The 72,089-nt window shown below is 44.3% G+C and overlaps 1 long non-coding RNA gene across 1 annotated transcript; it reads left to right on the top strand.

Annotated features, from left to right (window-relative positions):
• The first annotated feature begins 19,277 nt into the window (after positions 1-19,277).
• Positions 19,278-59,704, top strand: LOC148148571 (uncharacterized). Its single transcript, XR_015758768.1, has 3 exons — positions 19,278-19,352; positions 52,873-53,008; positions 59,569-59,704. It is a non-coding gene; the product is annotated as an uncharacterized LOC148148571 (long non-coding RNA).
• The last annotated feature ends 12,385 nt before the right edge of the window (positions 59,705-72,089 follow it).

Raw genomic sequence — 72,089 nt, 5'->3', positions numbered from 1 at the left:
TTGAACTATGGGAGGAAACCAGAGCACCCAGAGGAAACCCATACAAATATGGGAAGAATGTGTAAACTCCACACACACACACTCACCCGAGGATGGAATTGAACCCAGGATCCCGGTGCTGTGAGGTAGCAGTGCTAACCACTGAGCCTTTCAAACATGCTTGCGTTCTGATTTCTCAAATCTGAAGCCCCAAATGTCTGGGAGCCATGGAGGGTGTGGGGAGGATATCAAAAATCCCCAGAGCACAGAGGATCTGAACATTTGATATTGGGACTCCACTATGATATTTTACTCCATTTCTAGTCAGCCCCGATGCTGCCTGGCTTGTTGTGTGCCTTCAGCCTCCTGCCTGTCCACTTTGGATTCCAGCATTTGCAGGGTTTTTTTTGTCTCTAACCAGGCTTGTTCTACTGCAAAGTCTCTTCAAAGGATGCCCACTTTGAAGAGGTTCTCTGTCTCCCTCAGACGTGCACTCAGTGAGTCCCTTCCTTGGCGCCGTGACCTCTTCAGCCCTCCAGCTGTTTGACCACATGATAACCGGCCAGGTCGTACCCTCTGCCTGTCTTCACCTATTCCCCACTTCACCACCCTGCCACCCCCCTCCATCCCTTTTATCTGCAGCTCCGCCCACACCCACCCCCCCCCCCAGTCCTGAAGAAGAGTTTCACCAATAATGTTGACTTCTCCACCTCCTGATGCTGCCTGGCTTGCTCTGCTCTTCCAGCCTCCTGCCTGTCTACCTTGGATTCCAGCATCTGTATTTTTTTTTGATTGTCTCAGCACCTAAGGGACAAGCATTGGAAGATTGCAGATGGACTGTACAGGAAAGATCATTGTTTGATGGGGTTGTGGGTGGGGCCTGAGATAACAATTACAGCTTAACAATTGCGAGGGAGAGAAAGCTTGTCGGCTAGAGAAGTGCAGATCAGCAAATTGCAGTGCAAAACAATTAGTAGATCGTCAGGCGTTAGTCAATGGCAGCAGCAAGGAGAGGGCTCAATCAGTAGACGTTTGAATGTGGTATCAACAACAACACTTCTCCAGCTGTCGGCCCACAAGCATTGCTATAAAAAAGCACTCACTCGTTTGATCAAGCTTCATCCCAGCTCCAGATTTCCCCATGCCCCAGGAAAACTATACAACCAATGAGAAATCCACCCCAATTGCACGGTGGAAGTCAAATTGAAAGATCCTCATAAGATGTCCCAGCTACTGCAAGTGTATGAAATAAATCACTGTCATAAAAATGAGGTCACTACGTCTGCAGCGAAGTCAAGTCACATTTCACTATTTTTAACATTTAACTTTATCAGCTCTTTTCTGATCATTGCAAGTGGACTGACATCAATCTTGAAGACTTAATTAAGAAAAATTAAGTCATAACCATTTCATAACCAACCCATTATAACCATTTCATCATTTATGGATTCAATGTGTACATAAAGACCATGAACAGAATCAAATCTGCTTTTCCAACATTATTATCCCCACAAGATATTTTGCAGAAATGTAGGTTTAGTAGGGAAACCAGCATTTCCAGATTGACTTAGTTTGGTTACAATCACACAATTAAAGTACATTAATTGATTAATTGAATATTATGTTATTCAGCTTGAGTGTGGCCAATGCAGATCTTGTCAATTTAACATCACATGACTCTGCTTAGCTTCATTTGACAATGGAATGCGAAATGGGATTATGAGTAGAGTGAGAAAAATAACCTCATGTTTTAGAATTGCAGCTGTAATGCTGACAGGTGCCTGGTTAGCTTTTGTAAAGCTCAGATTCAGACTTCCAGAGTTGAATAAGGCAGAGTGCGAATACTCCCAGCTTTCTAAATCTTTCAAGAATTCATAAGCACAGCTGTGTCCTTAAACTGGCGTGTTTTACTTAGTTATATCAGTTTGTATCAGTTAACTTTGTAACAATGTGTTTAAGTTTGCAATTTAAGCTTTAATATACCGTGCATAGCAATTGGTAAAGATTAGTATACTTTCTGATTGTAATAAGCTCAGCCAAGTGGACCTCATAGAATATAAGTTTCCTGATTGGGGCTGTTAATCTGGTCAATCAGGGAGCCCTGGTTGACAGAGAGAAACAGGAGGGTCAGGGGTCCTGTTCATTCTGAGAGCTGGCTCTGAGGGAGCTGGATCAGTGTCAAGTACTAGGCATGTGTAAATAAAGGGGGATTTGGAAATGGGATACTAGCCTACGTGGAGTTATTGCACTGATCTCTTGGTTTATTTTTGGCTTTACAGTATAAAGCAATATCAACCATTTTTGAGCAAGCAATCTGAGATGGTTTAATGGTAATATTTCCAAATTAAGACACAAATTCAGGGAGGTCAATTGTTGAGACCTGACTGCAAATGTCTTTCTTCTTCTTTCAACAATGAGGTAAAGAACATTTCAAACTATCCCCTGATCTTAGAAAAGTGACAATATCAAAACTTAATGAGGGGGTTAGACCAATGGATAACTGACAACTGAAGGAACCAGACAGTAGATGTTGGGAAGTAACATCAGTCGATGTCCACCACCCTTAAGAGCCAATTAGAGACTAACCATGCATCTCTTAAAACCAATAAGCAATACATTCTGCATAGCCGAGGCGAATATGGGTGTAATTGATCATAGTGTGTGTTGTGCCTTGGAAAGAGTTACTCAGTGACAGCTTTTGGAGACCAAAGTATGTGTGAGAAAATTTGAAGTGCTCCTCCTTCCAACTAGGATGGGAAGGTCCTCTATGCATTAGAAAGAGACTGAGAAACCGAGGGTCAACTTGATCTCTAAGCTGAGTTGGGAAGTGAGAACTGTAGTACACCCTTGGAGCTGCTGTTCTGCTTTAATTCTGCTGTACTATTTATAACCTCAAGTTCCCCAATTTACCGCACTGGATTGTCTCCTGCTGTCTTATTGGTTATAAAGTCTCAAATGTATAATTCATTATTGGTCTTTGAGTTTAAAATTATGTTAGACCTGGAATTTGCAGAGAGCTGAAAGGATTGTCTACCTGTCAACGGTTGATCATTAAAAGAGATTCCGTGATAACACTTTAATTCAAATGCTTTATGTTCAATTGTTCAACTTATATCTCAGATTTAAGTGACAGCAATGAATTGAAACAAGATTGTTACCGTGAGAACAATCCTTAGGTCGAAGATCCAATTATCTCGAATCTACTGTCCCAAGCTTATGCCATAACCAAGGAAGAAGTCATAACTCACAAATGACAAAATCACTTCTCCTTCAGTCCTTCTGAATGTACCCCAGAGAATAAACATTGAGTACATTAAAGATATTGATGAATGTACAGCCCCCTGTATTAAAATAATGAATTTAACCCAGTTCTAGAAGCAGCTTGCTATAAGATGTTCAAATGTACTATTTAACTGGACATTCTCATTCAGTTAACTTCAGGACAAGGTGAAGAGCTGGGCTCTTCCACACCACAAAGCATCTGCACAAAGCCTCAGCTAGTTTTAAAAGTGGAGCCCTTGTATCTCCTGGTCATAATCCTGCTCATTCCCCCTCTTGTACAACAGGGACTGCTTTCCAAAGAATGTGGGGCAATGTGACAGAAAAGGGTAAAGAGGGAGAGAATAGGGGCCCTCAAAGATCAGCAAGGCGGTCTTTGTGTGGAGCCGCAAAAAATGGGGGAGAAACTAAATGAATATTTTGCATCAGTATTTACTGTGGAAAAGGATATGGAAGATATAGACTGAAGGGCAATAGATGGTGACATCTTGCAAAATGTGCAAATTACAGAGGAGGAAGTGCTGGATGTCTTGAAATGGGTAAAGGTGGATAAATCCCCAGGACCCAATCATGTGTATCCGAGAACTCTGTGGGAAGCTAGAGAAGTGATTACTGGGCCTCTTGCTGAGATAGTTGTATCATCGATAGTCACAGGTGAGGTGCCAGAAGACTGGAGGTTGGCAAACGTGGTGCCACAGTTTAAGAAGGGCGGTAAAGACAAGCCAGGGAACTATAGACCCATGAGCCTGACCTCGGTGGTGGGCAAGTTGTTGGAGGGAATCCTGAGGGACAGGATGTACATGTATTTGGAAAGGCAAGGACTGATTAGGGATAGTAAACATGGCTTTGTGCATGGGAAATCATGTCTCACAAACTTGATTGAGTTTTTTAAAGAAGTAACAAAGAGGATTGATGAGGGCAGAGCAGTAGATGTGATCTATATGGACTTCAGTAAGGCGTTCGACAAGGTTCCCCATCGGAGACTGATTAGCAAGGTTAGATCTCATGGAATACAGGGAGAACTAGCCATTTGGATACAGAACTGGCTCAAAGGTGGTGGTGGTGGAGGGTTGTTTTTCAGACTGGAGGCCTGTGACCAGTGGAGTGCCACAAGGATCGGTGCTGGGTCCTCTACGTTTTGTCATTTACATAAATGATTTGGATGCGAGCATAAGAGGTACAGTTAGTAAGTTTGCAGATGACACCAAAATTGGAGGTGTAGTGAGCAGCGAAAAAGCTTACCTCAGATTACAACAGGATCTGGACCAGATGGGCTAATGGGCTGAGAAGTGGCAGATGAAGTTTAATTCAGATAAATGCGAGGTGCTGCATTTTGGGAAAGCAAGTCTTAGCAGGACTTATACACTTAATGGTAAGGTCCTAGGGAGTGTTGCTGAACAAAGAGACCTTGGAATGCAGGTCTATAGCTCCTTGAAAGTGGAGTCGCAGGTAGATAGGATAGTGAAGAAGGCGTTTGGTATGCTTTCCTTTATTGGTCAGAGTATTGAGTACAGGAGTTGGGAGGTCATGTTGCGGCTGTGCAGGACATTGGTTAGGCCACTGTTGGAATATTGTGTGCAATTCTGGTCTCCTTCCTATCGGAAAGATGTTGTGAAACCTGAAAGGGTTCAGAACAGATTTACAAGGATGTTGCCAGAGTTGGAGGATTTCAGCTATAGGGAGAGGCTGAACAGGTTGGGGCTGTTTTCCCTGGAGCATCGGAGGCTGAGGGGTGACCTTATAGAGGTTTACAAAATTATGAGGGTCATGGATAGGATAAATAGGCAAAGTCTTTTCCCTGGTGTTGGGGAGTCCAGAACTAGAGGGGCTTAGGTTTAGGATGAGAGGGGAAAGATATAAAAGAGACCTAAGGGGTAACTATTTCATGCAGAGGGTGGTACGTGTATGGAGTGAGCTGCCAGAGGATGTGGTGGAGGCTGGTACAATTGCAACATTTAAAAGACATTTGAATGGGTGTATGAATAGGAAGGGTTTGGAGGGATATGGGCCGGGTGCTGGCAGGTGGGACTAGATTGGGTTGGAATATCTGGTCGGCATGGACGGGTTGGACCGAAGGGTCTGTTTCCGTGCTGTGCATCTCTATGACTTGATGACTCTATGACAGGATCCTAGGTTGTGAAAGATGGAACCCAAGCACTTTTTTTAAACTTCACCTTTCTGTCCTTCAAATTGGGGAAGTGGAGCTAATAATAAATCTCTCACACTTTGAGTTGTGAGTCCCAAGATTGAGTCCAGGTATTCCATGAATCTGGGACCTCTTCCACCTAAGATACATGTGCACCATCACTGGTAGAGCATTAGTATTTTCAAAAGCATAATATATTCCTTACTTTGCCTATAATTTGTAAGAATTAGTTAATCTTATTGATAAAGAAATCACCTGAAGGAGAGACCTGATGCTGTAGAAATTGAGAAAAACCTTTACTGGAAGGTCACTTAGTAAAATGATTCATGTAGAGTTGGCGTCGGCACTTATATTCATTGTGGTGATACCGGCAATTGTTATTCTTAATACAGAAGAGGTTAAGGGGGATTTAATAAAGCTGTTCAAGATAATCTGTGGGAACCTGTGGCTACTGGCAGTATGGTCACATTAACTAGAGGATTAAAGAAAGATCAACAATCATCAGACCTAACCTCAGAAGCCAGAGGCAGAAAAACCCTTTCAGGTGGTAAGATATTATAATTTAGTGTGCACTGCCTGACATGGCAATGGAAGCAGATTTAATATCAGCTTTCAGAAAGGAAGTTAGTAATTAGTTGAAAAGGAAACGTGTGTATTATCATAGGAAAGGAGCATTGGGTAGTGGACAAATTGGATGGCTCTCTGGAAGAGCAGGAGCAGGCCTGATGGGCCAAATAGCCTCTTTCACTGGGGCAAAATTCTATAATTGTAGCTCAAGGGCTATTAGATTTTAGCATTGAATCTTCAACAACACCATACAGACACCCAATGGAACATCTCAGCTATCAAAACATGAGTCAGCAAATTGAAACTGGCCAATAAATGAAACCTCTGTCGACATAAGATTAGATTACATTACAGCGTGGAAACAGGCCCTTCGGCCCAACAAGTCCACACCGACCCACCGAAGCGCAACCCACCCATGCCCCTACATTTACCCCTTACCTAACACTACAGGCAATTTAGCATGGTCTGCACACCTTTAGACTGTGGGAGGAAATCGGAGCACACGGAGGAAACCCACGCAGACACGGGGAGAACGTGCAAACTCCACACAGTCAGTCACCTGAGGCGGGAATTGAACCCGGGTCTCAGGCGCTGTGAGGCAGCGGTGCTAACCACTGTGCCACCATGCCGCCCATAAGCTTGGCATTCAATCAATATGTTCTTGTGTGACATATTCCAAGTGACATCAATGGGAGTAACATCTTGGAGAATTCCTGGGAGTGATATCAAGGAAAGCTGAGCAGATCCCAGGAATGACCTAGTAGGTAGATCCCAGGAGTGAAGTCACAGAAAGCTCCCTGGAGTGACTCCTCAAGGAGATCCCCACATTGACACATGGAGAGCCACTGGGATCCAAATCACAGATAGATCCCAGGTGTGACATCACCACAGATCCTGGGCATGCCATCACGGAAACCTACTGGGAGATGGATTGATCCAGATGTGGACAGTCGATGTTATGATAAAGCTGGTCACAGTACATCTGAGACTCTTGTAAGACATCAGGCCCAACTGAAGAGTAAGCTCATATTGCTGAGACTGAAATAATTGGACACAGTGTTGATAACCTGCACAATACTGGTCAGCTCCTCCCAGGAATAGTCTTTTATATCTTAGAGCTTACCTTGTGATGTCAGTTAACCCTTTCAGGTACTAACTGCCTTGCGCAACCTGAACCAGCCTAACGTCGGAGTTGATAACACATATTAGTAAACCCATATTAGTATTCTGTTTAAATCCCTGCTCTTCACACCAAATATCTTCCTGTCTTATTGTAATCTCATACCAATTATTAATTCAACATGCAGACTTGTCCTGTAGAACCAGCCACAGCAATCTTTACTCTTAAGTTGCAAGCAAATAAAATGGTAATAGAAATATACACTTGTTTTCTGCTTCATATTTGTACTGTGACCAAAGACATAAAATCCAATCACTTCCAAATGTAATCTGGGAAAACAGAACTGGGTTCGAATTCTCCCCTGATTATTTCCATGTCTGGCATAAAAGCCGAGAAATGTTGAAAATTCTCAGTGGGGGGAGTAGAAAGAAATTAAAGGAGTATCAACCATTTACTAATCCAAAGATTGTGTGAATAGCTCAGTGCGACACGTATCTTTTTGTCTTGTTTACATATTCCTTCAGTGACGTAGTCACCCACTTGTGCATCACCAGATTAGGTTACATGGGATGGATGACACAAACAAAGACCATTCAGCCCAACCACTTTTTGCTGGTGTCTATGCTTCATTTGAGCTTCCTCCCATCTTTTGTCATCAATTTCATTGGAGGCGCTGGATATTGCAAAGGTTACAGGCACTGACAGCATTTTGGCAATAGTACTGAAGATTTGTGCACTAGAACTTGTCACTCCCCTAGCCAAGCTGTTCCAGTTCAATTACAATACTGGCATCTACCCGACAACATAGAAAAGGACTCCTCCATCGCCAGACCATGGCAACACGACGGTTGGAGGAAGAGCGCCTCATCTTCCGGCTAGGAACCCTCCAACCACAAGGGATGAACTCAGATTTCTCCAGTTTCCTCATTTCCCCTCCCCCCCCCACCTTGTCTCAGTCAAATCCCTCGAACTCAGCATCGCCTTCCTAACCTGCAATCTTCTTCCTGACCTCTCCGCCCTCACCCCCACTCCAGTCTATCACCCTCACCTTGACTTCCCTCCACCTATCGCAAGTCCAACGCCCCTCCCCCAAGTCCCTCCTCCCTACCTTTAATCTTAGCCGGCTGGACACACTTTCCTCATTCCTGAAGAAGGGCTCATGCCCGAAACGTCGATTCTCCTGCTCCTGGGATGCTGCCTGACCTGCTGTGCTTTTCCAGCAACACATTTTCAACATAGAAAATTGCCCAGGTATGTCCTGTACATAAAAAGCAGCACAAATCCAATGTGGCCAAATACCGCCCCATCAGTCTACAGTCGATCGCCAGTAAAGTGATGGAAGGTGTCATCAGCAGTGCTATCACACAGCTCCTGCTCAACAGTAACCTGCTCAGTGACACTCAGTTTGGGTTCCATCAGAGTCATTCAGCTCCTGACGTCAATGCAGCCTTGTTTCAAAGATGGACAATAAAGCTGATTGATTGAGCAATTAATTTATTTATTGTAAAGTACAGTGTTTACGAGCGGTACAGGCAGATCATAGTAAGCAAGGAAAGTAAAGATCAAAAGGACTTAAACACAGGCACTCAGGTTACATTGTACAGGGTGTGCCCTCGGCTACATTAACATTAGAGATCAGCATTATTTGAGACTAGAGAGTCCATTAATGCTGAATTCCAGAGATGAGATGAGAGTGACAGCTCTTGACAACAAGTGTGGCATCAAGTAGCCCTAACCAAACTGGAATCAATGGATATAAGGGGGCAAACTCTTCAGTGGTTACAGTCATACCTGACATATAGGAAGATGGTTGTGGTTGTTGGAGGACAGTCATCTCAGCTTCAGGACATCTCTGCAGGAGCTCTCAGGGTGGTGTCCCAGGGCCAACCATCTTCAGCTGCTTCATCAATGGCCTTCCCTCCATTATAAGGTCAGAAGTAGGGATGTTCGCCAATGATTGCACAATGTTCAGCATCATTCGTGACTCCTCAGATACTGAAGCAGACCATGTTCAAATGCAACAAGATCTAGACAATATCCAGGCTTGGGCTGACAAGCGGCAAGTAACATTCGCACCATACAATGCCAAGCAGTGACTATCTTCAATAAGATACAATCCAACCACTGCTCCTTGACATTCAATAGTGTTACCATCACTGAATCCCCCACTATCAATATTCTGGGAGTTTATCAGAAACTCAGCAGGACTCACCACATAAACACGGTGGCTACAAGAGCAGGTCAGAGGCTAAGAATACTGCGGTGGGCAACTCACCTCCTGACTCCCCAAAGCCAGTCCACCAACTACAAGACACAAGTCAGGAGTGTGAGGGAATACTCCCCACTTGCCAGGATGGGTACAGCTCCAACAACACTCAAGAAGATTGATATCATCCAGGACAAAGCAGCCTGCTTTATTTGTAGGCAAAAGTGAGTACTGCAGATGCTGGAAACCAGAGTCTAGATTAGAGTGGTGCTGGAAAAGCACAGCAGGTCAGCCAGCATCCGAGGAGCAGGAAAATTGACGTTTTGGGAAAAAGCTCTTCATCAGTAAGGGCTTTTGCCTGAAATGTCGATTTTCCTGCTCCTCAGATGCTGCCTGACCTGCTGTGCTTTTCCAGCACCACTCTAATTTCGACGCTTGATTTGTGCCACATCCACAAACGTCCACTCCCTCAACCTCTGTTGCTCAGAAGTAGCAGTGTGTACTATCTACAAGATGCACTGCAGAAATTCACCAAAGATCCTCAGACAGCACCCTTCAAATGCACAACCACTTCCATCTAAAAGGAAAAGGGCAGCAGATATATGGGAACACCACCACCTTCAAATTCCCCTCCAAGCCACCATTCTGACTTGGAAATATATTGCTGCTCCTTCATTGCCGTGGGGCCAAAAGCCCGGAATTCCCTTCCCAATGGCATTGTGGGTAAACCCACATCAGGTGGACTGCAGCGGTTCAAGAAGGCAACTCACCACCACTTTCTCAAGAGCAACTAGGGATGGGCAATAAATGCTGGCCAATCAGCGATGCCCTCATCCCACAAAATAAATAAATCCAAAAATCATTTCTTCCCTTTCCATTATCTTCCCTTGTCAAAATTTTCCTTAAATTCATCCCAACTATTTTCCTTAAACACTCTCAGTGGAAACAGGTCCCACTGTTTGAGTGAAGAAGTTTCTTTTGCTATTGAGTGGCAAGGTGGCTCAGTGGTCAGCACTGCTACCTCAAAGCCCCAGGGGCCTGGGTTCAATTCCAGCTTCGGGTGATGTTTGTGTGGTGCTTGCACGTCCTCCCTGTGTCGGCATGCGCTTCCTCCCACAGTCCAGAGATGTGCAGGCTAGGTGGATTAGCCCTGGGAAATGCAGGGTCACAGGGATTGGGTGGGTTGCCTTTGGAAGGTTGGTGTTGGATGAATGGCCTGCCCCCTCACTGTAGGGGCTCTATGCTTCTTGAAGTGTCAATTGGATTTCTTGGTTACTGTTGTCTATTGAGAGGCTCTTCTGAGAAGAGGACATGTTTCTCACTGTACTCATCCCATCAAAAGTAAAGAGCCCTTGTAGGTTACCCTTTAACCCCTTCTTTTTTCACAGTGGAGTGAGACCAGCCTGTCAAACCTTTCCTGATAAAATGAAGTGATGTGAGGGAAAAAAAAACACCTTAAATACTGAATAGTTAGGGTATGGAAGTGTGGTGGAGGCAGATTCAATTGAGGGCATTTGATGATTATTTGAATAGCAGCAGGAGATTGGCATTAGATAATAGTCCTGGACTAGATAATAGAGTCATCGCAGACACAATGGGCTGAATGGCCATGTCCTGTACCATCATAATTCTATGAATCTGTGACAATGCACGTATTTCCAGTACTATTGTGAAAATGTTTTCCCTGCACCCCAGTGTGTCTATGACACGATGACCACAACTGCATGTAGTATTCTGTGCATTTTAATTTGGTTTCATATGGATTTCACATGACGTTCCTACCTTAAACCCCCATTTTTTTCCCGTAAGTAAAGTCGAGTGCATGATTTGTTTTTTCAAAGGTGCAATCACACCAGGTATTGACAAGGATTGGTGAAGCACCAATGTGGGTTTTATTGGAGCAATACCAGATCACTCAGTCTGCTCCACCATTCCATATGCTCGTGGCCGATCTGTTATGGTTTTGGATTCCACGTTCCCATCCATCCCCAATAACCTTTGATGTCCTCACCTCACAAGAATCCACCTCCCTCTGTCTTAAAAGTATTCAATGATCTTTTTCCCACCTGAAGCAGGATTCCAAAGTTGCATAACTCTCTGAGGGAAAAAAAAAGAGATTTTTCTTGGATTTTGATTCTAAAAGGGTGACCCTTCATTTTAAGACAATGACTCTGGCTCTGTACTCATCCACATCCACCTTGTCAAGACTATTCAAGATCTCATACACATCAAACCAATCACCTCTCACTGTCCTAAACTCTAGTGGAAACAAGACCAGTCTTTTCAGCTATTCCTTAGAAGACAGCCCACTTATTTGAGACATTAATCCAGTAAACCTTTGCATCCAATGCTATTATACCCTTCCCTAAAGAAGGAAACAAAAACTGAAAGCAGTATTCCAGATGTGGTCTCACTAATACTCTGTGTCACTGAAGCACAGTATTCTTACTGTAACTCTCTTCCCCTCATTTCCTATATTACTACAGGTATATCTATATTTGAAGATAAGATTATTTACAGATATTGTTCATTGGAAGCATCAGATCGTTACCACTGCCACATGTGATAGGATTCCTATATCATGGCCTGCTCAGGTAAATAATGATTAACAGCAGTTTAAGATATGCCCTTTCTTTAAATGCACATGCACACATCATATGGGAACTTTGCAAATGTGGGGTGAAACTGTGCCGCTGATGTATTTGTTCAATGTCACTTCATTCCTCTACCTCACCTAGGTTTGGAACTTACAAATGACCTGTCAAAATGCGCTGCCCCACACTTACCTGTGTTGAACTTCACTTGCGATGTATTTCCCCATGTTCTGAGTTTATTAATGTCCACCTCTAATATGTCTTCCTTATTATTGACTATCCCCTCACTGGCTTTTTGCGAATGATATTTTTGGCTGCAGCTATCTTACAGCAGCGTGTTCTTTTTTAATGCATGCACGTTGCCGTTCTCACATGCTCCTTGCTCAATTACCAAAGGTGCATTTAGATTCTGACAATGGGTCACATACTTTAATTGTTAACTCTGTTCCAGTTTTGCACAGATGCTGTCTGACATGCTTCCAGCACTTCCCTGTTTGCTTTTGTTTGCATTTCCAGTATCCACAGTATTTTGCTTTTTCATTTTAACTTCTCCCAGCCGGATAAGCAGATCAGTTGGGAACATAAAATCGAAAAATTAACAGGAATGCTCTTCACCCAAGACTGGAATTTCCATTGTAGCCTGGCACTTTATCAACGTTCCAAGAAACAAGCATTTTCATTTTTTAAAATTTCTTGTGAATTCAGCTCTGATGATTAAATGAGCTGTCACGAAGCTGGGTGAGTAATACCCACATGGAATGAGAAGAGGTTACAGAGGATAACTCTGAGACTGGAGGGTATGTTACTAAGCCAGCTGGCATAATGACCTCAAGCTTGGGAAATCATGACCAGACACAGGCCATCCTGTGGTTGTCTGCAATCCAAGGTTCGTGTGATCCGGAAAATGCAGTCCTGAACAGACAGCTGCTGGCTGGACATCCATGAGTTCCTTCTTTCTTCAGAGTGCTAGCTCTCACCATATGCCACTCTCGACTGGAAGTCAGCTGGTCTGTTTTTCAGGGACTGCTGCTGGAAACTCACATAAGCAGCTGGCCGGTCTGGTTGGTACACTCCACCATTGTATGCCCCACACAGCTCCAGAATTGTAAGCTGCAACTGTCATTGGGATTGGTGTATCCAGCACTACTGCCTCATCGGAGCACACCATCACCACTCACCTCTGCCCTCCCCTCCCCTCACCAAACCATCCAATTCACTAAACTTCCCTTACCTCCACTCTCCTCCACCCATCACCCCCTTCACTATCTGGTTTCCCATTTCCCTCATCACCACTCTGCCCTCATTGCCTTACTGCCCACTCCCCTCACTGCCCTACTCCCCACTACCTCACCGCCCAACTCCCACTCCCCTCACCGCGATACTCATCACTATCCTCACCGTCCTACTGCCTACTCCCCTCACCGCTCTACTCCCCACTCACCTCACTGCCCTACTCCACACTCCCCTCATTGCCATATTCCACAATCCCCTCACCACGCTACTCCCCACTCCTCTCTGCGCCCTACACCCCACTCCCCTCACTGCCCTACTCGCCACTCCCCTCACTGCACTACTCCCCACTCCCCTAACTGCCCTACTCCCCATTCCCCACACTGCCCTACTCCCCACTCCCCTCATTGCCCGACTCCCCACTCCCCTCACTGCCCTACTCCCCACTCCCCTCACTGCCCTACGCCCCACTCCCCTCACTGCCCTACTCCCCACTTCCCTCACTGCCCTACTCCCCAGACTGCCCTACGCCCCACTCCTCTCACTGCCCTACTCCCCACTCCCCTCACTACCCTACTCCCCACTCCCCTGACTGCCCTACGCCCCACTCCTCTCACTGCCCTATTCCCCACTCCCCTCACTGCCCTACTCCCCACTCTGCTCACTTCCCTACGCCCCACTCCCCTCACTGCCCTACTCCCCACCCCCCTCCCCACTCCCCTCACTCCCTTCTCCCCACTCCCCTCACTGCCCTACTCCCCACTTCCCTCACTGCCCTATTCCCCACTCCCCTCACTGCCCTACTCCCCACTCCCCTCCCCACTCCCTTCACTCCCTTCTCCCCACTCCCCTCACTACCCTACTCCCCACTCCCCTCACTACCCTACTCCCCACTCCCCTCACTGCCCTATTCCCCACTCCGCTCACTGCCCTATTCCCCACTCCCCTCACTGCCCTAATCCCCACTCCCCTCCCCACTCCCCTCACTCCCTTCTCCCCACTCCCCTCAATACCCTACTCCCCACTCCCCTCACTACCCTACTCCCCACTCCCCTCACTCCCTTCTCCCCACTCCCCTCACTACCCGACTCCCCACTCCCCTCACTACCCTACTCCCCACTCCCCTCACTGCCCTACTCCTCACTCCCTTCACCACCCTATTTCCCACTCCCCACACTGCCCTACTCCCCACTCCCCTCACTACCCTACTCCCAACTCCCCTCACTGCCCTACTCCCCACTCCCCTCACTACCCTACACCCACTCCCCTCATTGCCCTACTCTCCACTCCCCTCACAGCCCTACTCCCCACTCCCCTCACTGCCCTACTCTCCATTCCCCTCACCGCCCTACTCCACATTTCCCTCACTGCCCTACACCCGACTCCCCTCACTGCCCTACTCCCCACACCACTCACTGCCCTACTCCCCACTCCCCACACTACCCTACACCCACTCCCCTCACTGCCCTACTCTCCATTCCCCTCACCGCCCTACTCCACATTTCCCTCACTGCCCTACACCCGACTCCCCTCACTGCCCTACTCCCCACACCACTCACTGCCCTACTCCCCACTCCACTCACTGCCCTATTCCCCAATCCCCTCATTGCCCTATTCCCCACTCCTCTCACTGCCCTACGCCCCACTCCCCTCACTGCTATACTCCCCACTCCCCTTCTCACTTCCCTCACTGCCCTACTCCCCACACCCCTCACTGCCCTATTACCCACTCCCCTCACCGCTCTTCTCCCCACTACACTCACTGCCCTACTCCCCACTCCCCTCACTGCCCTACACCCCACTGTCCTCACTGCCCTACACCCCACTCCCCTCACTGCCCTACTCCCCACTCCCCTCTCCACTCCCCTCACAGCCCTACTCCCAACTCCCCTCACCGCCCTACTCCACATTTCCCTCACTGCCCTACACCCCCTCCCCTCACTGCCCTACTCCCCACACCACTCACTGCCCTACTCCCCACTCCGCTCACTGCCCTATTCCCCACTCCCCTCACTGCCCTATTCCCCACTCCTCTCACTGCCCTATTCCCCACTCCTCTCACTGCCCTACGCCCCACTCCCCTCACTGCCACACTCCCCACTCCCCTCATTGCCATATTCCACAATCCCCTCACCACGCTACTCCCCACTCCTCTCTGCGCCCTACTCCCCACTCCCCTCACCGCACTACTCCCCACTCCCCTAACTGCCCTACTCACCACTCCCCTCACCGCCCTATTCCCCACTCCCCTCACTGCCCTACTCCCCTCACTGCCCTACTCCCCACTCCCCACACTGCCCTACTCCCCACTCCCCTCACTGCCCTACTCCCCACTCCCCTCACAGCCCTACTCCCCACTCCCCTCACTGCCCTACTCCCCACTCCCCTCACTGCCCTACGCACCACTCCCCTCACTGCCCTACTCCCCACTTCACTCACTGCCCTACTCCCCACTCCCCTGACTGCCCTACGCCCCACTCCTCTCACTACCCTACTCCCCACTCCCCTCACTACCCTACTCCCTACTCCCCACTCCCCTGACTGCCCTACGCCCCACTCCTCTCACTGCCCTATTCCCCACTCCCCTCACTGCCCTACTCCCCACTCTGTTCACTGCCCTACTCCCCACTCCCCTCACTGCCCTACTCCCCACTCCCCTCACTGCCCTACTCCCCACTTCCCTCACTGCCCTATTCCCCACTCCCCTCACTGCCCTACTCCCCACTCTGTTCACTGCCCTACTCCCCACTCCCCTCACTGCCCTACTCCCCACTCCCCTCCCCACTCCCCTCACTCCCTTCTCCCCACTCCCCTCACTGCCCTACTCCCCACTTCCCTCACTGCCCTATTCCCCACTCCCCTCACTGCCCTACTCCCCACTCTGTTCACTGCCCTACTCCCCACTCCCCTCACTGCCCTACTCCCCACTCCCCTCCCCACTCCCCTCACTCCCTTCTCCCCACTCCCCTCACTGCCCTACTCCCCACTTCCCTCACTGCCCTATTCCCCACTCCCCTCACTGCCCTACTCCCCACTCCCCTCCCCACTCCCTTCACTCCCTTCTCCCCACTCCCCTCACTACCCTACTCCCCACTCCCCTCACTACCCTACTCCCCACTCCCCTCACTGCCCTATTCCCCACTCCGCTCACTGCCCTATTCCCCACTCCCCTGTCTGTCCTCCTCCCCACGCCCCTCCCCACTCCCCTCACTGCCCTACTCCCCTCTCCCCTCACTGTCATATTCCCCACTCTGCCCTACTCCCCACTCCCCTCACCACTCCACTCTTCTCATCACAAGGCTTCCCGTTCTCCTCCAAATTCTCCCCGTCCCCATTTTCCTCTTCCTTTTATTCCCTATCTTCCTCTCCCCTTTCTTTCCAGTTCTGCTGTCTATGCCCTATTCTCCTGACTCCTTCCCATCGCCCTCTCCCAGTTCCTGCCTTTTCTCCATTCCCTTCCCCATGCCCTTTATGCCCCATCCTTCTGTCTGCCTCCATGCTGTGCTCCAATCGGAATGAACGGTGAGTATGATTGGTTACGCCAGCAATATTCCACAGCCTTATTCGCCCTCGAGGAGGTGGTGGCTAACTGTGTTCCCGAACCCCCGCAGTCCTTAATGTGCTGGGACACTCAAGGGTGCTTTTAGGGAGACGTCCAGGATTTTCACCCAATGACACTGAAGGAACAGCGCTATATTTCCAAATCAGGGTGGCAAATGGCCTGGAGGCAAAGTTACAAATGGTGGTGCTTCCATCTATCAGCTCCCCCTGCCATAGATGGTGGAGGTCAGAAGCATTTAAGGAGACTTTGTGAGTTCTTGCAGCGCATCTTGTAGATGGTACACACTGCAGCTACTGAGCATCAATGGTGAAGGGAGTGGATGTGCTGATAAAGTGGGCTGTTTTCCCCAAGTTGTATTGATCTTCTGCGGCTGGAGGAGTGCATGGTCACTTTTATCCCACCGCCCTACACATCACAACCTACATTCCCCACTTCTCAAAATGGCCAATTAAATAGATTGTCTATATCGGGCTTTAAATCTTAATCTATCAGCCAGTACTAATTATTTACTGCTTTATTATCAAAACGAAACTTGCTCAATGAGGATGCAATAACTGGTTAATATATACATGCAGCATTGAAGTATAAGTGTTTCCATAAATACTATAAAATAAATACAGTAACTGCTACCAAAATCTATCCCCAAAATATCCCCCCCCCCAACACACACACACACACACACACACACAATCTTCAGGAAGAACGACAAGTCGATCTCTGACCGTTTGAGTTACTCCTGAGATGAAAAGAATCGAATATAGAATGTTCTAAACTCTGTCACTCTCATGTCCTGACATACGCAGTTAAATCACTAATTATACCGCTTTTTTTTCCCCAGTCTTGTCATGTGCAACCAGCTTAAGAAATACAATATTGAAAAGTTCCTCTGATGTTTCTTTCAAAAGAACAAATAGGTTTCTCCCTGACCTTCGTATAAGAGATCTTTCAGAAATAGGAGAGATCAGCTGGGTAGTCCTTCATCACAAGCTTCTTGAGTTCAATTAATTCCACGTACCAAGTTACTTTCTCCATCCAGTCACTGTTCAAACAGCCCTCGCAAGGTCTACAGAAATGTAAGCATTTACTGCTAGACAGTCAATTTCTAGGAAGCCTTGTAAAAATAAAGCCCCAATGTCCACAGTGACCTTTCAATGATCTCTTTTAAAGAAACTGTTACAGGTATTTCCACAAAACTTTGAAATAAATCAATCTTGCCACAATCCTTGATTCCACAAACGTAAGTCCTCGAAGGAATATTAAATATGAAGCAATATTGTAAGAAGCAATTTTGGAACAGCGCTTATACACCAAGTGGACAGTTCCATCCACATGTCCACTTTATAGATGGGACACAGGCTCTGCGGAGTCAGGAGGTGTATTGTCTAACCCTAACCCTATCGCAGTCTCTAACCTGCTCTTGTAGCCACAATATTTATATGGCTGGTCCAGTTTACAATTATTAGTGACCTCTAGGGTTTTGATGGGATAATGCTGTTGAATGTCAAGAAGAGATGGTTACATTTTCTCTTGTGGGAGATGGTCATCGCCTGGCACTTGTGTGTCACGAATGTTACTTGCCACTTATTGACTCAGCCTTGAATGCCGTCCAAAGCTTGCTAAAAACTGTTTTTGTATTTGTGGAGCTGTGAATGGTGTTGGCACTGTGAACATATCATGAACATCCCCTTGAACATTCTGATCTTCAATGGAGATAAGACCATTGTTGAAGCAGTTAAAGCTGAAAGTGGGCGTAAGGAATATTGGATCAGCCATTATCTTATTGAATGGTGGAACAGGCTTTAGGGGCTGAATGGCCTACTCCTTTTCATATTGCTCGTGGTCTTAGTAAGACAATATACTGAAGAACTCCTGCAGAGATGTCCTGGATTGACCTCCAACCGACACAACCATCTCTCTTTGTGCCAGCTATGACTTCAATCAGTGGAGAATTTGCCCCCCGATACCCATTGACTTCAGATTCCTACACCACACTTAGTCAAATGCTGTCTTTTATTTGACCTCCGCAGTTTGTTTTCCGCAGTTCCGCTATTCTTTCCATATTTGGATGAGATTGTAATGAGGTCAGGAGCTGAGTGGCCCTGACAGAGCCCACACTGAGCATTAGTGAGTAGGTTATTTCTGTGTAAGTGCCACTTGATTCGAGCCGTCAATGACACCTCCCATCATTTTGCTGATGTTCAAGTGCAGACTTATGGACAGTGATAGCTCTTTTGTGCATGCCATGGCTCAGCTAGGGCCTCTACACCGAATCTAACTGACATTTCAATGCACACGTCATTGGAGCTGCAGTCTTCCTGATTTTGCTCCCAGAGCTGTAGGAGAGAGGAGAAAAGGCTGTACTGACAGTGAGGCAATAATGCCATTCAGCATAATTACTCTTCATATTTTTCACTAGTTGCTGAACTGTGGCCTATACAAACAGTCGTGAATGATTGCAAGATAGAAGTGTTTAATTCTACCAACAGGCAGCTGTAAAATCCCTAGTGGCTCAGTCTACACTGGTCAGGGACCGTGAGGTACAATAGATCTCCATGGCCTCTTCCTCTGCAGCTGTCAGCTGTATAATCTATGGAGGGATACCTCAAGTTCTCTCCCTCTCCCCACGTTCTATGCTCTCTCCTGAAAGAGGGGAAAGGCCAGATCTTAAGGTAAGGCCATATGTTTACCCAACGGATATCGTGCATTTGCTGAACATGACCCACTGGGGAGAGGTGTCAAATTCTATGTGGATGAGGTTCAGTTGTCACGTTGGATGTATAAATGGTCACGTGAGGAACTACATGGAAATTAAGTCGTAGATGCAGTTAGATTTTAAATGGGTGTGCAGAGTGATGTGATATAGTAGGTTTAATATGAAAGAATGAAGGGGTTGGGTAGAGTGCACTACAGAAAGTAGGTGAACCTGTAATAAAATAATATACACTGCTCGACAAATCTAGGGTCTCCAGACTCATGATGTTAACTCTGCTTCTCTCTCAACAGATGCTGCCAGACCTGCTGAGTTTCTCCAACAATCTCTGTTTCTCTTTCAGATTTCCAGTCTGTGTTCACCTTTGCTGACCTGGTTAGCTCAGTCAGTTTATTTTTCCCCAGATCTGTGAAGCAGAGAATTAGATTTGTTCTGTGATGGATTTAATCAGAGATGCATAAATTTAACCTATGTTCTGCAGAATCACGTTGGATCCGCGTTTCAGAATCAAATTTAATCTGTGACACGCCAAGTTGCACTAATCTGCAGTAAACTGAAAATGTGTTGCTGGAAAAGCGCAGCAGGTCAGGCAGCATCCAAGGAGCAGGAGAATCGACGTTTCGGGCATGAGCCCTTCTTCAGAAAGGATTCCTGAAGAAGGGCTCATGCCCGAAATGTCGATTCTCCTGCTCCTTGGATGCTGCCTGACCTGCTGCGCTTTTCCAGCAACACATTTTCAGCTCTGATCTCCAGCATCTGCAGTCCTCACTTTCTCCTCCTAATCTGCAGTAAGGTTACATTTAATCTGTGACACAGATGATTGAACTTCATGGGTATGCTGGTATTATCCACTCGTGCCCACTCCTGCTCTTGGTACTGGACCCATCAATAAGACCAACCCTCAGTCCAAGTGTAGCTCTCAAACTCAGTAGCTGGCTTTGTCAGGTTTGGAAGCAGAGCAACTGGTCTTGGAGCACTGAGCTTCTAGGACAAAAAAAAGAGGAAACCAGCAAAACATGCAAACAACACATACTTGTCTAACTCCGATCATACTTCAGCACACCGCTGCAGTACAACCAAGAAAAGCACAGCAAGTCAGGCAGCATCTGAGGAGCGGGAAAATCAACGTTTGGGGCAAATGTTCCAGTTCCTGATGAAGAGCTTATACCCAAAACATCGATTCTCCTGCCCCTCGGATGCTGCCAGACCTGCTGTGCTTTTCCAACAACACACTCTCGACTCTAATCTCCAACATCTGCAGTCCTCACTTTCTCCAGTACAACCCAAGAGTCATTATGTCGTTTTCCTGGACTTTCCCTCTGGGGCAGTGAGCTGGAGGCAAAGATGAGGAAGAGGGACAGGATGGGTGGTGGGGAGGTAAGAATACAGAGAGGGGCTGTGTTGGGGAAGGGAGGTGAACAAGGGAGCCACAAAGTGGGCTAATATCTTGCAGAGAAGAGCATCTCCAACGCATACAGGACATCAGCCCAGACCCACCACCTCCATTCTGACTGCCTGTCTGCCTCCTGTGTTATGGACTCAGGGTTGGGAATGCTCAGGACAGCGTCAGCTAAGCAACTCACCCACATTTCCAACCCACCCCCCCGATCAAAAAGGTACCCTGTGCTGTCCTGATGGAATTCCTGATGAAGGGCTCCAGTCTGAAACATCTATTTTCCTGCTCCTCAGATGCTGTCTGACCTGCTGTGCTTTTCCAGCAACACACTCTCAACTCAATTTAGCATGGCCAATCCACCCAACCAGCACAGCATTGGACTATGGGAGGAAACTCACGTAGACACAGGAAGAATGTGCAAACCCCACCGCATTGCCTGAGGGTGAAATCGAAGCCGGGTCCCTGCTGCTATGAGGCAGCAGCGTTAACCACTGAGCCACTGTGCCACTAAATTGCTGTATTGCCCAGGACTATTGTAAGCTCATCTGAAAATTTATTTCATGTTCAGCAGAAAACTGGGGCTTCATGCATGAACCTGCTCTCGGTCATGCCCTTAGATCTCAACTTTGCTTAGACATTTCCCTTCATGTTCTGGCTCCTGAGGAGCTAGTCCTATTTTTTCTTTCTAGATTCCCTACAATGCAGAAACAGGCCCTTCAGCCCAACAAGTCCACACCGACCCTCCGAAGAGTAACCCACCCAGACCCATCCCCTACTGTCCTGTATTTATTCCTGACTAATGCACCTAATCTACACATCCCTGAACACTACGGGCAATTTAGCAAGGCCAGTTCACCGAAGCTGCACATTTTTGGACTGCAGGAGGAAACCAGAGCAACCACAGGAAACCGACACAGACACGGGGAGAATGTGCAATCTCCACACAGACAGTCGCCTGAGGCTGGAATTGAACCGGGTCCCTGGCGCTGTGAGGCTGCAGTGTTCTAGAGCTTCCAGTTCACCTAGTGGTCAGGTTCTAGAGACTGCTTTCAAAATCTGCACCAAGTCTGTTTCTCTCTCCAGCAGTGTTTTTAAAAGGTTTTAGAAATGGTTCCTCCTTGACATTTCTGCTTCAAGATTTGAAATTGGAAAGGAGATTTGCTTACACTGTGACTGAAGGGGGCTGATTATGTGCTGAGTGAGAACACTCTGAGGCGCATTAAGGTTTCAGCACTTTTCAACCCACTGTCTGGAAGTACGTTGTGTAGTTCACCTTGAGTGTAAGTAAACTTGCTGGGGTCAAAGTGAATATCTGGTTTTAAAAGTATCTAGATTGCGAGAGAAGCAATCATGGTGTAATCCCACACAAATAAGAAACTTTAACAGATGAGGTTAAGACGAAAAGGCATGTGTTTCGCATCTGCTGCAGTCAGGGAATTGAAACCTATTTACCATAAAACTGGATGGACAGAAAAGACAAATGAGTGGTTAGATTAAGAATAGAAATTCAGGAATGAATAAGCGTTGCAAAGAGAGAGAAGGACAGCCAAGTCCTGGTCTTGACAAATCAGACTGTACAATAACTTTGTCTTGGCAGCATTTGAAGGTGAAATGCAAAACAGGAGAGGAAGGTGGAAAACAGAGGCAGAAACATCAGATGGCTGGGTAAGGTTGAGGCTTGGACTCATGGAGGATTGAAGAAAGCCAAAGGCAAAGCAAGACTATATCAACAGCCCCCTCTGAAACTAAAGTTACTGCAAATGAACAAGCCAGATACCCACTTAAACTTGTCAATCTACACCTGTGGGGAATTTAATTCGCATTCCAATGGACTACCACTAAATTGGGCAGCAAAGTAGCTCGGTGGTCAGGTACAGCGCCAGGATCCTGGGTTCGATTCCAGCCTCGGGTGACTGTCGGTGTGGAGTTTTCACATTCTCCCCGTGTCTGCGTGGGTTTCCTCCCATGGTCTAAAGATGTGCGGATTAGGTGGATTGGCCATGCTAAATTGTCTATAGTGTCCAGGGATGCGCAGGATAGGTGGGTTAGCCATAGGAAATGTTGGGTTGCAGGAATAAAGTAGGGGGGTTGGGTCTGGATGGGATACTCTTTGGAAGGTCAGTGTAGACTCAACGGGACGAATGGCCTGCTTCCACACTGTTGGGGCGCTATGAAATCCATGCTGCTGGTCAGGATCATAAATGGAGAAAAAAGGCTCAATAATCAAATATGTGATATCCACATGCTTTCTTTGGATAGTGTCATATCCACAAGGTATGAAGGCAATTATAAGTTATCTTAGAAACTGCACTTCCCTTTAATTCAGAAAATGGGCACCACTGGACATTAAAATGGCTGCTACAGATCACATGATTCACAAATTGTCCCGGTCTAGCAACCTCCATTAGTAATTGCTAGGACAAAGATAATCAGATCATTCTGGGAGAATTTCCCCATTGCATTCATTGAGAAAACTGCCTGGACATATCAAGTGTAGTAGGAGGGTGAGAGGCTAGACCTTCCATTTCCAAACCTGGACTGAGAATAACAGAAAACCTCAATGTAATGTGCCTCCATGGCAACAACACTCCCCACCCAACTCTTAACATGAGCAATCAATTAGGACCAGAGGCATAGAAACACAACTGTTAACCCAACTGACTCACCTATGGACAACATCACCTAACCAAAACTCCTCTGGTACTTGAAAGGTTTGAGCTGTATCTTTCTGAAGCCTTGCCCAAGTCTGATTCCAGCCTATCTACAGAAAGCAGTACTCCAGGCTGATTGCTAAACCTGCCTTAGAGTGCACCAATTCCAGCTATTCAAGCTTCACCTTGCTCTCTCATCACCGACTTTTTTTTTAATCCTGCAACCGCTGCTTCCAGCCATTTGGATACATTTGAATTTTACGTCCTGAGTGAAGGAAACCTCACTGAACTCTGACATTCTTCTGAATTATTATGTAGACTTATCATTTAAATATTCATGGCTGTAAAACTTTTCTTTCATGTATCTTTAATCTGGTGTGGTGTATTTCTCTGTCTTTGTGTGCACGTCTCGCTCTCTCTCTCTGTCTGCGTGTGTGTGCGTGAGCTTTTCTGTTTGTCTGCATCCATGTCTGTGTGTCTCTCTGTCTGTCTGTATACATCCCTGTCTATGTGTATGTGTATCTCTGTCTGTCTGTCTGTATACATCCCTGTCTATGTGTATGTGTATCTCTGTCTGTCTGTCTGTATACATCCCTGTCTGTGTGTATGTGTATCTCTGTCTGTCTGTCTGTTAACATCCCTGTCTGTGTGTGTACGTCTCTCTGTCTGTCTGTCTGTGTGTGTGATTCTCTGACCATCTATATGTGTGTGTGAAGTCATGAGGACCACTTTTTAACCTAAGAGAGTTTGCTGTGAATCCTTTCAAAATAAACCGGGTTTGGGAAACACACTATTTCAAATTTAAACCACTCTGCTCATGACCAGAGACAAGAAGAATGAAAAGAGTTCAGCTTGTCTCTGCCCCCTGTCTCTGCCCTCTGTCTCTGCCCCCCGTCTCTGCCCCCTGGGATCAAATCACCTGCCAATCCATTGCGAATGATCATCTTCATTCCAATAATCAAGATGTCCTTCAGTAAAGCCCAGTCAAGAACAAACCTGTTTCTGACTTGTTCTGTGAGCTGGGTCCGACGGTAGCTCTCAAACCAGATGGTTTACCAGCAGTTGGTAATTCATCCATCCATTCCACGTTCAACCAGAACATCATTTAATTCCATAAGTCCATTAAAGATGGTCAATCATCTGCTGCTAATGTTTTGCCCAGTGTTCCGCATTAAGCTTTCATGCAATCTGAGTTCAATTAGCAAAAGGGTTTGAAGAATGCCTATTCACATTCAGATCTGCTTAAAGATTTAAACTGACTGCTATTAGATACTCGTCAATTGTGCAAATTACCCATTTCTAATTTTTGCCAAACAGGCTTCACAAAGGCAAAAAGGGATTTAATCATCTGTGATGTTGCTCAAAATTATCTCCTCGTCATTCTTATTCAGCCAATGTTACAGGATCCTGAAACCTACCCCACCACTCCTGACTACAGCCAGTCAATTTAACTCCAATTCCTCGATGCATCCCCACGTACTTTACATCTGCTTAGTCCTAAATAAAAACCTTGTGATCTCAACCTTGAATGTTTGAACAGTTGAGTATTTACAACCCTCTGGGATAGAGTCTTCCTGATTCTATGAGGGACATTAATGGTGTGGAAGATAACTAAAAAGACAAATGGAACATTGGCCTTTTTCAGAATAGAGAGCGCAATGGGCATGTCATTGCTTAGCAGCAGCACCAAATTTCTCTAATTTGTTTTAAGACATTGAAATATTAACTCCTAGCCTTACCTCAAGGCTATAAATCCTTATTCAATATATAAACAAACCCAAACCCTTCGAGCCCCAATGTGTTCAAACTGAGGAATGAAATCGAAACTATGTTTGCCCCCTTCTTAACATACACAAAATTTTGGATTAGATTCCCTACAGTGTGGAAACAGGCCCTTCAGCCCAACAAGTCCACACCGACCCTCGAAGAGTAACCCACCCAAACCATTCCTCTACTCATGCACCTATCACTATGGGCAATTTAGCATGGCCAATTCATCTGACCGGCACATCTTTGGAGTGTGGGAGGAAACCGGAGCACCCGGAGGAAACCCACGCAGAATGTGCAAACTCCACACGGACAGTCACCCGAGGCTGGAATCGAACCTGGCGCTGTGAGGCAGCAGTGCTAACCACTGAGCCACCGTGCCGCCCTATGTAGAAGCACAAATCAAATATAATGCCAGTCCTTCTCTTTAGAGGTCAAAGCCTCAAGCGACGAGAGTATGTTATCACATGGAGGATAAAATGTAAGGCTGGCAAGTATGAAGTGTCATACGTAAGGTAAAAAAGGACAGGAATACTCCATGAATGGAGTTACAGTAGCCGGGGATAAAACTATAAGAGGTTAAGGGAACTTGAAAAGTGGAACCTGTTTCAAAGCTACAATCAATAGAAAACAACTGGATGCCAACATGTTGCCAAGTGATAGATTTTAAATCAGAGGAGCCTTTGATCAAATTATGATGCGTATTTTAGACGGCGTCTTGAGTGTTCTATTCCTTCCCCTTGTCGTGAACAGAGAGACCTTTAAGTACTTGAGGCAGCGGAAAGCCTGCTCTCAAATATTGTGAAGTACCAGTTGTAATCAATAGACTCTAAGTATAAATAGGTCCCAAAGTGGATAAAAGCAAATTATTGCGGATGCTGGAATCTGAAATCAAAAGAGAAAATGCTGGAAAATCTCAGCAGGTCTGGCAGCATCTGTAAGGAGAGAAAAGAAATGGCGTTTCGAGTCTAACTGACCCTTTGTCAAAGCTTCGACAAAGGGTCAGTTAGACTCGAAACGTCAGCTCTTTTCTCTCCTTACAGATGCTGCCAGACCTGCTGAGATTTTCCAGCATTTTCTCTTCTGGTTTTAGGTACCAAAGTGGTTTATCTTTATCGTTTACCATTTAAATATCTTTTTACAGAATATGTTAGGATAGCTCAGCGAGCTCACAACTTAAAATGAATTTGACAACCCTCATCCAAGTAATCTCCAAAATATTGTCACCCACCATATTTTCCCTCATCCCCTAGCTGTCTGGTTTCTTCAGTGCGATTTCCAGCATAGTTACATTTCTGTATTTCATAAGATGAGTAAAGATAGTTGTGAATTAAACCATTTTTTGTGGCTGTGCCCAGCTTCCTTAGAGATCTGAGCACCTCCCAAAAGAAGAATGCTTGAAGTTAAAGCTTTCCTTTTCTCCAGAAACAAAAAGGCTCAGTAGGACTGGCAGCCTCTGTGGGGAGAAATCAGACAGTTAATGTTTCAGGTCCAGTGACCCTTCCTCAGAATTGACTGTAGCGAGAAAAATGTTGTTTTTTTATGCAGAAGATGGGGAGGGAGAAGTAAATGTTAGCTGGAGATAGAGCAAGCTGGAAGAACAGCACTTCATTTTCCACTTGGGCATTCTACAGTTTTCTCGATTCAATATCGAGTTCATCAACTTTAGGGTTTGAGGCACTTTCACATGTCCTTACCTGAATCTCCACACACCAGGCCTTGTTATCACATGGCCTGCTATTACACGCAACCCTTTGTTATACCAGTAGTCCCCATTAGCAGCTATTCATTCTGCCAGATGATCATTATCCATTCCTTTGTTCGTCCAACTGTTCTTCTCACTCTTTGGGCTCTACCTCCACCTATCATTTATTCCTCACCCCCTTCCCCCGCCCTATCTTCTTCATAAAAACCAACCTTGGGGAGTTGGGGATTACGTTGTAGCATGTCAAAGTTTGCAGAAGACACTAAGATGAGTGGCAGAGCAAAGTGTGCAGAGGACTGTGAAACTTTACAGAGGAACATAGATACACTGAGTGAGTGGACAAAGGTCTGGCAGATGGAATACAATGTTAATGAATGTGAAGTCATCCATTTTGGTCGGAGTAACAGTAAAGCAGATTATTACTTCAATGGTAAGAAGTTGCAGCATGCTGCTGTCAGAGGGACCTGGGTGACCTTGTGCATGAAGGTTGGTCTAAGGTACAACAAGTAATTAGGAAGGCAAATGGAATTTTGTCCTTCATTGCTGAAGGGGTTGAGTTTAAAAACAGAGAGTTGATGTTGCAGCTGTACAAGGTACTGATGAGGCCACACTTGGAGTACTGGATGCAGTTTTGGTCTCCTTACTTGGGAGAAAGGATATATTGGCACTGGAGGGAGTGCAGAGGAGGCTCACTAGGTTGACTCTGGAGATGAGGGGGTTGGCTTATGAGGAGAGACTGAGTAGACTGGGATTATATTCATTGGAATTCAGAAGAATATAGGGGAAGTCTTATAGAAACATATAAAATAATGAAGGGAATAGATAAGATAGAAGTGAAGAAGATGTTTTCATTGGCGGGTGAAACTAGGACAAGAGGGCATAGCCTCAAAATTAGAGGGACCAGATTTAGGACTGAGTTGAGAAGAGCTTCTTCACCCAGAGGGTTGTGAATCTATGGAATTCCCTGCTCAGGGAAGCAGTTGACGCTAGTTCAGTAAACATTTTTAAAGCTAAGATAGATATTTTTGAACAGTAAATGAATTAAGGGACAGGGTGAGAGGGTAGGTCAGTGGAGCTGAGTCCAGAAAAAGACCAGCCATGATCTTCTTGAATGGCTGGGCAGGCTAGAAGGACCGGACGGCCTACCCCTGCTCCTAGTTCTTATGTCCTTATGTCCTTTTCCTAACTACCATCAGGATTCCTGAAGAAGGGCTTATGCCCGAAACGTCGATTCTCCTGTCCCCTGGATGCTGCCTGACCTGCTGCGCTTTTCCAGCAACACATCTCCGGCTCTGAACTCCAGCATCTGCAGAACTCACTTTCTCCTCCTAACTACCATCAGTCTGAGGAAGGGTCACTGGACCCGAAACATTTATTCTGAATTCTCTTCGCAGATGATGCTGAGTTTTTCCAGCAATTTCTGTCTTTGTTTCTGATTTCCAGCATCTGTAATTCTTTTGGTCTTTTCCTCCAGAGTTATTGTACCTGTTTTCACTTGGATACAGGGAAGCAACAAGTAATTCTTGGAGAGAGTAACTAGCGTAAGCATGAGGACAAAGGGAGAGTTTGTTTAGCACTTGTTACAAATTGCACATACTGAAATGTTTTATTGTGCTGACTAATTGCCATTTAGTTTGTTTATTCTCCCAAGTAATTTAGAACAAGCTGGCAGATGAGCTAAAGAACTTCTTTTATTAAAGATAAAACTGCCACAGCTATCTAATGGCTTACCTAAGGAAAAAGAGCTGGATTTTCCCAGTGCTATAGGGATGAGGCAGAGGCTGTGGCAGTGGGAAAATGGCAGTGAGCTGCATCAGGCTGCATTTGTGCCTGTAGGGATTTTTCCAGGGCTTTCTGGCAGCAGGAAGTTGGGAGAGGCTCTTGAAGTGGTTAAAGGCCCAGAGTGGGGCTGGGTGGCAGTATCACTGGTGGAGGGGTGCCCCCCTGCCATGCGTAGAGACCACTGGCTCAATGGAGGACTCACTTCTCTGCAGGGTGGCAAGAGCACTTCCAGGCTGAGGCCACCTCCTATGTTCCTGCCTGGCCTTGGCAGGAGATGGAGACGCAGAGGCTCACTGATTGTAGGCCTTTGGATCAAGACAGCAAACATGGAGCCGAACAATTAGGAGGTAGCCTCACTGAAGATGGCAGCCACGGGCACCTGATTTTTTACTTGTTCTTTCACTTAGAACTCCAAGCCCATCGGAAAATCCAGAGAGAGTCTAGGCAGTTCAGTTCAGGGCAGGGAATAGGTGCGGAAAGATAAAAGAGCACACACAGAACAGTTGCAGCGCAGCTGCAGGCTATTTGGCCTATTGTGTCTGTGTTAGCTCTCTGAAGGAGAAATTCACCCAGTGCCACCCTTCTGGCTTCTGCTTAGGGAAGGGCAAGCCATCGTTGTTCACATCCCACCAATTTATTATTTCTTAAAAATCTTCTGCTTCAAATTATGAGCCAATTCCCCCTTGAGTGCTTCAATTAAACCTGCAGGCAGTGGGTTCCATGCTCTAATCACTCTGTGCCAATAAATTTATATTATATGTTTTGGTTTATTTTCCTGTGTTTTAATCAAACTTTACCTCGTCACTTTTGCTGGTTCCTATAAATCCACGTCTTTCGGCTCTCAACCACGGTGGCTGAGTGGTGAGCACTGCTGCCTCACAGCACCAGGGCCCCGGGAGCGATTCCAGCCTCGGGTGACTGTGTGGAGTTTGCTCATTCTCCCCGTATCTGCGTAGAGTTCCTCCCACAGTCTATAGATGTGTAGCCTAGGTGAACTGGCCATGCTAAATTGCCCATAGTGTTCAGGGATGTGTAGGTTAGGTGCATGAGTCAGGGGTAAATGTGGAGTAATGGGGAATGGAATACCTGGTTGACATGAACAAAGGGTCTGTTTTTGTGCGGTACGACTCTATGACAGGATATGAAAACGAATAAAAGATGCACAATCTACAACAACGTAATTAAATCTATCATAAGCTTTCCATTCAAACAACTGACGAGTGAACAATAGTAAGCCCCAATACCATCCTTGCCCATCAATCCTGGCCTGAGTTCTGATCCAGTTCTACACCAGTATTTTTTCAGATAGATCCCAGACTGTGCCAAGAACTCGACTAGAGTTCCAAGGTGGACTTTCTGACCAAACAGATGGCATATATTTCTTAAAATACAGCCCCATTTGCCCCAAGTGCACAGCTTTGATATGAAGGGAAGACTGGAGTGATTTGAAAGAGTGTTGAATGCCTGTAACACCAGCCGCTCAACTGCAGGAAATCATTGTCTATAACAGAGTATAAAACAGAATAAGAGTGCTTGAGAATAGGCAGGATAGAAGGACAAATGAAGACAAGTGTCAAGTTGAAGTCCGTACTGATGGATAGTAAATGAATACTAATTGATTGGTGTATCTATAACTGAGAGTGGGATGTTCATGACTCTCGCTAATAAAGCCTGATGTGTGTGATAGATTCTTTCCACCAGAGCCAAGCTTTAAATTATGGATGTTCCACATTTATTGCAGCTTCAATAGGCTTTTTTGACTATCTTTTCCTGTTAGACTCTGACTGCTTAACTTATAAATTGTTCCTTTGTTGCCTTATTTCTGGCTTCACAATGTTAATCATACACTTGACCTCAATTTAAATTCTTCTATAGCCCTGGGTTCCCTACTGTATCCATGTCTCACAATAGCAGCAACACTCATTGTGAACTGTAAGCTGTACTTTTTCACTTTCATCCTTCTCAGCCCTTCTATGGATTAATTTAGACTTTTCTCCTTGTCCACCAGAAATTTTTAACTTCATACACAAACATACAGGCACCCACAAATACTCTCACACACACACACACGCACATAGACAAATACACACATACACTCACAGGAATACAGAAATACCCACACAAATGTACACGGACACACAAACACACACATACTAACATACATGAACACTCGTGCACATACACACAGATGAATATGAATGTATGGACACAAACACATACAGACATACAAGTATTACAAATGAACACAGACACACGCTCAATACACACATACTCATACACACACAAATAATATACAGGCCTGACCAGATAAAAATGCCAAATGCCAGGGCACAGTAAGCTACAGACCTTCCTGAAGAAGGGCTAGTGCCCGAAACGTCGATTCTCCTGTTCCCGAGATTCTGCCTGACCTGCTGCGCTTCTCCAGCAACACATTTCCATCTCTGATCTCCAGAGACCTCATTTTCTCTTCAAGCTACAGACCAAGTGCAGGCAAACAGAAGTAGTTAAGTTTGGCGATTGTTGGTAAGCATAGACATAGTGGGCCTCGGTTATTCTCTTAAGTATTGGCAAATGCTCACACACTGACATAAACACACACAGACAGGCAGAAATATTAATACATGAATTCTCATACACATATACATACTTAAGTACTCACAGATATCCACAAATACTCATGTATATATAACATAGGCATACATACATATTAATACACATACTACACATACTCCGACGACAATGGTGCTGCATTTTGGGAAAGCAAATCTTAGCAGGACTTGTACACTTAATGGTAAGGTCCTAGGGTGTGTTGCAGAACAAAGGGATCTTGAAGTGCAGGTTCATAGCTCCTTGAAAGTGGAGTCGGAGGTAGATAGGATAGTGAAGAAGGCGTTTGGTATGCTTTCCTTTCTTGGTCAGAGTATTGAGTACAGGAGTTGGGAGGTCATGTTACGGCTGTACAGGACATTGGTCAGGCCACTGTTGGAATATTGCGTGCAATTCTGGTCTCCTTTCTATCGGAAAGATGTTGTGAAACTTGAAAGGGTTCAGAAAAGATTTACAAGGATGTTGCCAGGGTTGGAGGATTTGAGCTATAGGGAGAGGCTGAACAGGCTGGGGCTGTTTTCCCTGGAGCGTCGGAGGCTGAGGGGTGACCTTTTAGAGGTTTACAAAATTATGAGGGGCATGGATAGGATAAATAGACAAAGTCTTTTCCCTGGGGTTGGGGAGTCCAGAACTAGAGGGCATAGGTTTAGGGTGAGAGGGGGAAGATATAAAAGAGACCTAAGGGTACAACCTTTTCATGGAGAGGGTGATACGTGTATGGAATGAGCTGCCAGAGGATGTGGTGGAGGCTGGTACAATCACAACATTTAAGAGGTATTTGGATGGGTATATGAATAGGAAGGGTTTGGAGGGATATGGGCCGGGTGCTGGCAGGTGGGACTAGATTGGGTTAGGATATCTAGTCGGCGTGCACAGGTTTCTATGCTGTATGTCTCTTTGACTCTATGATATATACAGATGGCCACACATATACAAATACATGTCTATACTCACTTTTTAAAAATTCACTAGTGAGACACCTGTGTCACTGACTGGGCCAGTATTTATTGCCCATCCCTGTTTGCCCCTCGAGAAGGTGGTGGTAAGTTACCTTCTCGAACCGCTGCAGTCCATGTGCTGTGGGTTGACCCGCAATGCCCTCAGGGAGGGAATTCCAGGATCCTGACCCAGTGACAGTGAAGGAAAGGTGCTGTATATCCAAGGCAGGATGGCGAGTGACATACAAATGCGTGCAAGCTCAATGAGAGAGTGAAGGCACTTTCTTCTTGCTTTAAGAATTGCTATGGGAGTCATCTACAAGTCAGGTAAATACAAGAATAACCTGCTAAAACATGAAAGTTTGTTGGAATATGCTTTCCTTACAATCTGCCTTCTCACATTCCACCACTTATGTGTTAATCAGCAACAGATGGCTCTGTCCTACCTCCCTGAGTCACTGAACCCTGGCCTTCAGCTGGTTATGATAACATTGAGCTGTATCATTGGCAAGTGTTCAGATCACTGGCAGTGTTTAAAATCTGGATTAAGTTACTGGCAATCGGACCACGTGCTGACAATACAGAAAGATTTTAAGTACAATGGTTGGATACGCTCTTAGGTAAATTGAGAAAAACAGAAGCTAACTTGTCCTCCTGATGATGGATTCAACTGGAGTGGGATTACAGGCAGAACAAGGCGATGTGGGAATTTTATCAATTGCTTGATGGTCTAATTTTCTCTTTGCCGCAGTTGCTCTTTGAGAATAAGGTCACCCAGTCTGCTCAGAATTAACCTTGAGATTCCATTGCATTTTCCCCTCTCCCTCCCCCTCACTATTTCTGTCATGTTCATGTTAATGGTCTAATGATTAATTGCTCAACAGAGATTGATTAGCTACATGGGTTAGTTTATTTCAAATAGTTAAGCAAGTTATAAGTTATAAAGCAGACAGTACAACAACCAACTGATTCCAGTTTGCAGACCTACAGCACATTAAGGGATGCAACATTGTGTACACACATTACAGAACACACTGCATCATTAAAGGTGAATTATCTTAAAGACAGGGGAGCCAATGCAAAGTCTCTAAATGCTCAGTCCAGTCTCTAAATGCTATTTCCCACCTCCAATATTTGTTCTCACTAAGTAAAATTGGTTAAAGACAAGGCCCATTACGTCTGCACTGACTCTCTGAAGACCATCCCATCCACCACCAGATCCCACCAAATTCCCATCGCCATACATTTCTCATGGTCAATCTACCTAACCTGGACTGTGGGAGGAAAACAGAGCAGCCAGAGGAAACTCACGCAGACACGGGGAGAACGTGCAGGGTCCACATAGACAGTTACCCGAGGCTGAAATTGAACCCAGGGCCCTGGTTCTGTGAGGTGGCTGTGCTAACCAATGAGCCACTGGGCCACTCCAAGGCACTGAAACAGAGTTAACATTTTGAGTCCAGTGACCTTCTTCAGGTGGCGTTGTCAGTGTGACTGATACGTCTCTGTACCAATCCAAAATCTGCCTTGCTATTTTGACAATGCTGCTCCTTTAACAAGGTCAGGCTGTTCTTTTCTCTCAGAGGTGTTGGAAAGGCAGAGATTCCGATATGTTTGGAAATATTTACTTGAAAAAGCTTTTAAGTGTTTTTTTTTTTAAACAAAGAAAGAAAGGGAGGTGGCCAGTTCTCCCAAACCAGGGTTTGATTTGGTTTTAGCAAGCTGCTTTGTTTTGCAACTGCAGCTCCGGTTTGAGTGGGAACCCAGAGAAGCTGCTTGGAGATCCATGCTGAACGTCTCTCTCTGACATCTCTCCTGTAAGAACCTGTAACCAAAAGAGAAAATGCTGGAAAATCTCAGCAGGTCTGGCAGCATCCGTAAGGAGAGAAAAGAGCTGACGTTTCGAGTCTTACTGACCTTTTGTCAAAGCTAAATAAAAGGGGAGAAACAGGGAGGTATTTATACTCGGCTGAGAGAAGGCGAGTCGTGGCTCCAGAAGTAAAGGCAGCAATAAAGAGGTGATAATGACAGTGCATAGGGAGATTATAGGGAGATAGGAGCAGTTAATGACGAAGGCTGAAACCAGTGCTATGTGACAAAATATGTGGGGGATGGAGGGGGGATGGGTGAAGCAGAGGCAAAATGGAAAACAGGGGAGAAGGGTAGCAAAAGGGGGAAGAGGAGAGGAAAAAGGTGATGAGAAAGTGGGGAGCGAGAGAAAGAGAGACAATCAAGAGGTACAGAACAGTGAAAAAAAAATTTAAAAGATAAATAAAATAAATGAAATAAAATTACGGAGCAGAATGAAAACAGAGAGGTCGAGATGGAATAATCATCCGAAGTTGTTGAATTCTGAAGTTGTTGTAAGAACCTGTGTTTGATTTTACCTTTTTTGCCAAGGAGTGTTTATGGGAATGTTGCAAGTATTTGGAACATCATCATTAATTTGTGATAGAGCTGATTGGGCTTTCAAGTAGTGAGGAGAAAGTGAGGACTGCAGATGCTGGAGATCAGAGTTAATAAGTGTGGTGCTGGAAAAGCGCAGCCAGTCAGGCAGCATCCGAGGAGCAGGAGAGTCAACATTTCGAGCATAAACTCGTCATCAGGAATGTGTTGATGAAGGGATTATGCTCAAAACATCAACTCTCCTGCTTATCGGATGCTGCCTGACCGGCTGTGCTTTTCCAGCATCACACTTTTCAAATAGTTATGTTCTAACTTTGGTTTCCTTTTGTTTCTGTATAAATAAATTGTTTTGTTTAAAACTAAGTGGGTGGGTCAGCTGCATCACTCCTGGAATATCTGCTTCACACCTGCTTAAAACAACTACAAGTGTGAGAGTCTGGGCTATCTTCTTGAAATGTTTTAGGGAGGTCTGGCCTGGTCCAGAAACACAACGGAATTGCCATCCCTCCCGCTCAACCCTGCATTTGGGAGGATATCTGTGCAACCGAGTGCTGACATGACGAGGCAAGGAGGAATGGAGGGCAAGGGTTAGCCACTCCGAGGTTATCACCCGCACATACACTTGCAGCAGAGGCCCCCAGCAATGTCAGATTTCACTGGGAACATCGATTTACACTGCCTAGGAAAAGGGTGGCAATTTGACTCTGATTAGTCAAGCCGTTGTTCTGGAGAGTAGACCATGAAAATTCTGTTCCCTCAGGCATTTGTTTAATTGAAGAAATTCAACAGACTGTCTCCTCTGTCAGCAATCTTCAGGATACTGATCAGGTAAGCAGAAGGTCTATTCTGTCAGAAAGAAGAGCTCACCTGCAGGTTTAGTCAGAGGTGACTCAGTCTTAAAGAAAGTAAGTCCGGGATATAAACAATGGACGCAGACAACCTCAGAGATAAAATATTAACTCTTTTATATTTGGCTTTTATTTTACATTTTTTATTTTGTTCAAATTCAGAGAGAGTCTTTGGTAGATATTTTCCATTTCTTTACACCATCAACATTTGAGTTATCCCAAATCACAGTCAGATGCACAGGGTGTGTCACAGTGAGTCTCTCATATCTTTCTGCACTAAAGACATTAGCTCCAAGTTAAGATTGCACTGTGAGATTTCATGAGGCCTGGCTGTTATCAAGCAAGTACATTTCACAGAAAGCCGACACTCAAGTAAACAATGCACCACAGATACATAACTCAATCTGTGGAGTTTTACTTCAAGCTTTGTGTGAGAGAATACTGCACGCACTTAACCTCAAATGAAACAAATAGATTACTGGTGAACTTATGAAGTCCTTACAAATCAACATGTGTAATTGTTTGCAGGACAGGATGACACACAGTTTGCTCATGCTGAGCTTTTTCACCCTGTTTGTCAGGGAAATAAGAGATGAAACCCATTTCACCTTCTTGTCACTGCAGCCTGTCCCTCTTGTTCGATTTTCCTCTTTGCAGGAATCTGCTGGGAGATGGGTATTCCACTAGGATGTACAGGCTCTGCACCAACCTATAGGATCCTCCAGCTGTAACATCATTACACTATTTCCAGTAGGCGTACAGTGAGCGTGCCCAACTCTATCACATGCCATGGAATTCAGTTCGCCAACAGTGGCTCAGTTAATAGCACTGTTTGCTCTGACCAGAAGGTTGGAGGTTTGAATCACATGCTGCGGTGTGAGGGCAGAAATCTGCACTGATGCCCCAGTGCCCACAAGGCTGCTTTGTCAGAGGTGTTAGCTTTTGGGCAAGATGTCAAGCCAAGGCCCCAGCGGCCCTCCTGGGTTGGGGTCACATGGCACTGTTTCAAAATAGAAGCCAGGGAACTATTTCTGATACCTGATCGACATATATCCCCCAACTAACACCACAAGAACAGATTACCGAACCTCTGATGCTGATGTGGACAAAATGGCAGCTGCATGGTAACAGTGAATACAGCTCAAAAGGACCTCACTGGTTCTAAAGCACTTGGGGACATGGTGCAGTGGTGCAGAGGCACTACATAAATGCAGTCTTTCCATAAAATGTAAGATTTAATGATAGCTCTGGTGGGGAAGCGACAAGAAGAGCTAAACTTTAGATTCCCTCTTGGGCAGCTTGGCGAAACTGGATATCAGGAGGGAGAAAGTGAGGACTGCAGATGCTGGATATCAGTTGACGTATTGGTGTTCCTGTTGATAACATTGCTAATGTGCTAATGATGGCTAATAGACAGTATAGTATTGTGTAGACACACCTAATGCATTGTCAATCTGTTATTAGGCCATGCAGCTGCCGTTTTAATTTGTTGCATCAGCACCAGTCCCTAACTTGGTCTGCACGGTACTGACAAAAAAAATCAGGCAGCAAATCGAACCAAAACTCTTTGATGTGAAGAGCTGAAATATAACATTTTGTAGCTAACTTTAAGATCCTTTGCAGTTCACTTTATGTCAACATTTCGTGCATGTGGGACTACTCTCAGGAATGTTCTCACTGTGATTATGGCAACTGACATGTCCCACAAACAATCTCTGTTTTGCCTCAGGCTGAAGACATCTCAGTGTGTTTGCAAACCAGTTCATTTATCCCAGTGGTTGGAATGGCTGGAGTGAAAACTAAATACAGGTGTGACAGGAGGAGGGAAAAGCAGAGGGGCTGGAAACAATGGCCTGAGTCCAACATAGCAAACAGTGAATATACAAACATGCCAACTCTGAAGAGCTTGGTCTTATTTTAACCATTATAATGAGAACTTTAAAGAAAATCTCAAAGCGCCAGAATTTTCTTACCGCATTTGTGGGAGGGTTCCCATTTGAAGGTCTGTTATTGAAGAGTAAAGTGGTGCCACAGTAATTCAGGGAGTTGGTTGCTCTCCCCTTGAGTTACCAGGTTCAGTGGGGTTGTTGTCTGCTGGTTTTACCTTTTAAAGAAGTTAATAAAATCTGAAGGTAGGTGAGGCTACTCATAAACAATCCCCAAGAAGAGGAGCATTATAGAAGGCCTGTAATCTGTTTGCCTGACTAGTCATAGGCCTGGATTTAATGGAGTCCACTGTGGTGTGAAACGTGGTGTCTGGGCCCACTTGATCACAGGAGACATCTCACATCAGTGTCATGGCAATGATCAAACCACACACCCCATTTACCCCCTCCCTCCTTCAAATATGTGGAAGGACAGTAGGGGGTGACATGGGATAGGAGACAGTGAGGACTGCAGATGCTGGCGATCAGAGCTGAAAATGTGTTTTGCTGGAAAAGCGCAGCAGGTCAGGCAGCATCCAAGGAGCAGGAGAATCGACGTTTCGGGCATGAGCCCTTCTTCAGGAAATGGGATACCCTGCCATTGGTGGTGGGATGTCTATTAACCTTGTTATGGACTAGATCAGTACCCCCAAAATATATTACAGAGATAGCCTAGATCTTAACTTTTTATTTTTTTAAAAAAGGAACGTTTAAGGTGCTTTCTTCCAGATATGATTCACAGTTAGGCTTTAATCGAACATACTTCATTCTTAAAGCACAGTAAAAAGAAAAAGAAAAATTGACATAACCTTTCAATTTTATTGAAATAGTTAACAAGATAATGTGTAATTTAACCCCAATCATCAATCGTTCTAATATAGGCAGCATCTCAGAAGCAAAGGCAATTCAGCAACATACTTATTGTTCTTGTGGGCTGTCTCTCTCCAGTCCAGTGGAAAGAAACAATCTGCCCCTTTTGATTTTTAAGAGGAAGCTTCTTTGTCTAAGACTTCTCTCTAGTAGCAGAGAAATTGAGCCTTCACTTCCAGGAACCAGCTTACTCTACAGTAAACTTTTCTCTAAAGAAACCCTGAAGCCTTTTTGGGTCTGCGTGAGTCTGAATCCCAATCACTCGTGATTCTTTTGTTTTATTACTTTTTTTAAAAAAACCCATGGATAACTCAAAACCTATTTACTTACTGTCTGTCTGAGGGAGATATTTCACCGCCACTGTGACATAGCAACATAATGAACATAAGAACCAGGAGCAGGAATAGGCCACCTGGCCCTTTGAGCCCCCTCCACCATTCAATAAGATCATGGGCTGATCTTTTTTATGGCTTCAGCTCCCCCTCACCATAACCCTTAATTCCTTTACTGTTAAAACAATTGTGTATTGTAGCTTGAAACAACATTCATTGAGGAAGCCTCAACTACTTCACTGGCCAGAGAATTCTACAGATGCACAACCCTCTGGATGAAGATGTTCTTTTTCAATTCAGTCCTAAATCTGCTCTCCCTAATTTTGAGGCTATGCCCTGTTTTCACCCATCAGTGGAAACATCCTTTCTTGTTTCTAACATTACGTATTCCCTTCATAATTTTATATGTTTCTATAAGAATCCCCCCCCCCCCCTCCACATTCTTCTAAATTCCAATGAATATAATCCCAGTCTACTCAGTCTCTCCTCACAAGCCAAACCCCTCAACTCCAGAATCAACCTGGTGAACCTCCTCTGCACCCCCTCCAGTGCTAGCACATCCTTTCTCAAGTAAGGAGACCAAAACTGCACACAGTACACCAGCACCTTGTACAGCTGCAACACAACCTCCCTGCTTTTAAACTCAATCCCTTTAGCAATGAAGGAAAACACCCCGCTGAAAGGGGAACAGCAAAGAAGACATCCCTCACAGGCACAGTATCGTCACATCATTAATAAGCCCAATTGGCACCCACAATCCCTAAATCCACTGTGATTTAGGTGTGCTTTAGGGATTACATGAGTGCTGCTGAAAATTTTATGAACTCCCCACCCATCAAATTTGCAAGTGGCTGTTGGTGGAATCCCTCATTATCAGGCACTCAGTAAAGAGCATGTCTTGGGAAAGAGATGCTGGATAGTAATGAGGAGGTTTGGGTGGTCAACCTGGTGCTTAACAGGCAAGAATGATCTTCAACCCATCAGATTCGACCACAAATTCCGCTATAGTCCACACCACTCAGACCTTTTATACGATTCTGCTTAATAAGCCTATGTAGTCTCTCCCCATCCCTTTGCATTACATTCCATCTGACACTTGTCTGCCTGTTCTGTGGGGGTGATCTCCCTGTGATTGAAGTTGACCTGTTTCATACCCTTCTAATTTTGATATCGTTGACAAATTTTGCAACTTTACTTTGCATTCCAATATGCAAATCATTTATATATAAAAGCAAAAAAGAGCAATAGACCTAGCATTGGCACTGATATCTCCCACCCACCCCCGTCTGAGAAACAACCATTTAGCACAATTCATTCTTTTCTGTCCTTTAGCCCACTTTCGCCAGATGATGACATAAATCAAGAGGAGTAGGCCACTCAGCACCTCGAGCCTGCCCCATCCCGCCAATAAGATTCTGTACAAGACATTGATTAGGCCACTTCTGGAATATTGTGTGCAATTCTTGTCTCCCTCATAAAGGAAGGATGTTGTGAAGCTTGAAAGAGTTCAGAAAAGATTTACAAGGGTGTTACCAGGGTTGGAGGGCTTGAGGCTGAACAGAGCACAGAACAAAGAACAGCACAGTACCGTACAGGCCCTTCAGCCCTCGATGTTGTGCTGACCTTTTATCCTACTCTAAGATCAAACTAACCTACATACCCTTCATTGTACTAAATTCCCTGTGCCTATCCAAGAGTCGCTCAAATGTCCCTAATGTATCTGACTCTACTACCACTGCTGGCAGTGCATTCCATGCACTCACCACTCTCTGAGTAAAGAACCTACCTCTGACATCTCCCCTAAACCTTCCTCCAATCACCTTAAACTTATGCTCCTTTATGACTGACATTTCTGCCTATCCATTCTATCTATGCCTCTCAACATCTTGTACACCTCTATCAAGTCACCTCTCATCCTTCTTCACTCCAACCAGGAAAGCCCTAGCTCCCATTACCTTGCTTCATAAGACATACCCTCCAGTCCACGCAGCATCCAGGTAAATTTCCTCTGCACCCTCTTGAAAGCTTCCACATCTTTCTTCAACCCATACTGACTCTGTAGACAAACCCTTCTCGATGACCTCCCTTTCTGTAACTGTGCTACCATCCCCGATTAGCAAAACCACTCCCCCACCTCTTTTACCTCCCCCAACTATTCCTTTTGAAACATCTAAACCCTGGAACATCCAACAACTATTCCTGCCGCAGTGAAATCCAAGTCTCCATAATGATCACAAAACCATTGTTCTAAGTACTGATCATGCTCTGAGTTCATCACCCTTATTCTTGACACTTCTTGAATTAAGACCATAAGACATAGGAGTGGAAGTAAGGCCATTCGGCCCATCGGGTCCACTCGCAGACTCTGCAGAATTAAAACAGATACACTTCAACCCATCACTCTGACTGCACCTTTGCCCTGTCAAGTGCCTATCCCTCCTCACAGACTCTGTGCATGCTGTATCTGGCTGTTCACTACCTACTCCATCATCAGATCCATAGCTCACATTCCCATCCCCCAATCTAGTTTAAACACTCCCGAAGAGCCCCAGAAAACCTCACACCCAGGATACTGGTGTCCCTCCAGTTCAGGTCCAACCTGTCCTTCTTGTACAGGTCGCACCTTCCCCAGAAGGTATCCCAATGACTAGATTAATTTAGGATATCTGATCAGCATGGACAAGTTGGACGAAAGGGTCTGTTTCTGTGATGTATATCACTACGACTCTATGACTGTATTCCCACCCACCCTGATGACCTTTCAATCCCTTGCTGATCAAGAATCTATTCAACTCCACTTTAAAGGGGTCTGCTTCCACTATTCTTTTTGATGGAGAGTCACCTCATCTCTGTTTTAAATGAGTGACCCCTGATTATTAAACTATGACCCTAAGTTGCAGATTCTCCCACATGGGGAAACATATTTTTCACATTCACCCAGTAAAGCCACCTCAGGATCTTGTATGTTTCAATCGAGGTGCCTCTCACTCGGTTAAACTCCAGTGCAGATTTAATCTAGTTTTGATGGTACAGGCTTGATGGACTCCAGGACATCTTCTGGATGGTATGATTCTACAAATCTAAGTGTAATCCAACCAAGCTTTCTTCATAAGACAACCAGACCATTCCAGGTATTAGTCTCATAAACCTTCTCTGAACTGTGTCTGATACATTTATATCCTTCCTTCAGTACAATGACAAAACTGCGCAGTTTTACCAATGCCCTGTATAACTGAAGAATAATCTCCCTACTCTTCCATTCAATTCTCCTCACGATAAATGTAACATTCCATTAGACTCCCTATTTATTTCCTGTAGCTCTGTGCTAATTTTTTGTGATTCAAGCGCTAGGACACCCAGGTCCCTCTGTGTCCCAGAGCTCTGAAACATCTCACCATTTTGATAAAATGCTTCTTTTTATGTACCAGGTCAAAATGGACAATTTCACATCTTACTACATCATAGTCTATTTGCTTGCCTTCCTTCACTCGCTTAACCGATCAATATCTTTTGGTAATCTCCTTGTGTCCTCCACACAACTTACTTTCCTACCTATCTTTGTGTTGTCAACAAATTTGGTAATCATGTCTTTTGTGCCTTCACCTAAATTATTTATGTCAACTGTGAGCAGTTGAGGTCCCAGAACTGATTCCTGTGGCATATACTGATCATTTAATTTTGCCAAATTGAAAAAAGACCCGTTCCCATGTTCTCTCTGCTTCTTTGTTAGCCTGTCAAACTTTTGTCCATACTAATGTGCTGGGCCTACTGCATGAGCTTTCAATTTCATCAATAACCTTTGACATGTCACCTTATCAAATGCTTCTGGAAATCTAAATATACCCTTTACCCTTAGCAAGTGTTACCTCCTCAAAGAACTCCAACAGGTTGGTCAACATAGCTTCCCTTTGAGAAAACTATTTTGGCTCTGCCTAATTAACTTGAACTTATCCAAGTGCCCTGTTATAACATCGTTATAGCTTCTAGCATTTTCCCTATGACAGATGTTAAACAGACTGGTCTGTACTTGCCTACTTACTTTCTCCTTCCCTTTTTGAATAAGTGAACCACATTCATTATTTTCCAAATTAATGGGACTGTTTATGAATCTAGGAAACTTCAGGAAATTAAAATCAATGCATCATCTCGCAAGTCACTTCCTAGGATAGAGAACAATTGTCAGCTCCAGCTCCAACAATTTATTCAGTACCATTTCACTGGTATTTATGATTTTCCAGAGAATTTCCCTCCCATGCATTTCTTGATTTATCATAGGTTCTGGAATGTTACTTGTATATCAAGTTATTTGTATATACATCATGAAACAATGCAGAAAGAGGCTCTTTGACCTACTATCTCTGTTCCAACTATGATGCCATTCTAAACTAATTCTATCTGCCTGCACATAACCATCTTCTCTCTGCCTGTGTGTGTGTCTGCCTAAATGCTTCATAAATATGCTATCTTTTGTCTACTGTCTGCCCTGGCAACATGTTCCAGGCATCTGCCACTCTCTATGTAAAAAAAACTTGCTGCACACATCTCCTTTAAATTTCCCCCACTAATCTTAAACCTATGCCCCCAGAATGTGGCATTTTCACCCCGGAGAAAAAGACACTGTCTGTCTACCCTATCCATGCCTCTCATAATTTTATATACTTCGATCAGATCATTCCTCAGCCTTCAACACTCTAGCGAAAATAATCCAAGTTTGTTCAACCTTTCCTTATAGCTAACACACTCTAATCCAAGTGAAATCCTGGTAAACCCCTTTTGTACCATTCCCAAAGCCTCCATATCCTTCCTATACTGTGGTGACTGCAAGTGTAGGGGGATGGGCTTAGTTCACAGGTCAGCACTACATCAAGGGCCTGTTCTGCACTGTATTGTTCTATGTTCTATGTTCTATTGCACAAGATACTCTTACCAGAGGAGCAGACTCACTCAGTAAAACGAGGCCTTGAAACAGAATCAAGGCCTACCGGTGCTGGGCCACATCCCCCCCCCCCCCCCCCCCACCCCCCGCCACATCGCATCTGAGTGACATGCATTGAGTGGATGTTATATTGGGTTAACTGTTTGCACGCTAAACAACCTTGTTAATGAGAAAACACTTCACAAAAACACCTTCAGACTTTGCAGCTTTTCGGGTTTCGGGATTTCAGATGAAGGATTGTCTACCTGTACAAGATTTTGGAGCACTGCTCCCAGAGGTCTGAAAGTTTGTACTTTCAAATAAACCTGTTGAACTATAACCATCTTAACTAAGTCTAATTTTTGCTAGTGCTCTTTGATATTGTTTCTAAAACCATACCCACGCTAATGTTAAACTACCTGCGGGTCCTTAAAATCTTTCTTGAATAAGAGTGTTACATTTTCAGCACTCTAGTCTTTTGACATCTCCCCTGTATCTAGGGAAGGTTGGAAGTTTATGACATGCAGTGATTGTAACAGGGTCAGCGAGCTGGACCTCTTAGAACATGAGTTCCCTGATTGGGGCTGTTAATCTGGTCCAATCAGGGAGCCCTGGCTCACATAAAAAGTTTGAACGTGACAGATGCTGACACTCTGAGTGAGGCAGTACTATCGCCAAGGACTGTTCATGATGTAGATACAGATTGGCTTGGTGACGGGATATTAGCTTCCGTGGAGTTATTGCAGATGAGGCCTTTTGCTATCTCCACTGAAAATCCCCTAGCAAGCTGGGATTGACCTGGACACTGACTTAACCACACTAAGCATAGCCAGCCTTTCCAGCTCTAACTGTCTCTGAATTTGCAAACATTCCATTATGACCCACTGTCTCAATTTTCAGAGTCTCTATCCCTAATGACCATGGCAGCAAAATACTAGGCATTCTAGCTTCACCTTTTACCCTGAACCATGAATCGCTTTCTTTTGTCTTAGCAGGATCCACTCACCCCCTTATTACCCTTTAATATAATAGAGGATTTTTTCATTCCCTTTCCTGTTGCCTGTCATTCTAAGTACATGTTAGATCATAGAAAGTACAGGTCAGGCATGGGCCCTTTGCCCAATAATGTTGTGCCGAATGTGATGCCAAATTAAATTAAACCCTTCTGCCTCCCCTCGGTCGATAGCCCTCCATTCCTTGCAAATCCTTACTTAAAAGCCCCTTAAATGTCTCATAACTGCCCCCACCACTGCTCCAGGCAGTGCGTTCCAAACACCTACCACTCTCTGTGTAAAAACACTGCCCCTCACATCTCCTTTGAATTTTCACCTCTCACCTTAAATGCATGTTCCTGAGTATTCGATATTCAAACACTGGGAAAAACAGCCTGACCTATTTGTGCACCTCATCATTTTATAGATTTCTAAGAAGCCTCCCCACAGCCTTCATACTGCTCCAGTGAAAACAACCATGGTTTTTCTCTAGCCTCTCCTTATAGCTTGTACCCTCTAACCCATGCAGCAACCCGTAACATCTAGTTATAGAATTAATTAGCATTATGAAAATTATTCTCTGGCTAACTCTAGATAATAGAATCGCTATACTATGGAAACAGGCCATTTGGCCCATCAAGTCCACACCGAAACTCTGAAGAGTAACCCACCCAGACTCATTCCCTAGTATTTACCCCTGACTAATTCACCTAACGTACAGGTCTCTAAGCACTTTGGGCAATTTAGCATGGCCAATTCACCTGACCTGCACATCTTTGGGCTGTGGGAGGAAACCCAGAGGAAACCCACGCAGACACAGGGAGAATGAGCAAATTCCCTGCAAACAGTCACCCGAGGGGCGGCACGGTGGCACAGTGGTTAGCACTGCTGCCTCACAGCGCCAGAAACCCGGGTTCAATTCCCGCCTCAGGCGACTGACTGTGTGGAGTTTGCGTGGGTGTCCTCCAGGTGCTCCGGTTTCCTCCCATAGTCCAAAGATGTGCAGGTCCGGTGAATTGGCCATGCTAAATTGTCCGTAGTGTTAGGTGAAGGGGTAAGTGTAGGGATATGGGTGGGTTGCGCTTCGGCGGGTCGGTGTGGACGTGTTGGGCCAAAGGGCCTGTTTCCACACTGTAAGTAATCTAATCTAAGTAATCTAATCTAAAAAACTGCAGATGCTGGACGGTCAGAGTCAAAAAGTGTGATGCTGAAAAAGCACAACAGGTCAGGTAGCATCTGAGGAGCAGGGGAGTCAGTGATTCAGGCATAAGCCCTTTGTCAGGAATGTGGGATGAGAAGGGGGCTGAGATATAAATTGGAGGGTGGGGGTGAGGTAGCTGGTAAGACAATAGGTGAATGGAGATGGGACATGACGGTGATAGGTCAGAGGGGAAGATGGAATGGTTAGGTGAGAATGAAGATGAACAGGAGGACAGATCAAGAGGGAAGCGCTGAGTTGGAGGGTTGGATCTAGGGTGAGATGGGGCAAGGGTTGATTTGAAAACTGGTGAAGTCCTCCCCCTCAATGAGGACAAATGGACAGCCCTCAGTAACCTTTATCCCACTACGCCCCAGTGTCAACGAATTCCGTACATGCTGCGATATTGAACCTATCTTCAGTCACCTCTACCTCTGTGCCTACTTTTTCGATTGCAACTCCACTCATCTTCCGAGGACCCCTTCACCCACCTCCAGCATACTCCATCCTCTAAGACATCCTCTTACCTTCCCTCGGTCTTTTTATCTCCAGCTGCTGTTGCGACATTGACTGCCTCAACCTGTCTTCCTCTCACCCACTCCAATCTCTCACCCTCGCAACGTGCCAGCCCTCCACTTCCTCCACTCCAACCCCAACCTCACCATCAAGAGGACAAGGAGGCTGCTGTGCTAGTATAGCACACTGACCTCTACATCACTAAAGCCAATTCACGGACACCCTCGACCACGACCCCACCTTCCATCACCAAACCTTCATCTCCCATACCATTCACAACCTCATCACTTCAGGGGATCTCCCATCCACAGACTCCTATGCCATAGTTCCCCAACACTGCACTACCCAGTTCTACCTCTAACCCAAAATCCACAAACTTGACTGCCCCTGTCGACCTCTTGTCTCTGCCTGCTCCTGCAGAACTGAACTCATCTCCTCTTACATTGTCACTGTCCTGTCCACCTTGCTCCAGGAACTCCCCACATATGTCTGGGGCACCACCATGCCCTCCATCTCCTCCATGACTTTCTATTCCCTCACCTTCACCATGGACACCCAGTCCCTATACACATCCATCCGCCATTGCGAAGCCCTCCAAGCACTCTGTTTCTTCCTGTGCTGTTGACCCAATCAGTCCCCTCCACTGACACTCTCATTCAATTGGTGGAACTGGACCTCACCCTCAACAAGTTCTCCTTCAAGTCCTCCCACTTTCTTCAACCAAAAGGGTAGCCATAGGTACCCACATAGGCCCCAGCTATTGCTGCCTCTTCGTCGGGTACGTGGAACAGTTCATCTTCTGCAGTTACACAGGTACCATTCCCAACCTTTCCCTTCACTACATCGATGATTGTATTGACGCTACCTCGTACTCCCACTGGGAGGTTGAACATCAACTTCATAAACATCTTTCGCCTGGACCATGTCGGGCACCCCCCAATACCCCCCAACCCCCTCCCCACTGTTCCTGAACCTCTCTGTCTCCATTTCCGGCAACCGACTCAACACAGACATTATATCAAACCCACCAACTCCCACAGGTATGGAATACACCTCGTTCCCCACCCCCACCCCCGTAACAATGTGATCCCTTAATCCCAATTCCGCTGCCTCCAATGTATCTGATCCCAGAGGGAGCAATTGCACTCCAAAACATCCCAGATGTCTTCCTATTTCAGGGACTGCAATTTCCTCTCACACGTGATCAACAATGCCATCCATTGTGTATTCCCCTCCACCCTTGAACTCACCCCTCCAACCATATCAAGGACAGAATCCCTGGTCCTCACCTTCCACCCCACTAATCTTCAGATACAGCACTTCATCCTCTACTATTTCTGCCTCCTACAGTCAGACCTCACCGCCAGAGATATATTTCCCTCCCCACCCCTTTCAGTATTCCACGGAGACCATTCCCTCTGCAATACCCTTGTTAGGTCCACATCTCCCACCAACCCACCCTCCATTCCCGGCATCTTCCCTTAACACCACAAGAGGTGTAAAACCTGCACCCACCCTTCACCTCCATCCAAGGCCCCAAAGGACCATCTACTGTGTCTGTTGCTCTCAATGTGGTCTCCTCTACATTGGGGAGGCAGGACACCAACTCATGGAACATTTCAGGGAACATCTCTGGGACACACACACTAAACAACCTCACTACCCTGTGGCCAACCACTTCAACTTCTCCTTCCACTGCCCCAAGGACACGCAAGTCCTAGAGCTCCTCCACCACCAAATCCAAACCACCCGATGACTGGAGGAAGAACGTCTCATCTTCCGCCTCAGGCTCCTTCAACCACACAGCATCAACCTCGATTTCACCAGTTTCCCCATGTCCCCTCCCCCCGCCTTATCCTAGACCCAACCCTCCAACTCGGCACCGCCATCTTGACCTGACCTACCTGTCCATCTGCTTTCCCACCTATCCGCTCCACCCACTACACCTACCTGTCACTTTCACTTCCTACCTGCAACCACATGCTGCCATCCCACCTACCTTCCCCCTACCCCATCTCCACCCCATTATGTAAATCTCAGCCTCCTTTCTCCCATCCACATTCCTGATGAAGGGCTTATACCTGAAACGTTGATTCTCCTGCTCCTCGGATGCTGCCTGAATGACTGTGCTTTTCCAGCACCACACAAATACTCTGAGTGCAACCTAACTAAACTCTTATAAAGCTTATATTGTCTGCTTTCCAATCACATGCTCATCAGCACTCCCCCACTCAACCTATTGCATTTCTTGCTTGTGCCCCAGAAAGAAATAGTGCTGAAGAAATATAGTTCAGGAAATTAATCTATCAGAATTATTTCTTTCTCTTACTGGGAACAGGGAGGAGTAGCATGAAACGATGGGCCAAGTTTTAAAAATGTTGAGGATAATCAGTGGGTTCTTTGTGGGAAGCATTTTGTATTGAGTCACACAAAAAAACCCAATGGGAGTAATTACAAGATACAGATACTTTGAGCTAACCATAACTAAAAGAATAACTGCTTCACAGCTTCCCATTTCATAGAAAACAGATTTCACTTGGGATAAATGGTCCTTGCAAAGTACAATCAGTGAGAGAAAGATAGCCAAGTAGAGACGATGGGAATTAAGAACAGACATCCTTGTCCTGGCAATAGCTAGGGTGCAACTGAAGAATGAAAAACAGGAGGCGAAAAAGACAATTAGATGGGTGGATAACAATGAGATTTGACTCCCTCGTCTATCAAAATAGAAACATTAAAATTTAGGAGAGGAAGTAGACCACTCAGCATGCCAGGCCCCCTCTGCCATTCAAATAAGATCGACCCTGATCTGTTTGTCATCGCAACCCCATTCAGCTGACTGCCCACTGTGACTCTCCCTAGATTAAGGAAAGCTGAAAGGCTGTGACCCCACGAAAGCCGTGGCGATGATAAACAAACAAAACATGGCCATCTCAAGAGCAATTGTCAAAACTGTACGTGAGTTTCCTACATTCCGTTTTAAACTTACATTGTGAGGAACTGGTGTAAAAAACTCAGCGCTTATCTGAAATATCACCCCACCCCCCCTCCACTTTTGTTACCAGGGAGGTAACTCTAACAGGATATGGTTGATGAACCAGCCAGACAATGTTATTGTACCTCCTCCTAGTGTCCAGAAAGACTCTAGCGTTAGGAAATCAGCCTCAACGGTTTGAAGACTAGGAAAGTTGAGGTACATTTGAAAGCTACTAATATATTTCCCACTGTCCTTTTCCCAAGACCAGGCACACATACAACTGAGAACGTTTCATGATGGTTAGCTCACAGTATCTGCATCTTGTTATTACTCCCGTAGGTCTTTTGTGGTTTGATACAAAATACTTCCCACAAAGATCCCACTGATTATCTCCAACATTTTAAAGCTTGGCCCATCTCTTCACACTGCTTCCCTCTGTCCCCAGTGTGAAAATACATCACAATGAATTCGTTTGCTGGACTGCATTTCTTCAGCACAATTTGTTTCCAGGTCTTGTTGCTGTGGTTGGATCCCATTAAAGATGCTTGTCCACGGGGTAGCAGACCCATCGCATATTGTCAGTGTAGGAGGACTGAAAGAGAATTCAGCCCGTCAGACCCTTGATTCTGTTTTCTCATGCTGGTCTTAACTTCAACTGCGTTTACTGATCTCTACATCGTTTGATATCCTAACCAACTAAAAATCTATTTATCTTGAATTTTCCAGCTGTACCAGGGTCAAACGTTTGGAGGTGCAAGATCCTTCAGATTTTAGATGAGGCACAACTTATTGATTTGACTTTTAAATGGCCGGTTCTAATTTCAAAGGAGAAAGTGAGGTCTGCAGATGCTGGAGATCAGAGCTGGAAATGTGTTGCTGGAAAAGTGCAGCAGGTCAGGCAGCATCCAGGGAACAGGAGAATCGACGTTTCGGGCATAAGCCCTTCCTGCTATCTTTCTCTCACCTCCACCCCCACCCCACCCCCACCACCAAAATAGTTTCCCCACTAAGAGAACTAGTTTCCCTCTACCTACCCTGTCGAATTGTGACATCAGTTTAAGGGTCTTGAATTGATCTTTCTCAACCTTCTCATCACAAGAGAATAGGCCCTACATTTATGGAACTTGCCCTCACATTCTAACCCTTTTAGCATTGATTTCATTCTGGTGAATTTGTGTCACACAGCTTCATTTCACAAAGATGAACGCAATACTCCAGACAGAGTCTGATCATTGCTCTATATTTCACTATTATATGTTCTAATACTCTTGAGATATTGCTTGCCTTTTTGCTTACTTCTACGTACTTGCACATGAGCTTGAAACATTCTTTGTATTTTGACTCCATTGATTATCATCACTGCCTGGTGTCTCTCATAATGGAGATACTCAGCTGTATCTTCCTTAGACTCGTACACATCTTCACACTGAACTATGTCTGCCATAGGCTTGCCCATTTGTTGAGTCTGGCTGAGTCCCTTTATATCTCGCTGCTTCTGTATCTGCACAAGTTACCATGCCTTCTAATTCACTGTCATCTACATACTTGGATATACAATTCTTTATTCTGATCAAATTTAATGGTAAAATCCTGACTCTCCACTATATATATTCCTGGGTGTAACATTTGTTCTCAACCTTCCTATCAAAGAACACTTCCTACGTTCATTTCTCTGTACTCCAACCAATTACCAACAAAGTCACAAAGTTACTTCCAATTCTGTGCATGCTCCTTTTTGCAACTGATCACGTTCACAAACTTCTCAGATGTGTTCTGGGTGTCTATACAGATCAAGTCTCTCTGTCCACCTTATTTGTGATCTGCTCCATAAGGCCAATTTGATTTGTCAGACATGGCCTACTTGTACCTGATCCGTGCTGATTCTGTCTGATTACAGCTCACACTTGCTCAGGTAGGCAGTCTCTTTATTTCTGATGTTAGATGCCAGGTGCAAAACCATAACAGCTGCGTGACGGCAGCAAACTCAAAGGGAGGACTGTCTGTCTGTTTGTTACGGAGCCAATCTGGTTTGCAATTCCACCTGTGGGTTCGAGAATGAGAAAGATGATCCATTCCACCAGTTACCACCCAGGTTAAAACAGCGAAATGTACCCATCCATACTGAGATATCCTTCACCGATCCACTGACTGAATGACTAATTTAGATCTCATGGAATGACTGTTCATTTGCTGATATTTTCCCTGAGTGGATTTAATTTTATTTTGTTCAATGACAATTTAGAAGTGCTTTGAGAACACACTGGTACTACATCATTGACAGCAGCAGCTGAGTCTATGAACTCGGTTTCTCCCACAGACTCTGGCCTGTGGTTATCTCTTCATGGATTCTGTACTCTCCTTTGTTCTCTAGGTGATTGGTTGTTCACATTCGACAGGCTGCACTGCCTGTCCAGGTGCTAATGTTCTGAGCCACTTGCATCTCCAATTTATCCTCAACCAAGAGTAAGGCCCCCTCATTCTCTATAGTACTGTGAACTCTTTACTTACACGAATCTTAGTGCATCACACTGAGTACAGCTCCTCTAGAGCACTGTTTCCTTTGAGGCTCTATTTCACGTTTCTCTGAGTTTGGCTGAAGTCAGAGTCCCTTCATCTTTTCATTACCACCAATAACACAGTCATTTCCATACAGCTTCTTTTCTTAATTAATTGCAATGGCAAAAAAAAATTGTAATTAATTTTTAAACTGAAAATTGATAGGCTAGAAATGGCTAGCAAGTTAATTTAATTCACAAGTCCAACAGGGCTACTGATCTACAGGTATACCCAAATCCGTTTGTGCACCATGCGATAATATACCATGCAGTTGTATACCACACAGCTGTGAACCGTGGAGATGTATACCATACAACTGTGTACCATATTGGTGAGTATCATACAGCCATGCATTATTTAAATGTATGGCACACAATGTGAACAATAAAGGTGTTTAGTTATATACCTTGGCGATTAGATTCTCTACAGATTCCCTACAGTGTGGAAACAGGCCATTTGGCCCAACAAGTCCATACCGACCCTCTGAGGAGTAACCCACCCAGACCCATTCCTCTTCATTTCCACTTGATTAATACACCTAACACTATGGGTAATTTAGCCTGGCCAATCCACCTGACCTACATATCTTCGGATGCGTAGCTTATGGAGTTACCTCATGAACCTTTAATCTAATTTTGAATCAATTTGCATTCTCCTCAAGTTGCTGAACATTTTAACATTTGAGCACATTCTCCCTCCGTTCAGATTTAGTCAGATTAATAAGCTAGCTTTTTCAAAACACTTGAGCCCGCAGAAGAGCGAATGTGATATAAATGCAATAAGCAGACAGACCTCTCCTGGCTGACTTTGAAGGAGCTGATTGTCAACATATATTGTCTATGGGCAGCTCTGAGGACACCTCTGATCAAAAGAATTAGCTTTTTGATCCACCGTTATTGTTTTATTCCTAAATTCAGGCTTTTGATAAATTACAATGATTTTCTGTAATTTATTTCTGCCCACATTTCCCTGACTAAGCGTCTCCTGCACAATTGTTAAAAGCCAGACCACTGTCAGTATCTTACTATAATTGTGTTAAACTGTCATATGATGAGTGGTCACACATACCCAACATCATTTATTTTATTCTTTCCCAAGATATGAGCGTCACTGACAATACAAGCATGTGTTACCTGTCACCAATTGCCCTCGAATTGTGTGTCGTGCTCTTCCATTTCAGAGGGAAATTCAGAGTCTTTACTGTGAACCTGAAGTCACTTTCAGGTCAGAACAGGTAAGAACTGCAGATTTCCTTCCCTAAAGGACATTACTGAACTGGGTGGGCTTCTACATCAAAAAGGATAATTATTAGCCCTGTTCACCAGCAATGAGAATAGCTTCATATTCCAGGTTTTTTTTTAAATAGCCCCACACTACTGCCTAACTGCAGTAGTGCTTATATTTTCCCCAGCACTCATGCTGCGCGTGTGCAGGTGTGAGACACAGTGAAAGACACAAGGTGTCCCCAGGTTTATTAATTGAATTGAATCTGTAACAGAAATGGTGGGACTTTAACCAGTGCTTCCAGAATAGTAGTCTCAGCCGATAAATCCTTATCACAGTAATATCACCATGGCATCACTGTCTGCTTGAAATACTTGGTGAAAGGTTCCATTGGTCTGGTGTGGTGAGCAGTCTGAGATATTTACTTTGTACAGCTTCTTGCGAATCCTAAAATGAGTGGTGACTAATGTCCAGTCATGCATTATCTTCCAGCAGTTCAAATTAATATATGAGTCACTCACTGATTGCCAATGATGTTTAGTTCTTGCCTGTACACCCCTCAATGCTGACAAATTGCAACTTTCATGCTTTCTTGAGAGCTGTTTGACTGATCACACAATACTTTAGTTTCCTATAAAGTCCATTCCCATCGCCAGATGACACCAAAACATCATATTTCTGATTGCCAGCATATAGGCAATAAATTAGATTAACAGTTTAGTTTCCACTTTGACTGCAAAGTGAACTCAATTCATAATTCAAAGCTTGCATCCCTGGTCAGAAGGTATACCTTGATTTACTGAAGTGAACTTTTCTGACTTAATAGGGTCAATGTCTTAGACTAGAGAGAAAGTGAGGACTGCAGATACTGGAGATCAGAGCTGAAAATGTTTTGCTGGAAAAGCGCAGCAGGTCAGGCAGCATCCAAGGAACAGGAGAATCGACGTTTCGGGCATAAGCCCTTCTTCAGGAAGGGCTTATGTCTAATGTCTTAGACTGAAAGGGTTAGGATGGTCCTGATAGAGCATTACAATTTCAACTTACATTCATAATAAAAATAGCCATTTGTGAAAATGTTCTGAGGCAGCTATTTTCCCTGGAGCGTCAGAGGCTGAGGGGTGACCTTGTAGAGGTTTACAAAATTATGAGGGACATGGATAGGGTAAATAGGCAAAGTCTTTTCCCTGGGGTCGGGGAGTCCAGAACTAGAGGGCATAGGTTTAGGATGAGAAGGGAAAGATATAAAAGAGACCTAGGGGGCAACTTTTTCACACAGAGGGTGGTATGGGTATGGAATGAGCTGCCAAAGGAAGTAGTGGAGGCTGGTACAATTGCAACATTTAAGAGGCATTTGGATGGGTATATGAATAGGAAGGGTTTGGAGGGATATGGGCTGGGTGCTGGCAGGTGGAACCAGATTGGGTTGGGATATCTGGTCGGCATGGACGGGTTGGACCGAAGGGTCTGTTTCCATGCTGTACATCTCTATGACTCTATGATACTCATTCTTTCATAAAATTCAAGCAGCTGTAAGCTATATGCTCGCACGATTATGTAAATACATTGAGCATGGCTACATTGCTTTGATTAGCACAATTATTTATACAAAACCATTTAAAGTATTTACTTTAATACATTTCTAATATTTAAAACTTCTGACAATTCTCATATCTATTATGTTTTACAGCTGCTACACTTCAAACAAATCATTAGCAATTCTGCAACTTTGCTAAGTAGATCAGTGAACAGCATTTATTAAAAAGCTGCCAACACAACCATTTAAATTATAACTCTTCTTATTTCATAAACATTCTCAGTTATTATTCCAGAATTCCAAAACTGACAAAAATTGTGATGTGATAAAAGAATGAGAATCAAGTTTTGTAGCAATCGCGATGTAACCATAAAGATCTGCTTTGTAATATGTAAAGACCACTTTTAAAAAGAAAATTCTCAATTGCATTATGGACCAAAATGGGAAAAGGATACTGCTTTAAAACAAGGAATCTCCAAAAGGAGATGTAGCTGTTTTAAACTAAGTTCCTAGAACTCATTGTAAGTTGGATCCACACTGTTACTGTATTCAAGCAGTGGGTAAAGGTGTATCAGGCTTGTATTCAGAGCAGCTTTTCCCCGAGATCATCTGTTGAATGGTTTCTCAATCAGCACAAGTTGTGTGGGCCATAGAATTTTAGAGGTATACAGTGCAGAAACAGATGCTTTGGTCCAACTCGTCCATGCCAACCAAGTTTCACAAACTAAACCAGCCTTATTAGCCTGCACTGGCACCACATCCCTCTAAATCTTTCCTATTCACATACCAGGCACTAGGTTATAGTCCAACAGGTTTATTTAAAATCACAAGCTGTTCCTTCGTCCCTCTTTGCCTGACAAGGGGGCAGCACTCCGAATGCTTGTGATTTTAAAAAAAACCTGTTGGACTATAACTTGGTGTTGTGTGACTTCTGACTTTGCCCATCCCAGTCCCAACACTGGCATCTCCACACCGTGGCTACCATTGACATTTTTAAATGTTGTAACTGTACCTGCATCTGCCACTTCCTCTGGCAGCTCATTCCGCATACATTCCACCCTCTGTGTGAGAAAAGGGTCCCTTTTTAAATCTTTCTCCTCTCATCTTAAAAATATCCCCCCTAGTTTTGAACTCCTCCACTCCCGTCAGCAGTTCTCTGGGTCGATGGACAGCCCATGTGTCAACAATGCCGTGGCAGGAAGCCATCGGACTCTACAAAGGCAACAACACTCTCCTAGTCGAGAAGTAATAAATGATTGGTAGGTAGCTATCTATTCTCACTCACCGTTTGCCTATAAGCTGCTACTTCGAACCAGTGATTGGAAGACTGAACAATTATTGTGCCTTGTATCCACTGTAAAGAACTGAGAGGACCTGGAAAGAAGGAGTAGGTTGGAGTTCTGAAGGATTTGGGAGAATCAAAGGGAGGTCTCATTGAATCCTGTAGGCTGCTGCAATGGAACTGTGCTCCCTTAATAATTTCTTCTCCATCCACAACAGCGTTTCTGTTTATGTGTCTATATCTGCATGTGTGCGTGCAGGTGTTTAAGATGGGGTAAAAGTCTTGGTTGATAATTCATATTTTCTTTGTCTCTGTTTAGAACTGAATTATTTGCAGTGAACTACAGTTTATTGCCAAGTACATAAACCGGGTCAGTGTTTTCTGTTAACTTATGTTCATCAGACAGGAGACTCTGAGTAACTCAATTCAATCTTTAATTTTTTTGCTGAGTGACAAAGCTCAGGTATCAGTGCTCTTTCACAAGCAGATCATGGGTAGGCTGCAAGCTTTCATTGGGATGATATTAGAACAGAACAACAAGGATTTGGTTGTGGAGTTGGTAAGGGATAAAGAATTAAAATAAATGCCAGTTTTTGAATGACATGAAAGATAATGGCACTGTAAACTGCAAAGTCCTCCCTACAGGTGTCATAGCTGTCCCTGATAAACCTAAAAACATGGTTAATTCAACTGGCAAGTAGAATTGCCTGCCAGTGGTTGTTCCCCATCAATCCTATTTTGACTTAGTCCACTCCCTCTCCCAAGCCCACGCACCACCCCCTGCCCCCGCCACCATTACTCCCCTCACTCTTTGATGTTAGGATTGTCCTGAACAGGCTTTACTTGTAAATATTCAATTGGCCACACGGTGTTTTCTTGGTAGTGAGAAAAGGTCTAATAACGGCGATGTCTTCATAGATGATTTGGGGGATAATATAGAAAAAGAATTAGCATTAGTGATGGGCCCTCTTGCAGTACAGTCGTCGTGTCCCTACCCCTGAGCTGAGAAGCCTGGGTTCAAGTCCCAGCTGCTCTAGAAGTTTGTATAAACATCTCTGAACAAATTGATCAGGTTTAAATAAAAATAAATAAATCTTCTGGTGGTGGGGCCCTCTTGTGGTGCAAAAGGAAAGGCATTTATACAGCTCTTGTGGTGTGATGGCAGTGTCCCTACCTTTAAGACAGGAGGCCTGCGTTCAAATCCCACCCGCTCCAGAGATGGGTGATAAAACATCTAGACCAGTTGACTGACAAATTTTAAAAAAGACAGAGGTAATTGAAAGATTAACCTAGCATTTGGATTTAGTAGAAAAACAGGAGAGACTGGGTAGTGAAAACCTGGAATCAGTTTATATTAAGTGATAGTTAAAGTAGCAGCAGCATGAAAAACAGGAAAGGGAGGTGGAATTCCAAAGGTCAGAACAAGATAATGAAAGAGCAGAGAAGGTTAAAAGAAAACTTCAATGGGAATTGGAAATGGAAGTTGAATTTAAGAAGATGTAACTCAAGATTCAACAGAAAGTGTTTCGGGTTAAAATTATGCCATTAAAAACAGAGAACTTAAAGATGAGGCAAGTGAGGACAATCCTAAACATAATCTAAAGTTATAGAATCATACAGTGCAGAGGAGGTCTTTTGGTCTATCGAGACTGTCCCTCCAAAAGCCTAGGATAGGAAATGTTTACATTTTTACGTGCCCCCTTTCCAAAATTTGTGGAAAACAACCTGAAGACATTCTTCTTGTCATTTGAGAAAATAGCAACCCAAATGAAGTGGTCAAAAGAAAACTGGAGACTAACCATGCGAAGCAAATTGACAAGTGGAGCAAATTTATGCATCACTGTCAGAGGAACTTTCTCGAGATTGTGGCAATGAGAAAAAGTCTGTTCTGGGTGCATGTGAGTTAGTGCCTGAAACACAGAGACAGAAGTTTGAAAATTTAATGAAACAGCCTAGGAAAACCCACATGGAATTTAAAAGGATAAAGCAAAGTCATTTTGACATCTGGATACTAGTATGAGGAGTTGTAAGTACATGTGAAGATCATAGAGAGATCATTCTCTTGGAAGAATTGAAAAACTCACTACCTTTGCAACAAGAACCCATATTGAAGATTAACCAAAAAAGGATTATAACTGTGATTATGGCTGACCAAATGAGCTGGTCCTTAACATTTTACATTTTATACATCACACTCATAAATTCAAAAGGGATAGAGAGAGGGAGAGTGAAAGGAAACCAAGTAGCCAGGGTAAAGAGTGGATAGCTGGGAATGCCTTTAAATCACCTCCTCAGATCAGATCGGAAGGTACAGAGGGTGGAGGTGAAAAACCAAAGACCAATGTGTTTCCATTGTATTAAAAAAGAACACTTTCGTTCAGAATGCTGGAAGTTGCAACAGAAGGCCATGGGACTTATTGAGATACAAAAGAGTGAATCTGAAAAAGAGGATTCAAAGGCAAAATGCCACAGGTCATTTAGGTACAACTGAGAGACCACAGTTAGACATTGCGTGAATGCAGGGGGAGGTGAATAAGGTGGATGAAAGCTGTAAAGGTTTTTTTTTTGGTCCAAAGAGAAGATAACCTGGTTTTCTGCAAATAATGCAGCTAAAACCAAAACTATATTAAGAGATGAAAGGATGTTAGTACTGTACACAGGATAAGTCAAGAGTATTTACAAAGTTCTATTTTACAAAGTCCAGTTGGAGTGTGACTTGCTGCCTGGGCCAGTGGTAGTTGGATTTGTTCTGCAATTACCCATGGACTGAGTATATTTATACCTGGGGAATGATTTGTCTGGAGTGGGAATAACGGCTTCACTGACCATCATAGAAATTCAGAATGACAATGAAAACAAACAGTTACATGAACATATTACAGATTCTTTTCCATTGTGTGAAGTGACCACAGCAGTGGCTGGACAAGCCTATCAACAGAAGGTCACGGTAATACAACAAGCAGATGTTACAGTAGCCAAAATTCTCTTCAAGAATGAGAACACTTTAAAAGGAGCTTTTGGCATGTCTGCATTAATTGAGGCTTAGGAAGCAGATCTAGAATTATGTAAGCACATACGGCTCACACTGAAGCTGAGGCTGAAGCAGTTGCAGAAAGTTATTACATTGGAACTGGAATTCTGATGAGGAAGCGGAGACATCCCCATAAAGCTACGGTGAAAGAATAGACAGATGGCATGGTGGCTCAGTAGTTAGCACTGCTGCCTCACAGCACTTGGGACCCGGGTTCAATTCCACCCTCGGGCGACCACCTGTGTGGAGTTTGCACCATTCCTGAAGAAGGGCTTATGCCCGAAACGTCGATTCTCCTGTTCCCTGGATGCTGCCTGACCTGCTGCGCTTTTCCAGCAACACATTTCCAGCACATTCTCCCTGTGTCTGTGTGGGTTTCCTCCCACAGCCCAAAGATGGTCAGGTTAGGTGAATTAGCCATGGGAAATGCAGGGTTACAGGGATGGGTCTGGATGACCTCCTTCTAAACTGTAGGGTTTCAATTCTGGACAACATATAGGTGTATGGAAAGTGCAGGTACTGTATATACATGAGTAAAAGTCAATCTCATGTAAATGTTGACCCCTTACTTTTGGCCACAAAATCTGGAATTTTCCATATATCTCATGTCAAAGTTGACTCTAGTTCTTCACATAATTCACACCAACGTTAGGCTTCAGATTTCTTACGTCCATTATTGAGAAGCACTATAATTGGTTTAATTAGTATTCACTTTTTTTACAGCAGTTCCGCTCCACGCCAGGACTCCGTTCTGGGATTCCAGTCTAGCCCTCAGCTGCACCAAAGATGTCATTGCCGCTCCAAGTGAAGGTTTTGTTTTATAAAAAAGAGAATAACAAGAAAATAAAGAAAAAGCAGATGAAATAATCACTAACCTGTTTTATTTTCCATTTTTTTTATCCAGTAATTACCGTAATTCATTGTGCAATTTTCTTTATTCGTTTAGAGATCAACTGGGCTTCTAATGATCCAGCATGAATGTTGACGGGCATGAATTTCAGTCCCTCAAAAGTGGTATCCATGTAACAGCTGACCCCATAAATTTAACCTTAAAACATAGTCTAAAGAATTCAATTCTTACATGAGTATATACGGTATTTTAACTGGCCAAGATTTCTTAAGGTTATAGTGCTATTCTGTAAAAGTTGTCACATATGTTAGATGGTAGGACGTGTAATCAAACCAGCAGTTTGGATACCTATACTGATTTGTCACAAACCTTTCAATCCCGTGTTAGTAGATCACAAAGGATGACTACCCAGAATGAAATCAGGGTGCCAGTACATGCTTACAATTGTAGACATGATAATCCAATTTTCAGAACTTATTACTTTGAACACAACTACCTCCAAGTGGAAAAGTTGACTCAATCTTTTTCTGATATGGCTTATTGATTGAAATATAACCTTATCGATGTTCTAATCTTATGACTAAGGTTTTCCAGATCATTAGCAGTTTAGGTATAAACTGCATATCATTTATGATCACAGGGACTTTTGAAGAGATACTATCAAACTCCCCGAAACCATGATTAACGAATATTGCCACAAAGGAATTGGATTGAATTAGGGCATCAATGTGGACTTCACCAGTTTCCTCATTTCCCCTTCCCCCACCTCACCCCAGTTCCAAACTTCCAGCTCAGCACTGTCCCCATGACTTCTCCTACCGGCCTATCTTCCTTTCCACCGATCCACTCCACCCCCCTCTCTGACCTATCACCTCCATTCTCACCCCCATTGACCCATTGTGCTCTTTGCTACCCTCCCCTACCCTCCTCTCTGACCTATCACCTCCATCCTCACCCCCATTCACCTATTGTACTCTATGCTACTTTCTCCCCATCCCCACCCTCCTCTCATTTATCTCTCAACCCTGCAGGCATCCTGCCTCTAACACTGATGAAGGGCTTTTGCCCGAAACGTCGATTTTCCTGCTCCCTGGATGCTGCCTGAACTGCTGTGCTCTTCCAACACCACTCTAATCCAGAATCTGGTTTCCAGCATCTGCATTCATTGTTTTTAACTAATTGGCTTAAAGGTTAGCTACTTGTGATCACAGATTCCACAAATGAATTTAGTCCATCAGTCAACATCGCCATGAGATAAGATAATTGAGTAAGGAAAATTTTTTCCAATAAAAAGTCAAATCCTCAATGTTGAATTACACATCTATATTTCTAGGAAACCTCATCGGAGCATGTAAAGTAAGACAAGGGCAATTTATGTCCCAAGAATAATAGTGAAAGAGTGGGAAACATGCTACAACTAGAACATTTCAAGCAAGAATGTAATCAATAATTTGTATTGATATTATCACTCTTGCAAGTTGAACTCTGAGAGTGAAGTCAGTGGTCCATCTAAAGTATCTTATCTGATAGATCAGCCTGGTCAAATGAAGAAGAATCATTCATATGACATAAACATGTTGAAGTACTGCCATTTGAGTTAAAAAGTGCCCATATACATTCTAAAGACCTATGAATCATATCGTAGCTGAAGTCCCTCTCTGTATACCTTATTTAGACAATCTTTGAACATACAGAGGCACATGGAGTAAATTCAAGTATCAGCGCATTTTCCCAAGTAAGCCATAACAAACAGTTCAGTGGTAAAGAAAGTCTATACGTCTATAACCTGTAATCCAGATCAATGATTTCAAAACTCCAAGTGGCATGTGCTCATGCTTGTTTATGATAATACATGGGCCACAAATGTGTTTGCCAGCTTTCATGTAGGGTGAGGGTTTGGGTTATTTGTCTGCGTGCACCTGAAGGCAGGTGAGCACATCTGCGTGTGCAAGTGTTAATCTCTGCATTTGCATGCATGCACACATACATGTGAGTGCGTGTGTCTGTGTGTTTCTATGTTGCCACAGGGTGAACCTAGATTGCTTGGAGTTAAAGAGTGCTGTGGATAATAAAAAGAAAATCATATAGGCAATTTCCTGTGGAAATCCACTTCAAATTCATAGAATAAATCGAGGTTAGCAGTGGAACATGATAAATATACATACAGACTGGCCATCTCCTTTAGATTACATTACATTACAGTGTGGAAACAGGCCCTTCAGCCCAACACGTCCACACCGACCCGCCGAAGCACAACCCACCCATACCCCTACATTTACCCCTTACCTAACGCTATGGGCAATTTAGCATGGCCAATTCACCTTACCTGCACATCTTTGGGCTGTGGGAGGAAACCGGAGCACCCGGAGGAAACCCACACAGACACGGGGAGAACGTGCAAAGTCCACACAGTCAGTCGCCTGAGACAGGAATTGAACCCGGGTCTCTGGCGCTGTGAGGCAGCAGTGCTAACCACTCTGCCACCGTGCCACCTGTTACTAAGAAGAACAGCCAATCTTTTGTACAAATGCTTCACATTTAAGTACCATCACAAGGAAAGAAAGGCAGATGTGGAAGTCAAAAGTTACTGTCCTAACATCTCTGTTCATTTCTGTACATGGCCCTCAGGACACTCTGCTCTTGAACCCATTTCGATTTGTGCTCTGTATACTATTTTAGATCGTTCTTCCTGTTAAATCTATCCTGCCGGAGAGTGTTTAGATCATTTTTTTTGCTTGAAATGCAAATACAGCACAGTTCTAATTTGGCATAGTTTGGAATAAATGAAGGGTTTGAAGATTTTGGCGTGTCTAAATGAAGCACGCAAGTTAGTGTGAAGGCATCGAGTGTGGACATCAAATAAAAGCTTTTCAAAGCATCAGAAGGAAGCTCCAAGCATCAAAAGGAGGCTCTGAAAGGCATCAAAGTGACAACAAATATGACCAGCAACACCCACATTAAAAAAAAACACAAAAACACAAAAGGATTTGAATTTCATAATTTTCCATTTAGTGCAAAAAGCTTTCCATTTTCCATGCCATAAAATGTGTGAAATTGTAGAAACAATAAAAAGAACAAAAATAGTGAGAATCATAACATCAATGAAAATCAGTTTAAAAACCTGAACCCAGATTTTTTTTTTTACCATCAACCAGCCCATGAGTTCCCAGTTAGCTACACGCCTCTCATTACTTGACCATAATCATGCTGGATGCTGGTCAGATATTTTCAGTCGGTGCAGCAGATGTTGAGAGACTGGTTAGGCTGTCGCTACCTCGTTGTTATACTCCATCTTCTTAGTGGTGCTATCTTTAACCATGCAAAGTTATTGAAACCATATCTCCTCCTTCACTGCTCTAACCTGTTTCTCCATATTCTCGCTTTCCCCTGTTTTTTCCATATCCCCACAAGATGACATCGTGACATCTCCCTGTTCTTCTTCCACACCAACCTCCTCCTGCTCCTGTACCTCCTTGTTCTCCTCTCCTCTGTTGACTTGACTACCTGCTCCACTACCTTAACCTCCTCATCCTGTGCTGCCTCCTCATCCTGTGCTGCCTCCTCCACTACCTGTGGTGTCTGAGTGTCAGTCTGCTCCATGCCTTTTCTATCTGCAGCTTCAGTTGCTGACTCTTCCAGGTCAGGGTGGGGGCTATAACAGATTGCGATGTAAACTAAGGGAAGCTTTGTTGGAATGTTGTGTGTGTGTGTGTGTATATACACGAATGGCTGGTTGTGTGTGTGTATACCTACATGTACGTGTGTGTGTGTACGAATGGGTGGGTATGTGTGTATGTATACATACATGTACGTGTGTGTGTGTGTGTATACGAATGGGTGGGTATGTGTGTATGTATACGTACATGTGCGTGTGTGGGGGTGTGTGTGTATGTGTGTGAACGTGTCTGTGTTTGGGTATGTGCACGTGGGTGTGTGCAAGTGTCTTGTTTGCTTATGTCTTGCTCTCTGCCTATTTCTCCACTTCACCATCTTTTCTCATTGCCCTTCCCCACTCTCACTATTTCCCTTCGGTTCCTGTAAAGCTAACTGAAAGATAATTTCCAAGTGTGTTCCTATGCCATTAACCCCTTTCAGAGACATTCCTCTTTAATCCACAGGGATGCCTGGTTTCCTCTGCACAACTGGGGGAGAAAGCCATTTGTAATTGTGCCCACTGCCTCAGTCTCCAAGGTTACTTCATGATCTCTATGGGGTATAAACTAGAGCAGTTTGTACCCCAAACTAGAGCAGTTAGTGGATTGAGGAGTGGGAGGGTGGGATTATCCCGAGCAAAGTTGTGGAGAAAATCCAGGGACCCTGGGCAAGGCAGAGATTGCCATGGTGTGGCAAGGGAGAAAACTTAGGCGATAGTAGAAGTCAGAGATCAGTAGCAGGAGGGAAGGGGGAGGGGGGGGGTGGTGGAGGAGGAGACATGTACTGAGAGGGAGAAAACAAGCCAATGTGAAGAGATATATCTGAGGGGAATCTGGGGATGATGGGGGGAGGGTGGGGGGAGGGAGGCAGGTGAGATCTGTTTATCCTGGGATGATTCATTCTTAAGGGGCAGTGCAACCCCATTTGGGAAAGAGGATATTTCCTTTCAGGAGCAAGCCTATAGCTAGCCAACTATTCTTACAAGACAGCTCTTAATATTCCTATTACTATTAAAGTTGTATGATTAAAAAAACTTCATATAGTTCCACTATAAACCTTGCTCCATATTTGTAACGCAAGGACATGAGAATTACACTATTTGACCCTTCTAGTCTAGTCCACCATTTCATAAGATCATGATTCATTTCATTGTGGTTTCAAATTTTTTTCCATCTTCCATAAACCCTTCTCTCTGTCTAAATCTGCTTTGAATATAATCAGTGACCCTATCTACACTGCTTTTCAATGAAGTAAATTCCAAAAATTATGATCTTCTTAGAGAAAAGGAATTCTTGAGTCTTAAATGAACAACCGCTAATTACGAATGTGTTCCCCCGTGTTGGTCTCTCTTGCAAGGTGAAACATCTTCTCAGTACTCAGCCTATCAGGATGTCTCACCTCACTCTTTTAAATTCTAATTGGTAAATGCCCAATCAGCTCAAACTTTCTTCATAAGGGAACAGCATCTCCAACACCATCACACTGAGCATGGGGACCCCCCAGGACTGTGTGCTCAGCCCCCTGCTGTTCACCCTGCTGACACCCAACTGTGCAGTGATGCACCGGTCAAATCATATCGTCAGGTTTGTTGATGACACAACTGTAGTTGGTGTCATCAGCACGAAAGACAAGTCAGCATGCAGAGAGGAGATGCAGCGTCTAACAGACTGGTGTAGAGCCAACAACCTGTCTCTGAACATGGACAAGATGAAAGAGATGGTTGTTGACTTTAGGAGGGCACAGAGCAACCACTCCCCTCTGGACATCAATAGCTCCCCCATGGAGGTCATGAAGAGCACCAAATTTCCTGGCGTCCACCTGGCAGAGAACCTCACCGGGACCCTCAACACCAGCTCCATAGCCAAGAAAGTCCAGCAGCGTCTCTATTTTCTGTGCAGGCTGAGGAAAGCCCACTTCCCACCCCCCATCCTCATCACATTCTACAGAGGGTTCATTGAGAGTACCCTGAGCTGCTGCATCACTGTTTGTTTCGGGAATTTCACCATCTCGGATCATAAGACCCTACAATGGATAGTGAGGACAGCTAAGAAGATCATTGGGGTCTCTCTTCTCTCCATTACAGACATTTACACCACACGCTCTATCCGAAAAGCTGAGAGCTACACACCTCTCACTCAAACTCTTCTCCCTCCTGCCATCTAGCAGAAGATACTGGAGCAGTCGGTCCCCCACTGTGACTCTCACACCAGACTGTGCAACAGTTTCTTCCCCCAAGCCATCAGGCTCCTTAACGCTGTATGATTGGACTCTTTCCCATCTGAAATTCTTTGCATGACTTCGAATTGCTGCTTGAATAATGTCTAATATTAATCATTCTTTTATTACACTGTAATGTGCTTGCCTTGCACTTCTTGTGCATTTTATGCTGCCCTGTCTATGATTGTCTAGTTTGTGCTGTCCATGTAACACTCTTGGTCCTGGAGGAACTCTGTCTTGTTTTTACTGTATCAGTTGTATATGGTAGAAATGACAAATAAAAGCTACATTACTCTATTCTACACCTTCATCCCAGAAATCGGTTGAATGCAGTTTCTCTGAAGTACTTCTCCTGAAATTACTGTGTATACTTTCCAAAGAAGAAAACCAAAACTGAACAGTACTCCAGATGCTGACTCATTAAGGCTACATAAAAATATGAAGGGCTTGTGCCCAGAATGTTAACTCTCTTGCTCCTCAGAAGCTGCCTGACCTGTTGTGCTTTTCCATCGCCACACTTTTCAACCTGTACAAATATAGCAATATTTCCCTACTTTTGTACTTGATCCCACTTAAATAAATATCAACATTCTATTTCCTTTCCTAATCACTTGCCACACCTGCACATTAACTTTTAGTGTTCATGTACCATGATGTGGACTGAGGTATTAGACTGGAGTGTTTATTCAGAGTGCTGCTCCTTCATCAGGTGAAAGCTTGTGATTTTAAATGAACCTGTTGGACTATAACCTGGCGTTGTGTTACTTCTGACTTCATGTACCAGTTCACCCAGATCCTTCTGTACCCCAGAGCCCTGCATGCTCTCTTAATTCAAGCCATATACTGCTTCTTATTCTAACAGGCAGAATGGACCACAATTTCCTGCATTTGTCAATGTTTTGCCATACACTCAAATCTCTCTAAATCCCTTGCAGATTCTTTATGTCCTCTTGACAAATTACTTTCCCACACAATTTTGAGCCATCAGCAAATTTAGCAAACATAAGTTCGCTCCCTTCATCACCACTCTCTGTTTGCTGTCACTCAGCCAATTTTGTATCCATGTTGCTGCTTTCCCCTTTGTTCCATGTGCTCTATCTCTGCCCTCAAATCTACTGTACAGCAATGTATCAAACACCTTCTGCAAATCCCTGTACACTAGCATTACCTTCATCAACCTCATCACAAAATCTCAAGAAATGTATTAAGTATGATTTGCCATGAACAAATCTGTGCCAGCTTTCATTAATTAATTTGCATTTGTCCAAGTGACTATTAATTTTATTCCAAATTATCAGTTCTAGAAGCTTCTCCACTACCTAGGTTAAACTGTAATTGCTGAGCTTGTCATCATATCCTTTTCTTTTTTTTTGAACAACTGTCTAACTTTTACACGTAGTCAGTCCTCTGGCACAGCTCCAGAGTCTAAGGAAAATTGGAACATTATGCTCAGTCTCTCTATAATTTCAATTCTCACTTCCTTCAGTCTCTATGGATGTGTTGCCTCTATGCAGAACACATCTGTTCTGTCTGCAGGAATGTTCCTGACCTTTCCAGTCGCTTGCTATTTCAAGAAACCATCTTGCTCCAGTGCACACATTTCCATCCTGGGTGTGTTCCAATGAAGTTCAACATAAGCCGGTGAAACAACACATCGTTTCTTTTTTGCTTAGACACTTTACAGTCTCTTGGACTCCATATTGTGTACAATGACTTCAGAGTGTGACTTCTGTCCTCAGCTTTGGTTACAACCATCCCCCCCCCACCCTCCTCCAGCCACGTCTTGTTTGTATCTTGTTGGTTTTCCTATCAGCAGAGACAACCTAATTTCTCCTTTTCACAGCTAACATTGACACCTATTTTAAACTTCCATCATTCCTTTACCACCATTAGTATGGTCTTTGTTATTTGCAGTAGGCACCTTCAACTCATTCTTCCTTCCCACTGTCAAGGCCATTACAAAAAACATTGTTTTCCAGCCCCTTTCAGTTGTGATGCACAGTCATATCGGACTCAAAACATTGACTCTGTAACTCTCTCCACAGTTGCTGCCAGATCAGCTGAGATTCCCCAGCATTTTGTGTTTGTCTTTCAGGTTTTCTAGCACGCACAGTGTTTTTGCTTTTATTCGAGGAAACAGTTGGCCCATTTGGTGAATGGGTGTAAACGTTGCTATTACTGGTGTGACAGTCATAACATGGAACTGACCATCTAAACCTCCTTCCTGCTCCATCCCTTCAGCCATGAATTCACCTTCTTTACCCTGTAATCCAATAGCTGCTGAAATCAAAGGTATGGTTGGGCAGTGGGGATGCTGTTTCATACAAAGGACCAGAGGATTTAGGAAGGCTGAGGAAGGCAAGAAGGGTTCGTACAGAGATTATTAATTCCCAGAATCTGGATGTTGCTGACAAGATCAATATTAAAACCATCCATGCGAAGGGTGACTGTCTGTCTGGAGTTTGCGTACATTCTCCCCATGCCTACGTGGGTTTGGATGGATTAGCTATGGGAAATGCAGGGTTACAGAGATAAAGTGGGGTGGGATGCTTTTTGGAGGGTCAATATGGAGCCAATGGGCTGAATGGCCTGCTTCCACACTGTAGGGATTCTATGATTGTATGAAGATGAGCTGCTTTCTTGAACCTCTGCAGTCCATGTACTGTAGGTTGACTTCCAGTGATTGTGAAAGGATGTTGAGATAGTTCCAACAAAGGTGATGCATATCTTAAAGGGGAACTCGGCTGTTGTTAAAGTTCCTGTGCCCTTTCTGTCTGCAGCCTGGAGGTGGTATTGGTCAAGACTAGTGCTGTCAAAATTTGCCTTCATGAGTAGCTAAGATGCATCATGCATAATATGTTCATCATTACCACTGCTCACCATGGGTAAAGGCAGTGAATGCTGAAAATGGTGGATTGGTTACCGATCAAGCGGGTGGCTTTGTTCTGGATAGTATCAAACTTCTTCAGTGTTGTTGGAGCTACACCAATCCAGGCAAGTGGGGAGTATTCCACCACACTCCTGACTTGTGCCTTGGAGATGGTGGACAGGCTATGGGGAGAGAACAGGTGAGTTACCTGCCTTACAATACCCAGCCTTTATCCAGTGTTTGTAGCCACAGTAGTTATACAGCTAATCCAGTTCAGTTTCCAATCAATAGTATCTTCCATTTGGGGATTCAGTGAGGAGAATTTTATTCAATGTCAAGGGGAATAGTTAGTTTCTCTATGTTGGAAATGGTCATTATCTGGTATTTAGGTGACATGAATTATTCTTGACATTTGTCATCCCAAGCCTAAGTATTGTTCAGATCTTGCTGCATATGGGTGCAGACCACATCAATGTGTGAGGAGTGACAAATGATGCTGAACACTGCACAATCATCGGTGAATATCCCCACTTCTGACCTTACGATAGAAGGAAGGTCATTGATGAAGTAGCTAAAGATGGTTGGCCCTGGGACACTACCCTGAGGAATTCTACAGAGGTGGCCTGAGCTGAGATGACTGATGCTTAAAAACCATCTTCCCATGTGCCACGCATCACTCCAGAGAGTTTTCCCCCAACTCCCATAGATTCCAGCTTTGTTAGGGCTCCTTCATGTTACATTCAGTCAAATGCTGCCTTGATAACAAGGGCTGTCACTGTTACCCCTCCTCTGGAATTCAGCTCTTCAGTCCACATGTAGACCGAGCTGTAATGAGGTCAGGAGCTGTTCCTGGCTGTTCCCAAAGTGATGAGTTCGGTTGTGCTGGCATTAAATAACCTCCATTAAAGAAATAATCGTTTCTCTCTCTCTTAAAATTCAGCACTGCCTGAAATAAATGTTCTGTGGATTTGGGAAAATATCCAGTGGATGTTTTATGTGATGAAAATGGAACCATTCTTCCTCATGTCTCATCAGATATGATGGAAAAAAAATGGCCTTCCTTTCCAACTACTGAGTATCTTACAACCACTACGTGTGAAATGTTATTCTGGTTTTGAAACACATCCAAATTCTGTGGGAGTTTTGTCAAGAAGTGGAGACTCATTAAAATACCCCAAAACTGCCAAGAGAAAATGATACAGATGACAAACATATTGCCAGACACATAGTACTACTTCTGCACAGATATTAATTCTGACTGATGTTTTATTCCATAATAGAACACCAAAAATGTTTTCCATAATACAGGCTGTTAGTTTGGAACATGTCTTCAAATACTGTGATACTAACTCATGAATAATATAAACACTATTCAAAAACATTATGCTTTGCTTTCAAAAAGAAAAGAACACTGTGTTCATTTATAAGAAGAAACAGTACCTGTTGCTGGACAATATAACATTCACGTGACATAAGGTTTCAAAATCAAATGTTTGCTCATCTATTCCTTCTGTCTAAGGTACACCATTCTGTCTGACCTGATCAAAATAAGGAAAAGAATGTTCTAGAAGGGCTTTTGTTCATTAAGCAAATCTGTTTTTGGATTTTTGCCCACTGTCATGGGATGAAGTTTCACCACTAGCACTGCAATTATTCTCCCAGGCGCAGTATATGTCATTATTCACCCTTGTGTTGTGACTGGTGATGAATGGAAAATACGCTCTGCAACTGGGATTTGGGATGTGAGCCATGTCTAAAAATACATGGCTCTTTAATTCTCCAGCTGCAAAACTTGACATTAGTTAAATTTAGTTTTACCTTTCGTCCAGAATTGGGTAGAAATCAAAACTTGCTTCTATTTTGCTGGATGAATACAGGGACAACATTTTTGGGACATGTCTCACATTTTAACGATGTTGGAAATACAACTGAGTTGTTGTGGAGCAAGTCATTTTTCAGTCACCCCTCACTTTAACTAACAAAGGGTCTCATGCAAGTTTTAGAACCCCTACTGAGTCTTTTAAGGAAGTAACAAACAAGGTGGATCAAAGGGGAACCTGTATATATAGTATACTTGGATTTTCATAAGGCATACAACCATTTGTCACATCAAAGGTTACTGCATAAAATAAGAGCTCTTAGTGTAGGTGACAACCTACTAGCATAGAGTCAGAGAGTCTTAGAGGCCTATAGCACAGAGACAGGCCCTTTGGCCCAAACTGGTCCATGCCGACCAAAATGTCCATCCACGCTAATCCCACTTCCCTGCACTTGGCACATATCCTTCTAAACCTTTCCTTTTCGTGTATTTGTCCAAATATCTTTCAAATGTTGTTAATGTACCCACCTCAACCACTTCCGTTGGCAGCTCATTCCAAATGCCTACCACCCTCTGCGTAAAAAAGTTGCCCCTCAGGTTCCCTTTTGTTCTTTCCCCTCTAACATGAAACTGATGCCCTCTAGTCCTCAATTCCCCAACCCTGGGAAGAAGACTGAGTGCATTCACCCTATCCGTGCCTCTCATGATCTTATACACCTCTATATGATTCCCCCCTTAGTCTCCTATAGTCTGAAGAAAAAAGCCCTAGCTTGTCCAACCTCTCCCTGTAACTCAGTTTCTTCACTCCAGGCAACATCCTTGTAAATTTCTTCTGCTCTCTTTCCAGTTTAATAACATCTTTCCTACAACAAGGTGACCAAAACTGAGCACAATACTCCAAGTGCGGCCTCACCAACATCCTGTACAACTGCAACATAACTTCCCAAATTCTATACTCATTGCCCTGACTGATGAAGGCCGGTGTGCCAAAAGCCTTCTTCACTGCCCTGTCTACCTGTGACTCCACTTTCAGAGAACTGTGCACCTGAACTCCAAGGCCCTTTTGTTCTACTATTGTCCAGAGGCCCTACCATTCACCATGAAACTCCTGCCTTGATTTGACTTTCCAAAATGCAAGACCTCACACTTATCTACATTAAACTCCATTTGCCATTTCTCAGCCCACTTCCCCCGCTGATCAAGGTCCTGCTGCAATTTCTGATAACCTTCCTCACTGTCCACAACACTGCCTATTTTAGTGTCATCAGCAAATGTACTAATCATGTTTTGTACATTCTCATCCAAATCATTGATACTCGTAACAAAGTAATGGGCCCAGCACCAACCCCTGAGGCACTCCACTAGTCTCAGGCTTCCAGTCCAACAAGCATCCTTCCACTATTACCTTCTGCTTCTTAGTATCAAGCCAATTGTATATCCATTGAATTAATTCAGCAAACTGTGAGTAGGCATTATTGGGCAGTCTATGGGTTGGCAAGATAAAATGAATGGGGATTAATACCCCCAGCTACCTGCAATCTATATCAATGACTTGGATGATAGGTCCAAATGTATGGTAACTAAATTTAATGATAGCACAATGATAAGGAGAGAAATAAGTTGTGAAGAGGACACAAGAAGGGAGATCATTGAATTAAGTGATTGGAGGCAGAATTGTCAAATGGAGTATGACATGGTAAAATATGAACTTGTTCACTTTGGCAGGAAAAGTCGAAAAGCTGCATATTATTTAAGTGGAGGGAGAAACATAGACAGCTGAGAATTTGGGTGTTGTGGTGCATAAAATGCAAAAGGTTAGTATCTCGGTATAGCAC

The sequence above is a fragment of the Chiloscyllium plagiosum genome, unplaced genomic scaffold (assembly GCF_037043375.1).
Source record: "Chiloscyllium plagiosum isolate Xiang-an unplaced genomic scaffold, Cpla_swu_hap1 HiC_scaffold_12, whole genome shotgun sequence".
Taxonomy (NCBI): domain Eukaryota; kingdom Metazoa; phylum Chordata; class Chondrichthyes; order Orectolobiformes; family Hemiscylliidae; genus Chiloscyllium; species Chiloscyllium plagiosum.
Note: the sequence above shows the minus strand (reverse complement) of the source record. Positions and strands in the feature narration are given on the sequence as shown.